Source organism: Camellia sinensis, chromosome 14 (assembly GCF_055761805.1).
Source record: "Camellia sinensis isolate YWXY chromosome 14, ASM5576180v1, whole genome shotgun sequence".
NCBI classification, from domain to species: Eukaryota; Viridiplantae; Streptophyta; class Magnoliopsida; order Ericales; family Theaceae; genus Camellia; species Camellia sinensis.
The window spans coordinates 30572923-30644436 of record NC_138974.1 but is presented as its reverse complement, the minus strand read 5'-3'; the positions used below and the strand labels follow the sequence as shown (position 1 = coordinate 30644436).

The following is a 71514-nucleotide window of genomic DNA, read 5'->3' as shown; positions in this document are numbered from 1 at the left end:
CTTCTCTTGGTGATGACTACAACTCGCTACAGGTGAACCTGATGGTCTTGGCTGCTTTTTTATGCATACAACAATCTTCAATTCAACGTCCCCGAATGAGACAGGCATGTTCTCAATATAGATTATGCACTAATTATGTAAAATTTTGTGAAATTAAACACCAACTGATTTCCACTTGCAGGTTGTGCAGCTTCTAAAAGGCGGCCGAGGCAGCCTGGAGTTGGTGAAAAAATATGAAAAACCGTCTTTTTGGAGGTACTATGTAGAGCTTTTTAATGCAGAGGAATACAATGTAACCGGGGGATTAAACGGTCTTCATCGGCAGAAACAGCTGGCTTTGGAAGCCTGAAATCACTGGTTTAAGAACTTTGTTGATCTATAGAAGCATCGTGCAGTCACAAAAGAAACAAGTGTTTTTTTTTTAATTTTCATTCTTTGTTTTTGTGTGTATTAAGAAACAAATTTAATGAAAATTAGAAAGCATTCACAATTTTTTACAATAATGATTCATACCACTAAAAAAATAACACTAAGGCCATCTCCAACCGTTCATCAAATCTAACATCAAATTCAAATTTGATGAAAAAAAGTTGCTTTTTGTGCTCCAACGGTTGCACCAAAACAGTATTAAATTGAGAAAACATCAAACATTTCACCAAACTGAGGACTGTTTGCTCCTTTCACCAATTCACTGTGCATAGCCATTGAGTTGGAAAATTTTACATTGCGGGGTCGACCACCCAGTTGACCACCTGGGCGAAATGAAGGCAAAAACTGGAAATTTGCTCTTACCGGTCGACCACCCAGTTGACCACCTGTTTGATGCACGCTACAGTAACGATTGGAGCTGTTGGTATCAGAATGAGAAAATTGGTTTTTTTTAACTCAAATTTAGTGAAAAATTTGTTCAACCGTTAGAGATGTTCTAATAGCACTAATGCATTGGGAATATCAAAAAAAAATTTAAAAAAAAGACAAAAAAACAAGGCATGGTCCACTGCCACATCATTAGTTGTGCTATTAGAGCACCACTTTTAGTGCTCTCAATCATTTTTCTATTTTTTATACGAATTATGCCATGTTTGGTTTGTGTTTTGAAATTTGTTTTTGGAAAAACAAATTCAAAAATATGTTTGGTTATAAATTTTTTCAAAAAAAATCTAAAATTACTTCTCTCTCTATTACACATCAATCAATCACTTTTTCTATCTCTTCTCTCCTTCTCAATCACTTTCTCTCTCACATATATCTACTAAACTATAACAAAATATCAAATCATCCCAAACTCTAAAACTATTTTCAAAATATAAAACCAAACAAACCAAAAAAATTTCTAAACTCTCTCCTTAATTTTTTTAAAAAAAATTTATCTCAAAACACAAACCAAACACACTCATTATTTTTTGTGCGAAGATAGCTGTCGGTAGCAATTTTTTATTGTTTTAGACTCTTTGAAGTGACTTGTCTTTGATTATGCGGGAACTACATTCACGTTGCACTAAAACATAAAAGAGTTCGTTTGGGAAGTGGGTTGATTTTTTGATTTTTTTAGTTTTTTTGATTTTTTTGTAAAAGAAAGAATGTAATGATTATGAGTTGGATGTGATGTTTTGTCTTATTGGGCTAAAAAGCCCCAAGTTGGACTTTCCAAACGAAGCCTAAGAGTTTTAGAAATTAAATGTTATGATCTTTAAAAGTAAAAATTTTGTTATAAAAGACATTTAAAGATCAACTTTCATCGTCAGGAGGATAATCACAAAAATGTCTTCCTAAAAAGTAAAAAATAAGATTTTTAGTGACAAAATTTTGAAAATGTCACTAATAAATAGAATAAAATAATTTGGTCTCAAAATAATTTATTTTTTGAGAGAAAAAATTTTGTCCCAAAAGGATAATAATTCATCACTAATGTCTAATTTTCATATCTAAAAATATAATGACGACATTTTTAGTAATAAAAATAAAAAATAATTTTGCTTTTAAAGGCTGGTTTAGCATGTTTAAAAAAAGTCAAAAAGTCATTATCCTATTTAAGTCACATTATCTTATTTAAATCACATCACCTCTCCAACATATCACTTCAAGTCCAATTCATATTTCATAAAAAATTAAAAAATACATTTATTTAAATTATACCGAACAACCCTTTAAATCCTAATCTCTAGACATTATTTTTTATAGTGTTGGTGCGCGCAGGTATTTGAATTAGAGTAGATGATGTCGTGCCATTATTATGTCACAATTTTCATTATTCTGTTCGGTCCTCTTGGGTTCTGCCCGCACGCAATACAATGCCACGTGGTTATATGTTTATTTAATAGTCTTATATTATTTTTTATTTTTAGTATTATGTAATTATTAAGGGCAAGTTCGAATAGCCAAAAAAAATCATTGTAAAAAAATTTAATTATTCTCTATATTTTTTTTAAAAAGTAAAAAGTTAACTAAAATAATTAATTTCTAAAATAATCCTAAGTTTCTTATCATTAATTGGATACACTGTTAATGTAAAATTTAAAAAATCTCGCATGCACTGTGCCATAAAACCTTGTGTAAGTAAATTATTAAATAGTCTCAAAGTATTATATTTTGCAACCCCGCTACAGACCCCAGTGACTTCCGACCCCCAGTGACATGACAGCTGATGTGTAAACACAGCTGGAAAAAAAAAAAAAATCTGGAAAAAGAATTTTTGATCATTGAAAGAATTTTTGTGGACAAGATCGAGAGAGAGAGCACTGCGATCAAGATCGAGAGCACTGCGATCAACCAATTTCCTTCCTCTCATCCATCTTCGGCGTCTCTCTCTCCTCCATCTCCAGCGACTTCCTCCATCTCTAGTTTCTCTCTCTCACGAGCATTGCGATCAAGATCGAGATCGCCTGAAGGGGTTATGAGACTTATTTCCCATAAATTGTTGCAATTTAAATCTCAAATGCATCTTAATCCTCAGTATTTTTATTAGATTATATTGAAATTGCTATACATTGGCAAATGGGTTTGCTATAATACACTGGTACATAATATTAACAAGTTTTTGATCTGGCAATTGTTGATTGAATTTGTTGAACTAGTGAAGAAAATAAAAGGAGAAAGAGAAGCATAGAAAAAAAGAAGACAAAATCAAAATCAAAATCAATTCGCCGGAAGTCATAGTGTTGCCGGCGTTTATGTTGACTGTGTTTGTTAGTTGGATCAACTGGTGAGTGTTGAAATTATGGACAGGGCTTCTATGGTGGTGGCCATGGGTCTTGAGTCAAGGAAGAGAGAGGGAAAGAGAGAGAGAGACGGGCGTCCTTTGTAGGAGTCAAGGGAAGGAGAGAGTCGGGTGTCCTTCGTCGGAGTCAAGGAATGGAGGGAGAGAGAGAGAGATGAGAGACCTGTAATGAAATCAAATTTTGAATGACTTCTGAATGATGAGAGAGAAAGAGAAGGTGCATGTGCTGAAGGTGCATGTGAATATCACGTGATTGTCCACATCAGCTGGGGGTGGGTGGGGGTCGGCCTAACTGGTGGTCCGAAGCATTAGTCTATATTTTGTTGCCTACATAAGTGTTGTTTGTGCAGATTAAAAGTTGATAATATATATTATATATTAAGGAAAAAGAAATTTTTAACACAACCATTCTTATAGTTCCAATGTCTCAAGCTAAAATATCTAATTTTTTGATTTTAAATAATTAAAAAATCTTCTATTTGCCAACTCTAATTCAAGCAAAATAAATAAATAAATAAATAAAATAATATTCCTTGATTTATGACTTTTAAATGGAAAGTATATCAAATTATCAAAAAAAAAAAAAAATTAAAAGTATACAAATCCATTTCAAAATTCAAATTTGAAGGCTACTAAATATGGAAAGCAGTTTATGAATTTAAATTTAAAATTCGCACAATATAAATTTAAAACTATAATGATTTATTCCATGATTAATAGGTTTTAAATACGAATTTAAAATTATCATAAGTAGCTCATAATTTTTTGTATTAGAGTGACGTTGAGATTATCTATATAATTTATACGAAAATATTTTTAAAATCACATACAAAATTATTTTTAAAATCAAAACATCTATTTGAGCTTATTTAGGTATAAAATTTAAATTCATAATTACCATTGTACAAATTTAAATTTGCCATGCTTTACTCCATGATTTATGAATTTAATTTAAATTGTACGGGGGCGAAATATCCTCTGCTTTCCGTACTCCTTGTACTCTGAGCTTCTCTTGACGGCGTCTACCTGGCAACACAAAAACAGTGAGCTGCCCGGCGGTGGTGTGCCGGATAGACCCTCCGACGATCAAGTCAGCTCACTTGAGGAAGAGGAAGAAGACTGAGAGAGAGAGGGTGTTCTCTTTTGGGAAGAAGTTGCATACCTCTAACGTTCGCCCTCCTCCCTATTTCAAGGTTGGCCATGCAGCCTCAAGATCATGCGCGCACTACCTTTGCTGTCCTTCCCTGGACAGGTGGCAGTACTCGCCTCTCACCACCTTACGCGTGTAAAGGCTTAGTCCTCCCAATAGTACATGCAGAACTGCCTAACGGTATTGAGGCATATGTGGAGCAGATGTCCCTTCCTTCGTGCCATTGGCCCAGGTGGCACACCTGACCGCAGTACCACGACCGGCCTATTTCCCAAGAAGAACTATCGCTATAGGTGCTCAACCGCGCTATGCCCCACCGGACTGCCCCTTCGCAAAGGGGCGGCGGGGGGGACGCCCATGGACCGGGCTGGAGTTGACCGGTTCGTCGTGGCATACCGGTCGCGAGGCATGCCGGCCCTCGTCCGTTCTACCTTCATCCGAGGTTATATTGAATCTTCCCATCTCGGCTCACCGGTCAAAGACGCGTCATCCCTCCCTTGCCCACAGTTTAGCCCGAGCTATCCGTAGCTCGGTCTCGCCTCTTAGCTGTACGCACCGCCGAATATTTGCTAGTCGACCAGGCTTGGTTTCCGCCCTGTCAGCCGATCCCTGCTCGGCCATACTAACGGCGCAAATCTCCCCTCTCATAAATTACCATGATTTACCTCAAGATTTAAGAATTTCAAAGGAAAGTTTTCCAACTCAATGTAAGATTACCACAATACATTATCCATATACCTACAATTGTCAAAACTTATCTCATTTTTTTTTTCCTATTTTGACTATAACTATTTTTTAAAATTCTTCTTCTTTGTTTTTTTAAAAGTATAAAATCATGCGTATATATATAATATTGGTTATTGCTAATTATAAATAAATAAAAACACATAATTTTATAAGTTTTGAAAAAAATAAAGAAAAATTGTTAACATGAGATGGCCAAATCATGTTAGAAAGTATAATAAAAACACAATAGAAAATAAATTTATATGTTTGGAGACTTCTTTTATAAATTAACTTATTTTAATTGTAAAAATCATTACAAATGTGTTACGCACTGAATTGATAAATTTACAACTATTTAACTCATCCTTGCAACTTATTTTCCATAATGTGGCAATGGTTCCCTTATTCATGTAAATTAGAAAATTTGAATACAAATATTTTTAGATGGATTAATATCGAGTTTCTATTTGATAACAGAATTAAGTACGTGAAAATATTTATATTAAATTATTTTGTAACTAATAGTAGTTAATTGTGGAAAATTACTTACCACTTAATTTTAAAATTAATTTATATTCAATCAAACAAAAGTGTATAAATATTCTTAATTTTAATTTTTCAAATAATTTTTAATTTCTTGTATTTCAAATAACTTAAGTTAACATGCACAATAAATTTTTTGAGTCATTTATACCATAAATGAATTATATTAAATAAGATAAAATAAACTAATTAAATTAAAAAAAACTTATGTCCTAATTTATTTTTATTTTTATTTTGGCCTTTTATTTTATAAAATTCTGTGCAGAGTATTATGTTAGTTCAAAAATGGAAGCCAACAGCACTACTCACGCAACTTTTAAAAATTAACTTTTTTTTAGCTTACTCAAACTATTTTTGCTTAATAATCTATGAACAAAAATTACCTCAAACAGTCTAACACAGATTTATAAACAAATCAAACAAATTGTACCAAATAGTCCCGAAGTGTTTCAAATAACTTATGTAATGAATATTTTTCTTTTTATAATTATGGGAAAAAATAATTTACCTAATGTGTTGCGATTTTCCATTAAATAATCTTATATAGTATTTCATGAATGCCTAATAATTTATTGTCATTATGAAATGTAAGGTAAAAATTATATGATTTATTGTCATTTTGTGTTTTAAGGGTAAAAGTGGAACCTTCATAAAAAAATAATAAGAGTGACCTCAAATATCCAATGACATGATCAGAAAATAAATTTTATATATGTTGATTTTTTAGCTTTTGAAGGTTATTTTTGTAATTGTGAGCGTGCCAGCAAAGATTAATCAGTCCTTACAGAATATTAATTGTCAACCAATTATCAGACGATTGTGTTTTAGTTCTTTCAGCCTCGATGAAGAGGACTTTTACTTGTGGCTTTGTTTAGGAGAATTAAGCAAACAATGATTAAATGAAGAACAATTGTAGCATTTCATTAAGTAAAATGAAAGACTTACAAAGCTCCAAATCAGCCTCGTAGAGGTTTACAGCAACAAGTTACTTGAAAACTACTCCTATGAATGAAATGCAGTGCAGGAATTTGAAGTATAGAAATGTAAAGAATTAGAAATATAAAAACTGGAAAGAAAAATAAAGTAGATAAAAATGGTTTTTTGGATCGAGTCTGGGGACACTTTCTGGGGCCTTCTCTGCTATTTATACTTCTTAATGACAACTGTTGAACCGCATTTCTAACCGTCAAACCATCCCTCCATGGTCATTGATCATGCTACCTTATAGTTAGCTCCACTATGCCATATCTACAGTTAGGCTTCCCTTCTGATTTTGAATTTAAATATGAGTAACCGTCGAAGTCACGTCAGCTTGCATCTCTTTGTTGATCCAGTGCTTATGCAGATCTACAAAAACCAATACTAACTGCCACGGGTGTGATTATGATTGAAGATTCGAATTGTCTTCCCGTATTGCCCTTATCTTGCCATGTGTCGAACTGTAATTAGCTTATACAAAATATGTAGCCAACATTACCCCCCGCACTAATATACCCAATACTTGGTGATATTAGTGGATCAAGGTATTTTACCCATGTCTTAGAACGTGCATGGGCTTTGCAATTTTTCAGAAATGCAACTGTCATTCATCATTTGCATTAAATTTCCTTATAACTCTTGAACTCTTCCTTCAGTGACTTTGTAAAGGCTGAAAACAAAAATGAGGGCCCCGGGAGTGATCGATAACTCTTTTCCTTTATTTTATATTGGTTATGTAAATTTCTCTTTTGTACATCATCTCAGCGAATCATGCATGAGTTCGCCTCACTTGCGAAGGCCCTTGTTTTGAAGAAACGAATAGCCTTAGCCCCTTATCTTTTAGGCCATGTCTATAGAGTCTGCTCCCAATTTTGTGAAAGACTTCTTGATATCAACCAGGGAGGTCCCCTCTGGGTGCTTCAACTCTAGCTCTTTGCATACTTCACTGATCTACGTCATATTAGTGTCTAAAGTTATTAGTTCAAGACCCTAGCACTTATGGAGAAAAGTATGCTAGGATTGCCCTCTATCCTGCTTCTTTTGCTTACTATCTTACCTTCTTTCATTAGCTTCCTGTTTCTCCAGCTGCCACCTTCTTTTACCCTTTCGATGCCAATAAAGAACCAACTTGGCTAAAAACGTTCTTGGTTGATAGAGAATGTTCCATCCCATCGTATAAAGATATGTGGGCCTCTATTTTGTTGCTGGGGGAACTTTTTATTGGTACTTTAAACCCTCGAGCTTATAAGTGCATATCTAAGGTATATTGCCCCTTCCAGTTTGCCAGGCAATTTGAGCTTACCCAAGGAATTCCCATTCCACTCTGCAGTCTCTCAAATGTCCATCTCACAGCTAGAGACCTGAGAGTACCCAAATCTAAACTAGAGGAGGCAACATTTAAACTGTTGAAAGACTTGAGTGAGTTCAAATTTACTCCCTTCCTCCCTTCTGGCTTAGCCTTGAAAAGATTTCAAAAATGGTGGATAGCCAATATGGAAGTGTATCTAGCAATACATCCTCATGATTTAATAAGGCTAGGTGTGCCTTCTAAGGTCAAACCAAAAGAAATTGCGACCATCCCCTCTTTTTCTACATCTACCAAGACTATTCCTGCGGTCTCACCCCCTCCTTCTAGAGTCACCAGAGCTGTTTCGAAAAAGGGTATGCATTTTTAGGCTTTTTTTTTTTAGAATTTTTTGTTTGTTTTCTTCATATTTCATGCTACTTGGTGTAGGGTCTCCACAAGAAGAATCTCCCAAGAGAGCTGAAGCCCTAGCTATTTTCAAAGACAAACATCAGCAGAAAAAGAAAGAAAACTAATACTCACTCTTGAGGAGTCTGAATCTCAGATTGAAGAGAAAGAGATAGAGAAAGAGCAGGAAATACCATTGCAAAGAAAAAAGAGAAAGAAGATAATCGTTTCTCCTTCTGACTTGGTTGAAGACCCTACTCATGAGGCAGCTGTTGAAGCAGTAAAGAAGGAACATTTTAAAGAAATAATTGTTTTCCAGTGGGCTGAAAAAAGGCGACAGCAGCAACTGCTAAGGGATGAAGCAGCTGCTGTTGATACAATCTAAAGAGAAACTGCAAGAAGACAGCACACTGCCGAGCATTATTCCCTTCGGAGTTCTCCCATCATTGCCACCACCTCTGAAACGAGTAATTTCCTTTTATGTTTCCGCTTTCTTTTCTCAAATTGTTGGTACTGAGACCTAACATTGTTTTGTATTTCTTCTTTTGCAGCAACAACTACTTTGCCTACTCTTCCAATAAAGATTCCTTCAGTTTCAACTAAAATTGAACAACCTCAAAAGATAGAGCCCATTCAGATAATACTCCCACTTCCTGGCCCTATATTTTTCATACCTTTCTTGAGGCCAAGCATTCCTGTATCCCTATCATTTGGCTTGACTTCAAACTTTCCTCATTTTTCTTTCAATTCTATTCAATTTGCTCTTCCTTTAAGCTTTATCGCTCCTTCCCTTCCTGAGGAAATTCCAACTGTTACATCATCTCCAGTAATGGCTACTTTCCATAGAGCAGACACTGGTAGCCCTCCAATTCTTCGTCCGTTATCTCTACCTAGCACCAGTCCCTCTTTTCTTGAGCTACTAGTAGCCAAAACTATAAAAACTGCTAGGAGTACTTCACATTCTTCTCCTACTCCTATACAGTCGTTTCTTCCTTCTACCAGAGTTCTTTTTGCACCCTCCATGTCAACAAGATGAGGTGGACATCTTCGAAGCTAGGCTAGCTAGTCTCTTTGACATACCTTCCACATCTCCAATAACTAGCAATGAGACTGAGCCATTAGTCTTGGCTGATTCTTTACTAGAAATTTTTTAGAGCTCTTATTCCAGTAGTAAGACTTCCTTACCTTCAATAAACTTGGACAGCTGTTTGGAGTTGCTGACATCCTTCTCAAGGATTCCTTTCGAAGCTTTACAAAGGCCTATAATTAGAAATGGCTTTCTCCAGTGCTGTAAGATTGTTGAGCAATCCAACATGACTGTTTCAAGTCATTTATCTCAGGCGGTAGCCACTATTGATTTCTACATCAACATCTGCCATGTTGCCAAGGCTGTAAAGGAAAAATTGCTGAGAGACCAGAGTTTTGTTTCTCAAATTCATGCTGAAGTGTCAGAACTAAAGGAGCAACATTCCTTTGTCTCCCAATTCCGAGCTCAACTATTGGAGAAGAAAGCTCAACTTGAAGAAGAATTATCAGCAGTCAATCAGGCTTTGGATCGAACTACCACCAAGCTGCAGATCACCAACCAAGGACTGGCTGATCGAAAAAAGGATATGGCTACAGCCATTCAGTTGTTCCCATCTCTTAAGAGTAGAAAATCTATTGTAAAGGAACAACTGAAACATTGTACTGACTTCTGGGCCAATTTATGGCTACATGTATTCAACTTATTATGAAATAAAATCCTTATTTATCATTTGAGCGTTTCCATGTTCTTTTATTTGACATTTATTCTATTTCTTGTGTCTCCTATATGGTTGGATAATAAAGTTTCAAATATTTGCCATTAATTTTCTTGGGATACACATATCCATTCAAATTTTTCAAATGATATGTTCCTGAAGGCAAGCCTCTATGAACTTGATATGGTCCTTCCCAGTTAGGTGACCACTTGCCAAACTTGTGGCTTTTGATCCCTATTGGGAGTATTGTCTTCCATACCAAATCACCTTCATCAAAGCTAATATGCTTGACCTTTTTATTGTAGTTTTTGGCTGCTTTCTTTTTTTGGAAAAGAATGTTATTTAAGGCCAGAATTCTAGCTCCATCCTTACTTTCTAATTCCAAGCACATACTTTGACGGTACTGCTCAGGAATTAACTGATCCTGGCCTCTCACCCATAAAGACTTGATGTTAATTTCTACAGGTAGCACTGCATTATGCCCATATATTAAGGCATAAGGAGTAACTCCTGTACTTGATCTTGGAGATATCCTGTAGGCCCATAATACATCCAATAGTAAGTTATACCAATCCCTAGGATTGTCTTCTACAACTTTCTGTATTCCTTTCTTCAAGGGTTTATTGGATGAGTCTGCCTAGCCATTGGCTTGTGCATAATAGGGGGTAGAATTAACAAGATTAATTACAAATTTTGCCACGAAAGACATTACCATCTTCCCATCAAATACAGTCTCATTATCAACAGTTTTGGTCTGTGGGATGCCAAATCTGTGGATCAGATCTTTAATGAATCTAATAACTTCAGTCTGGTCTACAGCCTTATGCGGTTTAGTTTCGACCCACTTAGTGAAGTAATCTGTGGCTACTAGGATGAAACAATGATACTTCAAAGAAGGTGGGTGTATTTTCCCTATCATGTCCATGGCACATCATCAAAATGGCCAAGGCTTCACAACTGCATGTAGATCAGTTATAGGTACATGTCTTATTGCGCCATGTTTCTGGCATGCCTGGCAACCTCTAGCATATTATATGCAATCCTTAAGGATGGTTGGCCAATAGTAAGAATGCTTTCGAAACAGCCATCTCATCTTCACACCATGCTAATAAGTATCACAGATGCCTTTATGAACCTCAGCCATGGCTGTCAATGTTTCCTTTGGACCTAAACATTTCAATAATAACCTATCTGCCCCCCTTTTGTAAAGAGTATTACCATACATTATGTATTGCATAGACTACAATTTGATTTTTCTGTTGACTTTCGAAGATGGGCCAGCTAGGTTGGATGTCTCCAATCTTGTTCCTATAAGTCATTGTGATTGACTTCTAAGACCATATTCCTTCTATTCAAAGGTAGTATTACCTTCTGATATGTTGTTTGGCTTATGTTCCTTTGAGTGTTGTCCCTTCTCTTGAAATTCAAAACTTTCTGAGCCATATCATTAGCTTTATTATTCAAGAATCTGGGGACATAAGTTACATTTGCTATTAGAAATTGAGACAGCAAATGCAATGCAACAACATAGTATGGCAACATGCTTACACTTTGACATTTGAAAATCCCTTACACCTGGTTAACTACCAATTAAAAATCTCCAAATATGTCAACTGCATGTGCTTGTAATCCAATAAGTATTTCCAGTCCCAATATTAAAGCTTCGTATTTAGCTTGATTATTGGAACAAGTAATTTCATCCACTCTGAAACCATGTGTGGTTTCTACCCCTTGTGGTGACGTAATAACCACACCAATTCCAGTCAGACCATTGGCCTATGATCCATCAAACCACATTTGCCATGATTCAATACTAACCATACCAAGTTCCATTATCTCTTGGCTTTCTGTTTGACATGGATGATCTGCCAAAAGATTAGCTAAAAGTTGTCCTTTTATTGCCTTTTGGAGGACACATTCTAGATGAAATTATGATAAAGCTAATATACATTTGCCAATTCTTCCCCTCAACATAGGTCTAGATAACATATATTTAACCAAATCTGTGGTTGCAATTACCAAGGCAGTTGTAGCAAAAGATAGTATCTTAATTTCATTGCAGCAAAATGGCAAGGCACTACTTTTCTACAGCTGAATATTTACATTCACAAGGATTTAGAAACCTACTAAGATAATAAACAGTTTGCTCCTTACCTTTTTCATTGTCTTGGGCTAGGAAAACTCCCAGTGAATCTTCTGCTGCAGCTATATACAACTTCAAGGGCTTATCACCCTTTGGTGGCATCAGCACTGGAGGGTTGGCCAAATAAGCTTTGATTCCTTCGAAAACAGTTTGATGCTCTGCTGTCCACACAAATTCTTCTTCATCTTTCAACCTTAATAAAGAGGAAAATACTTTAGTTTTCCCTGCAGTATTAGAAATAAATTTTCGAAGAAAATTAACCTGCCCAAGGAATTTTTGTACTTCTTTCTTACTTGATGAAGGTCTAGCTTCGATGATAGCTTTGGCTTTGTTTTGATCAATCTGTATTCCCTTCTTGTGTACTACATAGCCCAAGAAGTTTCCAGCTGATACACCAAAAGCACATTTGAGAGGATTAAGTTTCAACTTGAACTTTCTCATTCTTTCAAAAGCTGCTTCCAAGTGAAACAAATGTTCTGCCATGGATTGGGATTTTATCACAATATCATCAATGTAGCACTCTAAGTATCCTCCAATAAGATCATGAAAGATAGTGTTCATAGCCCTTTGATATGTAGCCACAGCATTCTTCAGACCAAATGACATTTTAACCCATTCGAAGGTGTCAATGTTCCTAGGATATCGGAATACTGTCTTATGGATATCCTCTTCTGCAATCCAGATTTGGTTATAACCAGAGTGTCCATCCATCATTGATAAAATTTGATGCCCTGTCGAACTGTCCACAAATAAATCTACTATGGGCATAGGGTACTCATCTTTTGAAGTTGCTAAATTCAGATTTCTGAAATCGATGCATACCCTCATTTTGCCATTCTTCTTAACTACAGGCACAATATTGGATAGCCATTCAACATACCTGGCTGTCCTAATAAAGTCTGCCTTGAGGAGCCTAAAAATTTCCTCATTGACCTTCTGAATCACCTCAGGACTCTTTCTTCTTGATTTTTGCTTGTATGACTTGAAATTAGGCCTTATAGGGAGCCTATGTTCTACTAATGACCTATCCAATCCTGGTAGTTCATTATTGTAACGACTCCATCGCGTATAATGATTAGCACTTAATTAATTAAGGAGATTTGAAATTTAATTGTCAATTATTTCAATTTAATCTGGATTTTATGAAAATTATGGAGATTGATTCATTTATGGTTCTATTAAGTACTTATTTTGGAATTAGAAATTAAGGGTCCAAATGGTTTAAGGAAGTGAAATTAAGAAGTTGAATCAATTTAATCTTAATTACGGACCCATTTGGAAGTTTAATTAAATATTCGATTCAATTTAGTAAAATTGAGATTCGATTAATTAGATCCTAATTGGAGTTAATCAAGTTAATTAAATTATGAAGATTGAGAATTGTAATTATTACGAATTAAATTTATTTATGGGGTGTTCAATTTGAATATGTAATTTAAGTGGCAGAAATTTGGAGCCTTTTGGGAGTTTGATTAAAATCTAATTCAGATTAATAAATTTAAATATAATTAATTGGACTCTAAAGGAAGTCAATTAGACTAATTAATTTATGTGGGATTTGTGTTTGGGCTAATTAAGATTAATTAAAATTAAATGATGTCCAATTAAATTAAATGTGAATGATATATTAATTTACCTTTAATAAATTATATATATTACAAAGGAATGTTGGTGTGTTAAGTCTAAGGCAACAAATATATATGTACATCATCAAGTCTTGTGTGGGTGGAAAAAAAACAGAGCACGGCTGAGAGAGAGGGAGACCAAGAGGGAGGAAGAAAAGGGAAGAAGAAAGCTTTGTGGGATATCAAAACTTAAGCTAAAAATTATGGATAATTTATTCTAAGGTAAGAAATTTAATCCTCTTTCTAGTGTTGTTTACTTAATCTAGACAAAAATTTATTCAAGGTGTATTTTGAGGAGATTAAAAATAAAGATTTGAGGATTAATCATAAATTCATAGAAATTGGATTTGTATGTTAAATCAAGTTAGGTTGAAAAACATGAGTTATGATTCTTTTAATTTGTTAAATTTGGGTTCAATTTAGAGAATTATTCTTGAATTAAGTTCTATAAATTACATGCAACAAGGGTTTATTAAAGATTTGACCCATACAAATGAGTTAGGTTAATGATTATGGAAATCAACTTAGAAATTAATTATTTTGGGTTTGATTTTGCATATCTTATATGAAATTAAGTTTTATTGTTACATACATGAGGGAATTCTATGAGTATTTGAATCTATATTTACATGCATCACGGATTTTGAAGAAATTAAGCAATTTAAATTCATATTTTGAAGAGAAAAAGAAAATGTTTTATGAACATCAAGTTTATGGAAATTTAGAATTAATCCTAATGTTAAATAAAGTTTTGATTTTATAGTTAGATTTTTAATCCATGCATGTAATGTAATTTAAAACTTTATTTAAATTAAGCATATTTTGAAACACCTATGGTTATGAATTAAGTTGAGGTTACAAATTAAGTTAAGTTTAAGATTATGGAAATTAGTTGGGAAAATTTATAAGAATATAAAATTAGTAATTTTGATGTTAATTTCATACAAGTGAATAATTTTATAAGGAGTTTGTGACTTTAATTTCATGTTTTGAAGGAAAATAAAAAGTGCTTGAAGTCAATTTTATGTAACTAAAGAAAATGAGAAATTGGAGCCATGTTCAATTTATGGAGATTAATTTAGAGATTAATCACTTTGCGTTTGGAATTTGGCTTGATATGGAGGAATTGAGTTAAAACTAAATTTAGACAATTGGAGCATGATTTTGAATAAATAATTTCTAATTGAGAGTGTTTACTAAATTATACATTGGTCCTCCATATTTGTGTGCCACAAATACATGTTTTGAAGCTTTGAATATCAAATCTGAACTTCAATTACAATTCTGAAAATTCCAGAATTTACATTGTCCGTTCGAGCAAGGAAAGTCTCACTCGAGCGTGAAAATCGAGCTCTTAGAAGTTTTTCAAATTTTACAGTCCGCTCGAGCGACCAAAGTGGCGCTCGAGCGAAGTCCTTATTTTCAGCATATTTTGAAAAATCGCATTTAATTCACATTTTTATTCTCATCTGTTTCCAAAGCATTCTAGACATGTTTTATGGCTCTATAAGGATTAATAAGTTAACAATCAACATTAATTAGTTGATTAAAGAATAAGTCATTAACTTAGTGATACTTGATTAAGAAGCCAAGTGAGGAATTGGTTTATTCAGAAAAGAATTATTTAGTAATGAAAAGATATGTGAAATAAGAATCCGATTCATTTAACTAAAGGAAGAATACATGTAGTAGAATCTCAGACTACTTGGGTAGAAAAAGACAAGAACAATCAAGCTTGATCAAGGAATTGATATTGTGTTTCGATGTGTATATGTTATGTGTTTGTATAGGTCACGCGCTATTGTCTGCCTGATTTGTGATCTGTCTGATCTGTTTCTGCAACTACCTGTGAGTAATAACTCTGTAAAGTTATGTTTAACCTTAATTATTTTCTGATGATATGAGATGATAAGTTCCTGAAATGCTATGTTTTGTATGAATGAATGATTGTCCAATTTTCTTTGAAATGTAATTGTGGTATCTTTAGCAGAGACCCTCGCCCAGGGGACATAATATTGTGGCTTATGGTCATGAGGCCCAGGCCCTCGCCCAGGGAAAATAATACTGTGGCCCAGGCCCTCGCCCAGGGGAAACAATACCGTGGCACAGGCCCTCGCCCGGGGGAAACAATACCGTGGCCCACGTATGTGATATGTTACCCGATACCGGAGGTTCCATTATGGAACTTGATATGCTTGACCAACATGATATGCTGCGCTAAATGAAGTACCACACATTATTTGAATATGAACATGAACATGACTATGTTTCTGATTGGATAAGAGATTTGAAAGCTGATTTCTGAGTTTCTAATACAAATATGAACATGAACATGACTACGTTTCTGATTAGATAAGAGATTTGAAAGTTGATTTCTAAGTTTCTGATACGAATACGAATACGAATACGAACATGAACATGATTACACTTCTGATTTGATAAGAGATGTGAAATCTGATTTCTAAATTCGATATGGACATTATTCATTAAAACCTTTTACTCTGTTATTATTCATTGGACTCTAGCTCACTGTATTATTTATGTATGTAGGTGAACAGACGCGTGACCAGGCTTAAAGGCATCTACCTAGAATATGTTTTTGTTAGCCAACCTATGTGCCTCCCGGGGAGGTTCTGGATATGTCAAGTGACTATGGCTACGTGATTTAAAGTTTAAGTTTTGTTTTCTTGATTGGTTAGACAAGTCTTGTGTATTTTGTAAATAGAGCTAAGTCCCTCTTTGTCTAATCTGTGTATATATGTATATAAAGTTTAAATTTTTTTTGTCTCATATAAGTCTGCACGGCTCAATGGAAGTTGTTTAATTGTTATTTGCTTCCGCAATCCCTAATTACATGCTATTCTGTTAAGAGGCCTTTGGTAATCCAAGGATTACTGCCCGGTTACGACGCTAAACCTATAGGGGCGGGTTTGGGTCGTGACAATTATAAGACTATGCAAAACAATCTTTATATTTCTTCAAGACCACCAATAACTGGTCCCTGTCAAGAGCATTCAACCAAGCACTTATATTGGAAGGCTGCTGTATGGAACCTTCCCCTAAGTTCACTTTTTCCAAAGGGTCTTGCATCTGAGGACTCACTGATGCTTCTTTTTTGATTTCTTTTATCTTCAAAGCAATCTCCTTGCTCTGTCCTGCTCTCAGTTTTTTTGATTCAATATCTTTGTCCTTCTCCTCGTAGACAAAGTCTGTCCACAAGGCTTCTTCTTCTTGTATCTCCTGGACTTTTGTTTCAATGTCCAATGCACAGTATTTTCCCAAGGCCAAAACCCTGACCTGTTGCTGCTCCTGCTTACAGCCAATTGCCATGGCTTGTTCCTCTTGCTCTTGCATCTTCTGGACTATTGATTTTATGTCCAATACTGAGAACTTAATTAAAGCCAAAGACCTGGCCTCCTGGGTTCCATCTTTTTGCCTACAACCAGGCATCATTGTCATCTTTGGCGACAAACTCCTCATCAGCACTTTCTTGGACTAAGTGTTTCAGGTGTGCTAATTCCTCATCAGCCGTCACTTCGGTTAATCCATCAGGTTTCCTCAGTACACTAAGTGGTGCCACTCCTTCAGTATACAATTTGGCCTCTGCAAAATCTGCACAAGCTATAAAGGGTTGAGGATCTGCATTGATCTCCTCTGTCTCTCCACTACCCAGGGCCATCATTATTTTCTGATGTAGAGAGGAAGGCACACACTTGTTGGTGTGAATCCAATCCCTACCAAGTAGAGCATTGTACTTAGCATTGCTGTTGATAACGAAGAATGCAGTCATACAGTCCCTGGTTCCCACACTCAGGTTGATGGGCAAAATGCCTTGAGCCATCTGTTTGTCTCCAGCGAATCCAACAATGGTTGTATTGGTTGGGATTAGTCTGGGGTTTTTCATTCCTAGTTTCTTATAAGAAGATTTCGGAAGCAGATTTACTGCTGCCCCATTATCCACAAATACTCGGTTCATCTGTATCCCATCGAAGAAAGTCTTGATATACAAAGGTTTGACATATTGTGCCATGGATGTCGTTGGATACTCAAAAGGATATGAGAGGTTAATATTCACCTCTTCCTCACTCTCATCTCTAATTTCCATTGGTATGGCCACTTCGGATTCATCTTGCACCATACTCACTTGTGAGTCTTCACTAGAAACTGGAATTTGGTCAATTTCCTGACCTTTTTGGTTCTTATCTTCAGCTTGAAATTCCTGTGGTAGTATATGTACCATATTCACTAATACTGGAGGAAACGAGCCAAATTGGATGACTGGCTGTACCTGTTTCTCTTCCTAGCCAACTTGTTCAATTACTTCAGAAGCATCTTCCATGCTGCATTCTGGCACTTCGGTACTAGTAACTTTCTTCGAATGATCTGTTTCTACTAGTTTTTCAACCAAAAATGTTTGTTTAGCCATGAAGGCTTCAAACATTTCTTCCTCTACCATCTCCTTCCTTTGGCCTAGGCCAACTTCTTCCTCAGTCTCACTATCACTTTCAATCAAAGCCTCTTCCAGTCCTGCCAAATTGGATCTCTCTTTGGCTTTCAATTCGGAATGAACTTTGGCCAATTGCTCTCTGCTGCAACTCCTCTTGTCTTGAAGAGTCGATTTTAGATTATGATCTAATTTTAAACTTCTGCTTGGCCATTTGGCTGGACCAATGAAGAGCTTTCTCCATTTTCTTTCTGATTCTTCTGGTACTGAGTGTACCTTCGTTGGATCTTCCTCCTTTGGGATCTAGAGATCATTGGGACCATATCTGGTTCCCTTGTTTTTGGATGCTTTAGTAACACCCAATTATTTGGAGCTACCAAAGGGGGTTTAACCAACATTTCTTTGGGTAGGTATTTCCCTAGGTTTGTTCTGCATGACAAACCAATCTGGAATTCTAGGTACCCATGAACTTACTAGCCCAGTTGTTGAACTGTCTCTTTCTTCCTTCGAAACCATCTTTGAAACTGGCTGTGAAGGCCACTGCTTTTGACTTCCTGTTTTTGGCCCAATTCAGGCCTTCCATGAAGGTGGCCACTTTCCATCCTGTGTGAGGCTGGTCTAGGAGGCCAATCCCTGGCTTTGATCTCATAACTTGAATCCTTTTCAGGTCTCCTTTCAGGACGATTACCCTCCATTCTGTAATAGTTAGGTGGTCTAGATTCATGTAGAGGTTTCTTGCATTTGGAGTGCACTCTAGTGGCTGTTGGCTCAGCCATTAATGGCTGCTGCCTAATACCAGTTGGATATGGCCTTTTGTTATAAACACTAATTGGTTTAGGACGCATTTGCACATCTTTGTAATATTGTTTCCCATCAATCGGAAGCCTTTTCAGCCACTTGTAACTCAACCTACATCTGGACACATTTTTTGCATGACAGCTGCCTCTAAAGAATCATCATCTAGTGCTTCTTCATCAGAGTCTTCCCTCTAGTCTGGAAAACCTTGTCCAATAGCTGACAAACTTCTAGCATCTTTCTTAACAGTAGTCTGGCTGGCAACATGCATTTGCACATTGACCTTTTCCAATTCTTTCAAGGACAAGTTCTGGAAGTCTGGCATAATAACATTGGTTCCCGCTTCTCCAATTTCTAGAAATGGATTAGTGCCAACCCCATGGCCTTTTCTACTTTAGCTAGGAATTTCAAACTTTCATTTCGAATTTGCTTTTGGATCCTGTCTTGAAAAACAATGCAGTTTTTAGTTGAGTAAGATCAAGAATTATGCCATTTACAAATAACTTTTCCTTTAAGTTCCTCTGGAGACGAAATTTTGACTCCTTTTGGTAACTTCAAGAAGTTCGTAGCAAGCAAATGATCAAAAATGTCATCTGCCTTTGTCAAATCAAAAGAGTATTTCCTATAAAGGTTTTTCTTTTTAAACTGCTGGTCTACTGTTGTGTCTTTATGAATTAATGCTTCACAGATCACAGGTTCTTTCCCTACAATCTCTGCTGCATCAATCTCATAATTAGGATCTCTATAATACGTCTTGTATGATGCATTACTTCGATCTTGTTCTTCCTTTAGTAAAGTTTCATACCTAGATACCTTATAGGTCAGTTCTACTAAGTCTCTAAACTCAGTTGAGTCAAACTTCTTTCGAAGCCTAAACTCTAGACCATTTTGAGCCAATCTCACGAAATCAGGCTCTGCTAAGACAATCCTACATTTGTTTCGTGCTCTTTTGAACCTGGCAATAAATTGAGCAGTCTTTTCATCAGGTCTTTGACTTAACCTTGCCAAGTTTGCCATAGAAACTTCTGGCTCCGTTTAGAAGAATTGGGCATGAAATGCCTCCTCCATTTGTTGTCAAGTTTGGATAGAGCCAGGTGTAAGGTTAATATACCATACAAAGGCCGCCTCAGTTAGAGAATTTGGGAACAATCTTAACTTCATGTAGTCATTATTGGTAAATTCACCACACTGAGCAGCGAACCTAGCATTATGCAAAACCGTTGACTAGTTTCCATTTCCATAAAAAAAGGTAAAGTCTGGTATCCTGAAGCCTCTTGGGCATTCATGTACCCTATCTACCCATTCTGGGTATGGTGTCCTATACACAGGAGTTTGAATCCCCTGAGCCATTGGTCCACACATCTCTCTAACAATATCAGCAATTTGGCCCCTAGTGATCATATTTTGTACCTGTTGAACCACTACTAGAGGAACAAACACAAGATTTGGTAGACAACCTTGTGCCTGGGGTCCTCTCGGTCCATAAGGTGGTATGTTTGGGACTGGTTGTCCTTGTGGTGCTGGCTGCTGTTGAGGGTATGGGTGACCTCTTTGAGCCTGTCCTGCGAAAGGACCTGCGAAATTTGCTAAAACAGGTGTTATGTCTCTTCCAGTTGCAGGAAACCCTTCCACTCCCTGGTACAAATTCGAACAAAGGATTAGTGAACCCCCTCGTGCCAGGTATGGCTTCGAACATGAGATTTGGAAACATCCTTATGCCATTTTCTTGTGTTGGGCCAGATCCACCAATTTGCATAGCTTCACTGTTAAGTAAGGAGGCATTTTGATTTGCCACAGGCCTCGAAAGAGGCTCATACCAAGACTGAGGTGATAGTCTTTCATGGTTTTGGTTACTAGTTTGACCGTTAGTGCGTCCATTACTCTACATAGGCTGTTTATCTTTAGCCAATCTTTACTGAGGGACATTTGAATTTTCTTTTATATACCTTGCGTTAGTTGGTTGATGAGTATTCATTCGATCCAAAAAGGATGTTGTCCACCTTTCCATTGTGTTCATTAATTGCTGTCCCATGGCATCTACTAGGCCACCCCATAGATTCATTGCCTGAGTAGATGGAACAGTGGATGGTCCAATTCCTTAGTCTCGTCCAATATTCTGAACATGTGGTACTTGTTCCGAAGTGCTGGTTTGTTCGACCATAGGTTCGGATAAAATAGGTGCTTCCATAGGATATGTTATCACATTATTCTCTAGATTAGGCATTTTTACCTCTCCTTTCACTCCTTGTTCCAAGCGTTCATTTTCTCATTGTCTCTTACGTCTAGCCATTTCAATTAGTCCCACCGGGCGTGCCAAAAATATATGTCGGCTTTTTAGCTTTCGAAGGTTATTTTTGTAATTGTGAGCGTGCTAGCAAGGATCAATCAGTCCTTACAGAATATTAATTGTCAACCAATTATCAGACGATTGTGTTTTAGTTCTTTCAGCCTCAATGAAGATGACTTTTACTGGTGGCTTTGTTTAGGAGAATTAAGCAAACAATGATTAAATGAAGAACAATTGTAGTATTTCATTAAGCAAAATGAAAGACTTACAAAGATCCAAATCAGCCTCGTAGAGGTTTACAGCAACAAGCTACTTGAAAACTGCTCCTATGAACGAAATGCAGTGCAGGAATTTGAAGTACAGAAATGTAAAGAACAAGAAATGTAAAAACTGGAAGGAAAAATAAAATAGATAAAACTGGTTTTTTGGATCTGAGTCTGGGGGCACTTTCTGGGGCCTTCTCTGCTATTTATACTTCTTAATGACAACCGTCGAACCGCATTTCTAACCGTCGAACCATCCCTCCATGGTCGCTGATCATGCTGCCTTATAGTTAGTTTCACTATGCCATATCTACAATTAGGCTTCCCTCCTGATTTTGAATTTAAATATGAGTAAAAGTTGAAGTCACGTCATTTTGCATCTCTTTGCTGATCCAGTGCTTATGCAGATCTACAAAAACCAATACTAACTGCCACGTTTGTGATTACAATTGAAGATTCGAATTGTCTTCCCGTATTGCCCTTATCGTGCTATGTGTTGAACTATAATTGGCTTATACAAAATATGTAGCCAACAATATAATATTTGACAAATTAAATTTACACAACATATTATATTACTGTAAATAAAATAGTGAGACTTGAATTATAAATTTATAGTACAATTAATCTGTAATAAATCTTAAAATGTAATCTTGTGAAATATTTAGTTTTTTTTTTTAATGAACCGAAAGGTCTATTAAAGTGTAAATTACATAAAATGGTAGCCGCTTACATGTTTGGATTTAATTTTTTAGGAACAAAAGTGAGTTCTCAAAATGTAAAATTGCATTTGGACAATCTGCACTATAAAAGTTTTGGATTTTTCCTCATTCTAGAACAAATTTCACATTATGAATAAAAACGTAACACTCTAATGTAACACTTAAATAACGTAATACTTTAATGTAACAAACTAAAAACTCCATGGTATACTTTTCTTAAAAGTAATAACGTAACTCTAAAAAAAAAAAACTCATTAATGTACTTTTTCTAAACGTAACGCTTTAATGTTAAAAAAAAGAAGAAGAAAACTTTGTAGTATACTTGTTCCAAATGTAATACTCCAATCAATGTAATTTCAAACGTAATACTCTAATGTAACACATACAAATATATATATAAAAAAAAACTCCTTAGCGTATTTTTTCCAAACCTAACACTCACAGATTATACATTTGCCCAAAACTTACTAAGTTTTCATTTGAGATGTAGGTTGCCTTTTCAACTTTTTGACTATTTGAGCCTGAGACTAAAAAGTCTCATTTGGGATAGGCTTTTTAGTTTTTTTGACTTTTGTAAAAGAAAAATAAAATAATTATGGTTTGGATGTGACACTTTGTCTTATTAGGTTAAAAAATATATTTTGTCTTTTTGTAACTAAAATAGCCCCAATTCAACCCAAACCTTTATGCCAAACATAGTCTAAGGAATATTTGTACTCTTTTTGGAATTGTTTGAAAAATTTCACATCATTTTTTTTTAGTGTTATATCGGAATATTACATTTAGGAAAAGTATACTAGGATTTTTTTGTATTACATTAAAGTGTTACATTAAAGAGTTTTGTGTGTATTACATTAAAGTGTTACACTAAGGAGTTTTTTTTTGGAGTATTATATTAAAGTATTACGTTTGGAAAAAGTACACTAATAATTTTTTTATGTATTACATTAGAGTGTTATATTAAGAATTTTTTTTGTGTTACATTAGAATATTACACTAAGGAGTTTTTATGGAGTGTTATGTTTGGGAAAAGTATACTAATGATTTTTTTATTTTATTTTTTTGTGTTACATTAGGATGTTACACTTATTTTTTTTTTTGAGTGTTACATTGAAGTATTACAGTTTAAAATTATACTCATTTGAAAATGTTTGAAGAATCCCACATCTTTCACATTCTTTTGAAATGTCTGAATAATCTTATATTTCAAATTATTTTTATACTCATTTTAAAATATTTTATAAATAAAAAAGATTTTCATATAAAAATTAATCTAAATTTGATTCCCATACATTGTGTAATTTATTTTTCTAACACAAAAGAAAAAAAAAAACATAATAAGGGTATAACCAATCAATGGAACTAATAGTTCTTAAAATTAAATGAATCACCATTGTTCAAGATGAGATTTATAGATAAATTTTCTTAATAAAATTAGGAAAATGGTAAAAAAAAGATACAATTCGTCAATCCATCAATTAAGGAAAAGTGTGGTGTCGGACAAAAAGGAAAAGCAAAGCAAAAGTAAAAAACTTTTTCATTAATTTCCTATCTCTTTATGAATTTTAATTATTTTTAACCTTTTAAAATTATTATTGAGACACTTGTGTAGTAATAATCATTGTTATAAAATATTATATTTAATAAATTTCAAATCAATTACATTATAAACGACAATTAAAATTTCAAAATAAAAATGAATAGTATTCGATGCATCATGCTATACTTTTCGAAACTCATACTAGAAATGATAGTATTTGATGCATCATGCTAAAAGGAAATGAGATTAGGAATGGGATTTTGAAACTCAAACCTAGATGTTAAATTTGATTGATTCATACACTAGTTTATATATTTATATTGTGTTTATCATTCAATGCATTGTAAATAGTGAGACGCATTACACAAATATTATTTATATAAATGATATAATAAATATAATATAATATATAAATAAAATTAATTACTTTTCCATTGCACTAATAACCCTAAAAGCTTTAGTATTACTTCACCATAATGAAGAACCATTTACGTGACGAGTCTGGATCATCGGCCGCACTATCCTGCGCCCATTCCTGCGGCGCTTCAAAACAATGTTGTTTTGAGTGATTTTTTTCCCCCCCTTCATTCTTATTCAGCATCTTTTCGTTTTTGAGCCCTAACGAGATGAACGAAGTGGCAATTAAGTCGAAAGAGGGAGACGATGGGAAGAGTAAAGCGGCGGATCGGCGAGAGGAAAACGACAACGAGCGAGTCCGATGAGTCACCTATTGATGTGTGAGATCTTCGCTGGAGGAAGATGGAGGGAAAATCTCGACGGTGAGCTCGATCAGCCATTGTTGACGCGTGAGATCGAATTAAAACTGTGATCTAGAAAATATAAAGAGATTTGAAGAGTTAATGCCTTGTTTCATTGATATTTTTTTCCTTCTCTCTAGATTTCTATGTTTCTCTCACTTCTTGTGCATGCAATACATATCCACAACCATGGATTTGTGTTTTTTTTCCGGTGATTTTGTGAGGTGGGTTTATGAATCTTTGGGCATTTAAAGTGTTAAAATTGAAATTGTAAACATGAAGAAAAACACATTTCCAAGTCTCACTTTGCCATTAAAGTTGTTCAGTGAGAGGTTCATGATTTTGATACCAAACAGAGGAGGGAAATTAGATGGAGAAAAAAAAATCAATTATGAGCAATCATAGAGGGGCTTGGCTGTGGTGCGATAGAACTGGATGCCAGCGAGGGAAGGTAAGGAAGGGATGTTGGTGCCGGCAGCTTTGTTTTTCTTTTCTGTTTTCCTTTTTTTGGTTTGAATATTCAATGGAGGTTGAGAACAATACCCACAAAAGAAATTGCAGGCAAGTTTGCAGAGAGAGAAAATGAGATGTTGAAGAAAAGGAGATGTGTGGGGAGGGTGGGCAGTAGGCAGAAGTCAAATTTTGGGGAAAAAAAAGAATAATAATCACACTAAACAAAACAACGCCATTTTGGCAAGCGCAGTAGAGAGGGCCGTAGGGTAGTGCGGCCGATGATCCGGACTTTTCAGGTGACACCCTCTCATCACACTATATTGTTAGTTTGTCATAAATTACTAACAATTAATAAGAAAGTTGTTATTTAATTTATGAGGTAGAAAACTCCATAACAATTGTCATACAATTTTTATTATACATAACAGTATAAATTTAAATTTAACTATTTAAAAATTATTTAAAATTATTATTTTATAGTTGAAATTTATTGTACACATCAGTTCCATACTATATAAATTTAAATTTTATCCCATAATCACCCATCCATTTAGCCCGGATTTGGCATTTGTTATGGGCTAAATAATCACAAATGAACAAAAAAAAAAGCTACAAAATCATAAAATGCCAAAACACTTGAGTTGTGATGCAAAACTACCAAACTGACCTATATACAAACAAAAATTGAAAAAAGCATCATTTCCAAGTGTAGGGCAATTTTGTTATTCCAATACAAAAAAAAAATCAAAAAAGCCAAATAAACAAAAAAGTCTCAAGTTAAAAAAGTAAAAAAAAACTAAAAAACTAACTAAAAAAGTGCCAAATGAACCTTAGATTCCCAAACTGACTGTAAATAAAAATAAGGGCAAATTACATATACCCCCATCAAGATTTAGCAAAAGTACAGATACTCCCATGAGGTTTGAGAAATTACAGATACCCCCTTGAAGGTACTATTTGCATAAGAAATTAGGAGGTAAATTGTTATGAAAATATAAACCTCAGGGGACAATTTGTTATAAAAATATAAACCTCAGGGGGTATCTGTAATTTCTGAAACTTCAAGGGATATCTATAATTTAGCTAAATCTCGAGGGAAGTATATGTAATTTGCCCTAAAAATAAAGGACAAGCATGGAGAGGAAATAAATAAGCCCAAAAATAGGAAAGACATAACAATGGCTTCGTTTGGGAAGTGGACTGGCTTTTTAGTTTTTTTTGTTATTTTAACTTGAGGCTAAAAAGTCTATTTTGAGAAGAACTTTTAGTTTTTTTGACTTTTTTGTGAGAGAAAGAATGTAATGATTATGAATGTGATATTTTATCTTATTGATCTAAAAAAATCTATTTTATTTTTTGTGACTATTTTACTCTCTCTCTCTCTCTCTCTCTCTCTCTCTCTCTCTCTCTCTCACACACACACACACACACACACACACACACACACACACACACACACACACACAAAACCTCCAAACCTCTCTTGCAAACACACACAAAAAAAACCTCCAAACCTCTCTTCCAAACGGAGCTAATAATGATTAGTCACACACACACACACAAAACCTCCAAACCTCTCTTGCAAACACACACAAAAAAAACCTCCAAACCTCTCTTCCAAACGGAGCTAATAATGATTAGTAAAAGGGCAAATTACATATACACCCCTCCAGGTTTGGTTAAATTACAGATACCCCTGAGGTTTCGGAAATTACATCCCGCCCCCTGAAGTTTGTATTTTCATAACAATTTACCCCCTGAGGTTTATATTTCATAACAAATTACCCCCTAATTTCTTATGCAAATATAGCATTCAGGGGGGAATTCGTAATTTCTCAAACCTCAGGGAGTATCTGTAATTTTGTCAAACCTGGAGGGGTGTATATGTAATTTGCCCTTAGTAAAAAGAGAGCCTTCTGTGATGTAATAGTGAGTGAAAAATCGGAATGATAAGAAGATATTCCCAAACACACTCATCAGCTCTCAACGGCGAAAACATTTCGGCAAATTTCAAATCAAAATCAAAATCAAAATCAAAATATAGATAATAGAGTTTTTACTTACAGGCTTACAGCACAAACAACAGGCGGAGTATAAATAGGTGTAGAGAGATAAAATAGCTTTTTAGTCAAACCTAAGAAACTGGAAGAAGAACTAGTACTACTGCGAACGCGAGGAGGAGAGAGAATCGTGTTGGATTGCGATCGGAGTATCGGATGATCGTTGTTGATCGGGGATGGTCGTCGGCGGAGGCGGAGGGCGGCGGAGGAGTTGGATTTTCTGGTGAGTCGGTGGTGGTGGTGGTGGTTGGGAGGGGTTTAGGTGAAGGATGAAGAAGGGGAAGGGGAAGAACAGTGGGTTGTTGCCTAATTCATTGAAGATTATATCGTCTTGTATCAGGACTGTTTCCACAAATGCTAGCACCGTCGTCCGCTGCGCCGGGGCTTCCGTCGCCGCTTCCATTACTGCTTCTTCCGATGATCGCAAAGATCAGGTTTTTTTTTTTTAAAATTTAATTTTATTATTATTATTATTTTAGTTTCTTCAAATTTATTAATTTGCTTTTGGCGGACTATATTTGAACTTGATTAATGCCTCTGTTAATAATTTTATTTTTGTGTTGAATTATTGGGCTTATTTAGGAGATGAGTTGTCTTGAGGTGTAATTTCTAGCATCTGTTTGCAAGTGAATTTCTTTTCGAATCATATGGAAACTTGTGAACCAAGATGTTATGTGTTTTGTGAACTTTATGAGATAAATTTTCAACCCTCCTTTACCTGTCTTGTTAGTTGCACTTGATCCTATGGTAATTCTCACTGATCTAGAAAGAGAAGTTTGAAGAGTTCTGAAGGAAGTCTGAGAGATTACCAGGCCATTCATTGGTTTATGAAATTTGAACCTTACATGATATTTTAGGATGTTGAAATTTGAATGAATTTCCCTCACTGAAATTACATGGCTAGAAGAAGTAAAAAAAAAAAGAAAAAGGAAAAAGATTGGGGTTTTTGCACTGACTGTTTAAATGTGACAAACATTAGCATACTAAGCATAAATTATAATTTTCATGAAAAATTACAATCGTCGTGGTCGTACCATTCAGTTGTTGTAACATCATTGGAGGATTGTTGTATCCAATTGTTGTAAGTTGCACTAGTTTCTCATGTATGTATGTGTTAATAGGGGAAGCTCTAGTAAGGATGTCAGGTAAGGGTTTGCTGGCATGACCATGAGAGAGAATACATCTCAAGGCTTGCTTTTGTGAATTTTAATTATGCTGCAAAGTGTATAAGTGGTCAACTTCTTGTTATATATAATTACATTCCTTGATAGTTTAGAACTAAAAATATGGCGCATGTATAGGATTAACTGTCACTTAGTGGAGTGGCCTTGTAGAACTAGTCTTCTTAATCACAACTTCAAAGTTATTTAGGGTGGTTCACAATTCACTCTGATACGTAGCATAAAAATCACGTTGATTTGATGTTAATTTTATCTGGCTTATGTGAACTGAGTGAACTCTCGATTGATTTTATGAACTTGCGATACCATACTTGTGTCTGAGTCATCCATGCCGGTGCTGGACTCATGATTCTTTGCTCATAGCATTTGTTTTTCGTTTGTCTTCTATTGGACTGCATTTACCAGGTTGTAGTTCTGAACTTGTATTGGCAAACAGGTAACTTGGGCTGGCTTTGACAAACTTGAGTTTGGTCCTAATGCCTTCAGACATGTTCTGTTACTTGGTTATCAGAACGGTTTCCAGGTCTTTGATGTTGAGGATGCCTCTAACCTCAGTGAAATGGTTTCAAAGCGTGATGGTCCAGTTACATTCTTACAGATGCTGCCAGTTCCTACAAAATGTGATGGTGATGAAGGATTCAGATCATCGCATCCTTTGCTGTTGGTTGTTGCAGGGGATGAACCTAACAGCTCAAGCCTGGGTCAAACTAGTGGCCATTTGCGTGATTCGGGGAGAGATGGTACCGTAGAGCCTCAATCAGGGAACTATGTCAACTCCCCTACGGCTGTTCGATTTTACTCTCTCAGGTCTAACTGTTTTGTGCATGCGCTGAAGTTCCGGTCAACTGTGTGTATGGTTAGATGTAGTCCTCGAATAGTGGCTGTGGGTCTTGCAACACAAGTAAGCTCTAGCTTATTGGAGACAATCATGAGATTAAAGTAAATTAACAACTGCAAGTTTTATTATATTGTATATCAAAACTACTATTTATATGAGAGCATCAACACACCATCTTGCACTAAGAGATTTGGGAAATAGAACTTTGATGTTAACTTGATGTTTTCTTGAAAAAGACTGATAAAAAATTCTGGTTTCTCCCTCTTTTGAGAGGCCAAGTATGTATTTCTCTATTTTGTAAATTGGTCCAAACTTTATGGAGTCGTTTTCAGCAGTTAGGATCAAGAAGCAACCTGACAACTAAAAAGGACTAAAGAAGCATTTTCATACTGTATAAGTGTGGTACACCTGCCATTGATACATTGCATTAGAGGCACTCTCATTTATAAAGTTTGATTTTGTACTGTTCAAGCTTATTGTTGGGACCTAGAATTTGATGGCTAACAAATTTTTATTATGTTTCGTGGCAGATATACTGCATTGATGCACTTACGCTTGAGAATAAATTCAGTGTTCTCACCTATCCGGTGCCTCAGTTTGGAGGACAAGGAATGGTTGGGGTCAATTTTGGTTATGGTCCGATGGCATTGGGTCCAAGGTGGTTAGCTTATGCTTCTGACAACCCACTTGTAGTAAACATGGGCCGCTTAAGCCCAAAGAACCTTACTCCGTCTCCAGGTGTTAGCCCATCAACATCACCCAGCAGCGGTAGTTTGATGGCCCGTTATGCAATGGAATCTAGCAAACAGCTGGCTGCTGGTATAATCAATCTAGGTGATATGGGATACAAAACTCTGTCTAGATACTGTCCAGATGGGTCAAGTTCTCCAGTACCATCAAGTTCAGGCTGGAAAGTTAGTAAGCTTGCAGCTTCAGAAACAGAAAATGCTGGAATGGTTAGTTCTGTGCACTGTGGACTCATACATACCCTGAAAGTGAAATTGGAGAAACCCTTAATTTCTATGCTTGCAACATTTAAATAGGAGTGCTTCACTGATAATAACTCTAAACTACATACAAACTTCATGAAAATGGCTTCCTTTCTGTTTTCAATACAGAACCCGTTCCTTAGGGGTGGTTTGGGATGTTCTAAATAAGTTTACTTTTTGACTTTTTATAAAAAGATGTGTAGAAAAATAGAGAGGAAATGTTGATTGATGTGATCCAAAAAAGATAAAAAGATAAAAAAATGGACTAAAATAGGGTACCCCAAACAAGGTCTTAGAGAGTAAGCTGAATAAATATCTTCTTTCTCATACCATGATAGACTTGTGGACTGTTGACTTAAATATATGGAACGGTACCAACTCTTAGAGGGTAGGCTGGATAAATATCTTCTTTCTTATACCATGCAAGTCTTTAACATAACAGAGAATGGCTTCATTTTTGTTTTCGATATAGAACCCTCTTTTTACAAAGTATGTTGAATATATATCTTCTTTCTCATGCCATGAAAGTCTTCATTATAACAAGAAAAAAACTTCAATTAGCGTTAGAGCGCTTAGAGTTTGTAGATTATTTTTTCATGTCTTCACTGAAGAGTCACAATATTATTTGTTGATGCAAGAATAGTTTTTAATTTTCTGGTTCCCATGGTTGATTGCAGGTTGTTATTAAGGATTTTGTTTCTCGAGCTGTTATATCGCAATTTAGGGCTCATACCAGTCCGATATCTGCACTATGTTTTGATCCAAGTGGAACCCTTCTGGTTACTGCTTCAGTACATGGAAATAACATAAATATCTTCCGGATCATGTCATCTTGTATACGCAGTGGATCAGGCAATCAAACCAATGATTGGAGCTCTGCTCATGTTCATCTTTACAAGTTGTATCGTGGAATAACAACAGCTGTACGTATAACTTTAATTCTGAGATTGTTATTTGTTATTACCCTTTCTTGCAGATGGTGTAATGGTTTTCGTCTATCTTCTCTTGTTTGTTATTTGATAGATCATCAAAGACATTTGCTTCAGTAATTATAGTCAGTGGATTTCTATTATCTCAAACAAGGGGACTTGCCATATCTATGTTCTCTCTCCTTTTGGTGGTGATGCTGGCTTTCAAACTCTCAATTATCATGGCGAAGATACCTCCTTGTATCCAGTTTTGTCTCTACCATGGTGGTCTACTTCATCTTTCATTATTAACCAGCATTCTTCTCCACCGCCACCTCCTGTTACCCTCTCTGTGGTTAGCCGGATAAAAGATAATTGCTCTGGGTTGCTTAATTCAGTTACTAATGCTGCTGCTTCTGCAGCAGGAAAGATTTCTGTGCCATCTGGTGCTGTTGCTGCTGTTTTTCATAATGCCATGTATTATGGCTTTCGAGATGTTCAGTCAAGGGCGAGTTCCTTGGAGCATTTGTTGGTTTATACTCCATCAGGTCATGTTGTTCAATATGAACTTCTGCCATCAGTCGGGGTAGAACGAAGTGATAGTGGTTTAAGAACTAGGTCAGGTTCCTACATGCATACCCAAGATGTAGAGTTAAAGGTGAAGGTTGAACCTGTTCAATGGTGGGATGTATGCCGAAGATCAGACTGGCCAGAGAGAGAAGAATCTATTTCTGGGACTACCTTTGCCAGACAGGAAGTTGCAGAGATAATTGGCAATAACTATAGAACAAATTTTCTGGACATGAATAACAGCAATGGGGGGAAACACATGGTGAAAAGTGATTCACTAAAGCCACATGGGAGATCACATTGGTATCTATCCAATGCAGAGGTGCATATAAACTCTGGGAGATTACCAATCTGGCAAAAATCCAAGGTATTTTTTCGTTAGACTTGTGACACCTTTATATTTTGTGCTCTATCTTGGTTGTGATTCATCATCATCTTTGCTCTTAGATTCGCTTCTATATGATGAGTCCTCCAAGAGTCAAAGGTTATGTGGCTGGGGAGCTTGAAATTGAGCAGATCCCATTTCAAGAAGTGGAAATAAAACGGAAGGATTTATTGCCTGTTTTTGATCATTTCCATAGCATCAAGTCAAACTGGAATGACAGGTAATGACCATTTTATTTGTACCTCTTTTGGGTTCAGGTAACTACATTTAGTTTGAATGTTAGTGTATGCATATAATTGTCAGGGAAAAAAACTAAATTAACCCCTAGAAGAATTGATATAGAATTGTACCTTTTTGTTAATTCAATTTGCAATGGAGAAATGGATTCAGGTAAATGTTATTCTTGTACTTTCAAAGACACCATATGATTTTATAGTACTATAGTAGTTTTCACCGTATATAAATGTTGGTACTCACTATGCCTTACAGTTCCCAAGGGTGCATTTGGTTTACTTGTGTTTTCATTGCAATCTTAAATGGGGTGAAGTCATTTCCAAATCCTAGAATTCGATTACTCATAATGGGGAGAATTTCAAGATAGAAGGGGGGCAGATGTCATAATAATATTTGAGTGAGGTAAAGAAATATTGCTGATTTGTTATCAGAACTCCCCTGCTGGTATGTCATTATTTCAAGCCCTTTCTCCACCACCATAATCATTAGAAAACTCACTACCTGTTTGATGTTGATTCCATTTTATGATATAGATGCTTGCGATGATAAGAGTTCCATTCATATTGTAGTTTGTTGTTGAAGCAAGTGTCTAGTGGTAGATTGCCTGCATAAGGACTTGCAGACTTTGATTGTTAAATTTCACTGAACTGAGAAAATGAAATGTGTTTTTAAACATTGATGTTTTATGTGTTTGCATTTCTCCACACATTCTGTCCTTGTGTTGCTTGGTTTTACTACAGTGTAATTGGGTGCTTGTTTGCTTGGTTGTTTTATGCAGAGGGCTTTTGGGGGAAACATATCCTAATGCTTCCATTTTGGGGCTTCATCAAGTTAGAAACAAGGTCGCTGAAGAAACTGTTTTTTTCCATTCAAATCCAGCATCACTTAGCTCCACTGAAAGCTCAGAAGGAGGTGAGTCTTAAGTTGTACTGTAATGGAGAATACAGACACTTGATTGGTCACATTTCTGAACTGTTATTAAAATGCTGAAATGAGTTTATATAGATATCTGTAAATTTTTGTGTAAATATATTGAGTTTCGCTTTAAAGAGAAAAGAGAGAGAATAAATAACCGTAGTAATAGTGTAAGTCACACAAGTTCTGCTATAGTTCTGGCTATCAACATTAAAGTATGATATGCTGCCTATCAGCTTCCACTACGCCAAAATTGGGCTTTAGCGGCGGTTTTTTACCGCCGTTAAAGCCTTTAACGGCGGTAATTTAGGACCGCCGTTTATACTCGTGTCGGAAAAGGTAAACCGTCATGAAAGGGTAAATTACCGTTGTTAAAAGTCGACCAAAAACGGCGGTTTTTTACCGCCATAAATAGGTTCAATTTTTAAAAAAAGTAATTCTCTCTTCTTGCACCCCCAGGTCTCGAACCCTTGACCTCTAATCCAAGCACGCCAACCACTCCACCACAGCCACTCTACATGAAATATATTCCCTAAATAAATATTTAAACATTACTTTTGCTTTATTGTAGATGGTCATGTTCAACCTCTGGCCGCACGTGGTCACCACTTGCCGGAGTTCCGCCGGCAAAGACCACCGTCATTAACGGCGGTAATGAGAGGGCTTTAGCGGCGGTTTCGTTACCGCCGTTAAAAGAGGGCTTTAGTGGCAGTTCTTTTAACGGTGGTTTCATTACCGCCGTTAAAGATACTTTAGCGGCGATTTTTTTAACGGCGATAACGAAACCACTGTTAAAGATACATTAGCGGCGGTATTAATGGCGGTTTCGTTACCGCCGTTAATAGTATCTTTAACGGCGGTAACGAAAACCGCCGTTAAAAAAATCGCCATTAATGCCCTATTTTGGCGTGGTGTGCTTTTCTGACTTAATGATCCATTAACAGAAATGGAGCCTGTTAGGAAAAATATATTTACTAATATGATGCATATTTTGTTGCCTTGTTCTTGGTTGAATCCTATGATATAGAACTCATTCTATTTTAAAACTTTCTATCAGGATCATCGAGAAGAACTGATAATTTACTTGATTTGGATCAAATGAATGCCGAGAAATCTATTGCACCCATTAGTGATACTGTGAATACGTTAAATCGGGAAAGAAGAGGGAATACCAATGTTGAGTCCTCCGTACTGAACCAGAAATCCTTGGCTGTTGTATCTTTGCCTTCTGAGCATTCAAAGAACAGTGATTGTCATGTTGATGACACTGTGCCTTCCTGTAGAAGAGCTATTGCTGAAGCAGCTCTGACTTCAGATGCTTTTGATTCTGCTATGAATACGAGCCTAGAGGGTTCTACACCTTCAAGACAGCAAAATATTGTGGATTTTGGGCCATTTTTTCGGGAGGGTTACTGCAGAGTGTTGGAGCTCAATGGATGCCACAACGTAACTGAAGTTGTAGCTGATCATGTGAACTGCAGCGAAAAGAACTGTGAGAGCCTAAACCCCGAAGATGATGAGGAGAATGATGAATTGCTAGGTGGGATGTTTTCTTTCTCCGAGGAAGGTAAGATTGTGAAAAACAGCTGCTAACCATATTGTTGCATAAACTTCTATTTTCTTGTTAAATTATGTAGTTGAACCCGGCACGTACCCATTCTTTTGATGCAGGTTGATTCATAGCCTCCCGGAGGAGAACTGCCGAATGCATGTTATTTACAGAATCATTGCTTTCCAAATATTGTGAAAATGGTTTTCGATTAATTACTGAAGGTAATAGTGATTGCATCCGGCAAGAATCACAGTGCAAGTGTTTGCAATACTGTGCATATGAGCGGGGTGCATGTTTATGTCATAACAAGCCAGTGTATGTGATCGATCTCTCTCATGTACATTTTGTAGATGAAAGTTTATAATTCACGGAGGGTCTAGCATGGGTCAGGAGGATTAAGTTTCCGACTCTTGGAAGAAGTAGGTTTGGGGTTTTCACTGCCTAGTCTTTTCTTTCAAGCTGCCTGTAGAGCCATATTTCAATTTCGGTATTGATTAAGTTCTCTCCAAATTGTATAAATATTTTATCTTCAAAAATAGAAAAAAAAAAAAAATGTGGAAATGGAAAGGGATGAAAGTACGTTTCGATCGCAATTTTTTTTATTATTTATATTTATTCTTCACATTTGCTGCTGCTTGAATGCTGATTGCTCTACATAGTAATTAGTGATATACATGAATGGCTTGATTTATTTTTTGAATAATACTATATGTATTAGTTAATGTACTAACTAATATACTAATAGATGATGTGGTATAATTTTAGAGGTTTTAGGTATTTATAATTTGTATAATAGGTGGGATCAATAATAATGGTATAGCATTAGTTGGTATACTAGTGTATACATTAATTGGTGCATGTAGTATTACCGACAGAAAGTGTTGAGACTCCATCTATGCGAAAGTACAATTCTCTCTCTGGTTTGGTTTAGTTTTAAAAGTCGCCATTTGATTCTATTTTAAAATTTGGAAAATTGATTATAGTTGTTTTATTATGATTTGGTCGCAATTAAACCAATTTGAATCATGCACCCTTTAATCAATTGGAATCCCTGCTTAAGGGTCCATAGAACCCTCTTTTGACCAATCAAATTCTCATGTTTGGTTCATTTTATTATCTATATCACTTGTTATCCAATGGTGCACAGAAAATGTCTAATTGTATAGTTGTCATGATAGTCAACATATAAATGCCAATTATTTAGAGTTAAATAATTATTATTCTGTGTTTGATGGACGAATCGATGTGAACAAGAAGGTATTATTCCGACTACGTTTAAACCTAACGAAAGGCTAGTTGTTTTTACGTCGATTCTTAACTTTTTTCTATTTGTTTTATGTTTTTTAATTTAATTTTTTTACTAGAAGGACAATAGGGCAATGCCGTTTTGGTCAACAATTATATTCTTGGTAATTATGTTACTTTGACAATTCATCATAACCTTAGTCTATAATATATTGATGTTCTTGTTTTTGTTTATTTTTACTTTTTAAAAATGGCTTTAAATAAGTCAGTGGGTTCACATGGGTCAAACCAAGCCATTAAGAGTATTAACACCAAACCCTTTAAAGTTTTAGTCAAATTAAAATTATTTCATTATTTTAATTTATCGCTTTTTAGCACTTATTGTATTAAATTTTTTATTCTAACTTATTCTTATTAAATATTATTGTCTTATTGTATTTGTTAGTCTTTCTTTTTTTATTAAATTGATAAGTTACTAGTTAAATAATTCTTAAAAAAAGCATAAAAAAAAAAAAAAATGGTCGTTGACCGGTTGACTGGCCGGACGTCTGGTAGGACTTTCGGCCGGACATCCGATAACATTATTGTAGCGATGAACAATGCCTCGCTTCTTGTAACGAGTTATTGTATCACTTGTAAATTAGCAACCTACTGTAGGGAGATTTATGCAGCCCCGTTTTTTATGAACAGTATCATCAAATGTGACAACCCTCACCACTGATTAGTGCTAATCTATGATTAAGTATGTTAAGTGACTGATTGACTGAAATTCTGACTGATTGATTGAGTGTATTAGTTTGAATGCATGTCTATCTGTTTGACTGCTAATGATTTGTTCATGTTTTATGTTTTAAACTGCAAATTGAAGACCTTATCGGCGGCCGAATCCAGAACTGATTAGTGTTTTGTGTTAATTAGAATTAATGTGATTTTATGGTAAATTTAGTTGAAATTTGATTTGGTATGATTAGGTTGGATTAAATAAGTTAAATTACATTAGTTGGACTTATCTATCATTTTGCCACTTAGTAGGCCACTTATTCACACCTTGAGGCTTGAGCTACACACTTAGACACAACATTTCTTCAGCCTTTTTCTTGAGCCTAAACCAACTAGAGAGAGAGAGAGAGAGTTAGGAGAGCTTTGGTTTCTTCAAGAATTGTTTAGAAAATTAGAAGAATTGAAGAGTAATAGCAAATTGAGCTTCCATTCTTGAAATTGAGGACCTAAGGTAGGAGAATCATCTTTTTGAACTTATATTTAAGTTGTATCTTGCATGTTCTATGGAAGTTTGGTGATTAGAGTCTAGAATTGGTTCTATATGTTGAATTGAGTAGGAATTCATGCATGCATGTTTACATTGTCGAATTTTGAGGTTGATTTCATGCAAATCCTCACATGCATATCCATATTCTAGCTTTGGTCCATGAATTCAGCATGTTTTTGGAAGGATTGACTCATTTGTTTATGTATTGGAAGCTTTGAAGTTGATTAAATTCATGCATGTTGCATGTACATCATGTTCTTGAAGTTTTGTTTGGAAATGGATTCAATTGAACTACCTTTGGGCTTTGATTTTGCAAATTGATCTTTGAAACATGTCATATTATGAGTTTTAAAGTGTTTTCCAGAAAATTAGCCCAAAAGGATCGAATTTGATGCTTTAAATGTTGAGTTTCATGCTTGGAGACAAATCTGGAAATTCCAGATTTTGGATCCATGCTCGAGCGGGGAACTCCATGCTCGAGCGTACACTCTGAGTTCATGCAGTCCGCTCGAGCGGGAAAAGTAACGCTCGGGCGTGAAATGCATGTATCCAGTACTTTGCATGTGTTTACAGTCCGCTCGAACAATGGAATGCACGCTCGAGCGAGGACTTGTGTCTCACGCTCGAGCGGGGGTCGAGCGCCCGTCGAGCGTGAATTTCATGCATCCAGTACTTTTGCAGTCCGCTTGAGCAAAGAAAGTCATGCTCGAGCGTAGCTTTTTTGTCTGCATGTCCGCTCGAGCGGGACCCCTGTTTCAGCAAAAATTTGAAGAGTGTTTTAAAGTGCATCTTTGCATCCTCATTCCATCCTAAACATTCCTAGGCCTAGTTTAAGGTATCTTAATGAGGATAATGCTATAGAACCACACCGAGTCAAGATAGGAACTAAGTTATTGTTTTCCAAACGTGCAACTTAGTGTGTGTTCATCCTGTAACTGTGTAGGGTTGGCATCCGAGGACGCTCACTAGCCTATCTGTAGCCTAGAACTCTGTGAGTAACAATATTGTAAAGATATATTCAATCATGAATATTTTTTAAATGACCAATTGTACTGTTTTCTGAGATAATATTTCTTATTGAATGAATATTTGTCCTATTTGCAAACTGTATTTGTGGCATCTATTGCAATTTACTGTTACTGCTACTGTTACAGAGATCTCTGTCGGTTCCCATGTTGGAACCACTACTGTTTACTGATATGATGGCCATCAACTGACTGTTCGGTCTGTTAAAACCTACTATACTGTTTTGCTATGGGATGTACCACATATGACTGGTATGACTGAATGACTGATATACTGTTATAACTGACTGTTTTAAATACTGAAAGGACATTCATTCTTAACTTCTTTACGCATATGTTATTCGCTGGGTTTTAGCTCACTGTTTATATATTTATGTAGGTGTCCAGGCACCGGATCCGAGTTAGGAGCGTTGGGTTTAACTCCCTTTTTTTCAAGCCAACCAACGTGCCTCACTGCGAGGTTTCAAGTGTGTTCAAGCTTAGGCTCGTTTGGGGTGTCTCAGTTCACCCTTCTGTCTCTGTTTTATATATACTGTATAGACTTGTACTATACTGTTATGGTAGAGATTTGATCCCTAACCTGAATGATTGTATATGTTTGTATATACTGTTTTGGTTCCGAATGTGAATATGTATGAAAAGTCTTTTTTGCATACAAACTGTCACAGCTCATTGAACATCTTTTATTACTGTTTTGGCTTCCGCCAGCCCTTGTACTCTGTATTACTGTTATTACTGTTAAGCAAGCCTTCGGTAATCATGGATTACTGGCCGGTTACGGTGCTGAACCCACAGGAGCGGGTTTGGATCGTGACATCAAACTAGTTAAAAAAACAACTTTAGCTAGTTTAATGTGGATGCTCTAACCACTATTACTAAACATGATATAATAACAAAACTTTATTTGATTAGACTCCAATTTCCTGTTCAACTAGTTGCACTAGTTGGTGTGATTTGATTCTAGTTAGTATAATTCAGATTGCTTTAGGAGTTGTATTAAAGTAATCACAGTCGAGTGCTATGCTTACAAGACACTAATCATAGAATTTACATATGCTTTATTAAACATAAATAAATAAAAACCATTATGCTTTCATTAAGATTCATGTTTGTAATGAAAATTCTTTTAATGAAAACATATAAAATCATCAATCGTGGAACTCCGTATTGTTATGGTGTGATTCGATATTGGTTAGTGTGTGATTGTTTATTTTATGAGTTCTATTAAAATAATTACATTAGTATTATATCGTTTATATGACATTAAGGTCTAGTTAAATTATTAGTTTTAATTAAAAAATTAAAAAGTCATTATAAGTTATTATATTATTTTTTTACATATCTTTTCGTTAAAAATTAAAAAATTACTAAAATAACATATTCAGAAACGAGACTTTAACATTCAGTTATATGCATAACTTTAAAAACATCTAGTTGGTTTTTGAAATTCAAAAATTGAGTTTTTTGGAATTTAGTATATTTTTATTTTATTTTAGTCAATTTTTTTTATATATTTTAAATTCACCTAACTTAGATGTATTTGAAAAATCTAAAAAAAAAAAATCATTAAAGACAATAAAAATGTTTTCAGTGAATTAAAAAAAAAAACTAAAATATTTTACTTTCTAAATGCATTTAAATTAAATAAATTTTAAAATAATAATTAAAAATTAAAATATTTTTCAAAATCTAAATCAAATAAAATATATTCTATCAAAATTCATACTTGTAATGGAAGTCTTTTCAGAAGTTTATGATAAAAAAACGTGATAAAAAGTGGGACTTCATTTAAATACGATAATAATACCTAAAAAAATATTTTTAAAATAGAATATATTAAAATTTAAAATTATAGTATAAAATAAATAAATAAAAAAAAGATCGAAAATTCTAATTTGTGAGCTCTATGTGGTGAACCCCATATGATGTAATATTTAAAAATAAATAAATTAAAAAATAAAAAATAACTTTTAATTCACTTTCCCAAATAGGCCTTAACTCTCTATCACTTCTGAAATTAAAAATAGATTATCCAATTCAGGTGCCAATATGTGCCACAAAATGTGTGGGATATGGACTCAGCACTTTTGATGAGACGACAATGCAAAATGGAAATTGGGAAATTGCGGTTGTGATTTTGCGAAGTGACACAGCACAAACAAACCCATTTACAATTTACAAACAAACAAGCAAACAAAAAAGTGGTTTCTCTTCTTTTCACCAAGCAAGGATTGGATCTCTCTCTCTCCCTCTCTCTCTCTCTCTCTGCACAAGTCAACACTCGGTTTTATTATATACCCATTAAATTCCTTCAATCTCTTCCTTTCATTCACTCATCACATAATAGTCTCAAAACCCCCCGTTTTCTTTGATAAGCTTCTTTAAAGATCTACGAGTTTCAGAAACTGTTTGATAGCGCAACCATGGATGTTGTGAGTCAGTTGCAGAGACAGTTCGTTGATCACACGACATCTCTGTATCGCGAGGTAAAACAATACCGAATTTTGGCATGGGTTCGTTTGTTTTTGGGTTGTTTTTTAGTTCTGTTTCTTGGATTTTGTTTCATTGAGGTTTTGTAATGATGGGTTGGTTTTTTTGGTTTGCGAGAAGGGTTTCTTGGATGATCAGTTTACACAGCTTCAGAAACTCCAAGATGATAGCAACCCAGAGTTTGTGGTTGAAGTTGTGTCTCTCTTCTTTGAAGATTCTCAGAAGCTTCTCAACAATTTGGCCTCTGCTCTGTAAGTTTTTTTATTTTTTCTTTTCACTGTCTTTATTGTTTCTGTTTTTCTGGAAATTTGAAACCTGGATTAATGGGTTGTTTTTCAATTACACAGACAACAACAGATTGTAGATTACAAACAGGTCGATGCCCATGTCCACCAGTTCAAGGGTAGTAGTTCTAGGTATTTATTTATTTTTGTAGTTCTCCTTAAATACGTCTTCTCTATGTTTGATACTTTGATTTGTGTTCTTGAGAATACTTGTGAATTCTCTCCCAATAATTTTCAGAACTTGTATTTCATTGGAAATCTAAAATGAGAGATCTGAATTTGGGTTCAAAATAGGGCATTAGATTATTCTCCCACGAAATTGTTATTGCATAATGCTTTTGTTGCAAGTGTTTAATGGAAATTGTGTTTCTATGGTTGACAGCATAGGTGCACAGAGAGTCAAAAATGTGTGTGTTGGCTTCAGAAACTGCTGTGAGGAGAAAAATCTTGATGGGTGAGTTTTGCTTGACACTCGTATTGCCTTTGTCTGATTACCTAATGTAAAATTTATGGTAATTATTCAAAAAAGCTTATTTATCTATTAAAATTTCACTGTCAAATTCATATATTGAAAAACCAGTCTAATGGGAAAACCTAGTACATGTATGAGTCGTTGTCACTGGCTGGCCACTGTGTAACGCCTGCCATAATTTTGGATGAATCATAACTTCCTTGATTTGACCTTATGTGTGACCTTGTTTTTTCCTTAATTTTTAGACTGTGATGCTACTATGACTCTTCATTCTAGCATGAGGTGCCCAGCCGGCCCATGCTAGAAAGATGCTCCTTGCTATCTTGACTTTAGAATATGTATGTCCGTGAAGCTCAATTGTTACACTTTGGTTCATTTTCAACAGAAATTTGTCTATGAAAAGAAATAAAAAAATTGAATGACATGCATGTGCCATTACAAATTGGTATTTTAAACATACACTATATCTGTGGTACGGGGCATCTCAAATATTTCAACAAAGCTAAAAGTGTGGCAAAATGTATTTTCTTTTCTAACATGTAGCAGCAAGGCTTTTATAACATGTGGTATATTTTGATTTTAAGTTAGGAGTTATTATGAGTCTTAAAGTGGAAAGAGTGTAACTTTTAGATCCGATATGATTCTTACTGAAAATGAGTAATAGTTTAAAAAAGAAATTATCCGAGGCTGATTTTGTTTGTTCCCTTAGATTTATACAGAACCCTGAAAGTCTTTGTATTTATTGATTAGTAGTAATTGCTGAAATAAATCTGGTGTAGTCTGCTTACCAATTTGTCGTAGCCCCATTCCTCATTATGACTTAAAATGAGCATTGTATCATGAGTGTGTTCACCTACAACCATAGTTATTAATCTCATACCAGTGGGCAATTGGTTTTCTTTTCACCATTGGAACCAGTTTGTTTCCGTGAACCATTTCAGATTTGTTGCTATAGGCTATACCTAATATAAACTTATCAAAAAGTATATTCAGTTCACAAATTCAATCTCCAATGCACAAATAATCTCTACTTTTTTTGTTTTCAAAAAAAAAAAACAAAAACAAAAACAAAAACAAGAAAAAGAAAAAGAAGAAGAAGAATAAACATGGGGCGGATCAGAGTGAAGTGCATCAAAACAGTGACATGCGTAAAAATCAGAAAGAGAGAGAGATTGGACAAATCTCTTAGTTCGATTGTCGATTCCAAAATAGTTCTTGTGGTGCTGAGAAAGGTTAGAAGAAATATGCAAATCCGAATATGATGAGGGCTGTTTTATCTCTTTCCCTTTACTTTTGTATCCAATCTACTTCTCCAGTACCCACAATTTCAGTGCACCAAAAAGGAAGATATCGCCTGAAATGGAAACAGACTGGCTTGGTTTGGAAATTAGCCTCAAAGAAACGCACAGTTAGCTGTATGGTTAATTCTTATTTGTTGCTATATGGTACATACAGGTTGATTCTGGTTAGTACAGAACATGATTTATGATTGTGTCTACAACTCTGTTGTGCTTTTATTAAATATGCCTCAGTAGGGTCATGATCATAATAATGGTGACTCAATGTCGTGATATTGCCTATGACTTGGGAATGTTTGGTGCAGGTGTGTGAGATTTCTGCAACTATTGGAACATGAATACACTCTTGTGAAGAGCAAGCTTGAAACTCTCTTCGGGGTATGCACTATTATGAAAGAAACTAATATATAACTTCTGTGGTGAAGATGCATCAAAGCGATATTTTCTTTTATATTCTTTGTTTTTAGTTGCTCGTAGACTTCTTACTCTTTATTTTAGATTGCACCATTAGACTTGTCTTCGTAACTTTTCGTTTCTTTTTTCATTCTAACATTTTCTCGGTTCATTTTAGCTGGAGCAAAAAATCTTGGCAGCTGGTGGGTCGGTTCCGATGATGGCATAAGTAGAACTTATTTCATCTCCAAACCTGTTGGAAAAAAGAAAAAGAGAGAGATTGTGAACGGTTAATGCTATGGAGGAGCTTTTTATGAGTTTTTTTGGCTTTTGAGTTGCTAGGGGATTCTGTTAGATGTAGGTTTAAAGCTTTGTATGAAAAAGATTAGCTATGGTGTGAATAAGCATTTCTACCCCCTATGCTTCCCCAAAAACCTACTTTCAACATTGCAAAGCTATAATCTCTTTTTTCGCTGTTAAATGATTTTATATCTATTTTTTTATCAGATGGGTGAAAATTTTATATACATATGTATCATCGGGCTGGATTGTTTTGGGTAACGGTCTAGTCTGGCCCAAAGTTAATTCGGACTTGGAACCTTCTGCTCAAGTCTGGGCTGATCTTATGAAAGACACTGGCAAGCCCAGAGAAAAAATACAAATTAGGCTCGGCTTGAACCGGCCCACCTTGAGGTCCTAGATCTTACTCGACCACAGTGTCTTCTATTTAATGATTGACATGTTTCTGATTCTATTTTGTTTTTTTGTTTTGTTTTTTTTTTGGGTTTGTTTGTAACCGGAGAGAAGGGTTACTTTGCACTCACGTAATGAATTTTGGTACGTTTTGATAGCTCAATACTTAGGGTTGGATTTGTCTGATTTTGGATAATTGATAAAAATGTGTGATGTTTATAATATGACAGACATGGAATTTTGATACTCTTAAATAAATTATAAAAATGATGTTAGTCAACCTCAAAACAAACATTTAACCAGAACAAAAAAAAAAAAAAAAGAAAACTCTTAAGTCTCATTTGAAAACAGACTATTTTAGTAATTTTTTGATTTTTTACAAAAAGATGTGTAAGAAAAGTAAAGAGGAAAAGTAGAGAGAGTGATATGATAACTTATAGTGATTTTTTGACTTTTTGACTAAAATGTATAGTTGACAAATGAGGTTTTAATCTGTTCCTAATAAGGACTATGATGTGATGGATCAGATCTCCTTTTTTATTTTTTTCTTTTTTGCTACCAATTATATTTATTAGAAAAATAATTTATTCACACAATTTCTTTTTTCTGCAGTCTCCTTAATGATGTGACAAGTAAAATTTGAGAAGTAACTTACATTCAAAATATTTAGGACTTTTCTTAAGTGTGCAACTTACACCTTACACTTACGCCTTTCTGTTTGCTGTCCTGTTTCATGTTTGTACTTTCCATTTACACTTTTGTGTTGGTTGCATATGGTGTGCAATCATAACAGTACCCAAATATTTATCCTTAATGCATTTGGTCTTGTCACCTCATTGGGGGGTTAACTTTTTAAATTTTGTTTGCCACATTATTAGAGGGATTGTGGGAGAAAAAAATCATATAGATGTAGCATTGATATATTTATTACTATGAGATTCAATTACTTTTTCTTTTACTATACAAAAATAAAAAATAAAAAATTTAAATAGCCCTTTAGTGACATTTGTTTAAATTAGTTCTGACAGAAAATTTCACATAATATACTAGCAAAGAGTTCAGTGTATGTAGTGAATATTAACATATCTTTTCCAAACATGAGAGATGAATATCTATACCAAAAATGTTTTATATCACTAATTTAATACCACTAAACAGACTACTAATGACGTAGCGAGATGTGAACCCCACACTGATGTGATAGTTTAGTCTTTTTTTTTTTTTTTTTTCCCTTACACCGTCACGTAATTAGTGCTGTTTTTAACGATGGTATATTAGTGGTCTGAATCGGAACTCATATTTATACCTAATCATGGACTTGAAACTCCCAAGTTCCACAACCATCTTCCCGAAAACATGGCACCACTATGCCTCTTTAATGTAATCTTCTTCTTCTTCTCCAATTTCTTATCTTCCTTGAATAACTAACTCTTTACAATGTTACCCACTCTCTTAGCATTAAAGGAGTGACCACTCGACATCAAGTTTAACTTTCCAACAACATTGTATCTTCTATATCATCCTACTCACATGGCTTGATTTTCTACTTGTGTCGATGGTTTGTCTCATGTTCAAAATTTCACCTGCCACAGTAGAATTAAAAATATTCAAGATGAAGAAGGAGAGATGGTTAAATAACTAAATTCAAGACAACAGAAATGGGGCAGAGAGAGAGAATGACGAAATATCTACAAAGAAAAAAAATATACAATTGCCGTGTAATCAAACAAAATATGTATTCCAAGCTAGAAATTTAAGATCTTTAAAATGAACCTCTCATGGCAATGAATCATGTCTTTGAATCTCTATGTTATAAAGCATTAATATGTATTGAATTTTGTCTCGCGATTACTTCGCTTTTGAGATATGTAATAATATAAAATTTTTGAATTTTTTGAGATAAAGGATCTTATGTCAACTCTTACAAACTTCAGTGATATTTTGAGACGGAAGAATATGGGGACTTAGGGACAGAAGATCTCATATCAAAACACATTGCATTGTTTTTTGTACATTTATCGAGATTAGTAGAGACCAAAAAAAATAATAAAAATACCATAATCTCTATATTTAGATATAAGAATAAGAACAACGAGCAATAAAACTAAATACACAAATACAAAACACAAAATAAAACACAAATATCTGATAAGAAGTGAATTTCATATCATGTATAAATGTAAAATGCTATATTTTTCGTTCTGTATTTTGTATCGATAAACCTAATACTGTTGGTCATCAAACAATGAAAGCAGTGTAGTTGGATGAAAGGGACAGCATACCAAAGACAAATAACTATGCACATGATATCCCCATATACAAGGAAGAAAAAAGGTGCAATATTTTTCTATCTTTTTATCAGGATCCTCCTTAGATCAAGAAAAAAAAAGAAAAAAAGAAGAGGGAATGAATTTAACCATGGAAAGTGAAAGTTCTACTGTCCACACATTGGATTGGTAAGCCCATTAAATTAACCTCAGGGAGATGGAGCTGCAAATGATGAGTGGGTGTGTTTGGGTTGTTGGGTTTGGTGCATCCAGCACACATCCTCATGCAATTCAATCAATGGTGAGGATGATGGTGATGGTGGTGGTGGGTGGGCCCTTTAAAGGGGGTGTTGTTCCCTGCTCTGCTCAGAGTTCCATTCATATCATATGATATATGGACCACTATGAAATCTATCATTGCTCCCAATTTACTACAATCAAGGACTCTGGTGTCTAATAACTAAAACTAACCCCCATTGAGGTTTTAAACCAATTTGTTTGTGCATTTAAGGAAACTCCATTCCCAAAATTCCTTCGTACTTCTACTTCCCATGTGTTTGGGGGCTTAGCCAAATTTCTTATCAAATCATTTTGACGCTTCCTGGGGTGCTTGCATTAATTATATATACAAATTTCTTATTAAGCCTTTTTGATAAAGAAAACAAAAATAAAAACAAATAATCGAATATAATCCTTTCACATAAAAATAAAAGAGAAATCTTACTATTTTGTAATGTTCTCACACCCATTAAGAGACTTATGTCTAATTTTGTGATTATTTTTTATGCAAGTAGAAAACGAATCTATTTAACATTTTTTTAGATTCATTACTTCATACGTACTTTTGAAACTTTAATATAAATTTTATTACGATTCTTACTGTGTGAGTGATTTTCCGATCACATTGTCAACTTAGTATTCAGCTGGAGAGCACTGACAAAATAGATGGCACCTGTCTGACTTGCAACAAAAAGAGAAGATTCTAGCGGTGGTTCGTCCACCCGGGGGCACTCCGACGATCAAGTTAGTATATCTCTCAAAGATAATTAATAGTGCTTAACTCACTAGACAGAGCATAAAAGACATAGCTTAGACCCATGAGGGTGCCTCTTTTTATAGCCAACATAATCCTAGTCCCTATAGAAGTCTAGCTCCAATGGACTTAGGATTACTGCTCATCTTGGACTCCCAGTAGGATTAGGATAAACTCTCTAAGAGTCTTATCTTTACCCAAACTGAAGTCTTCTCCCATTCTAGGACTCTTGTCCCTTATCCGCTTATCCCGGATTTCGGTATTCTCGCAGATAACCTCGGCCTGGCCGAGATCATCTCAGCATCATGACCAGGACACGTGACACCTCGGCTGACACTTCGGTGTCACCTCGGCCACGTGTTGTCATTCAAAAATTATGTCCCCACAACTGCCCCCTAAGTTCTATTACCTTGGCATCCTGAGCTGATAGAACCTATATCATTTCTTCCATTTAGCACGTCGGCTAAGCTTGCTTCATCGTCTATTGCCGGAGTCAGAACTCGTCGGCTCAATATGACCAAGACCTATAGTCTGCTTTCATAAATGCTTTAGAACCAACGACTAATTTCGTTCAAATTTCTCAACCGAAATCGTCCTCCTAGCCGAGGTATTTGCTTCATTGAATCAAGAACTCCAAGAGTTCCAGCATGCGTATGAGCTAGTACGCACAGTATTTCAACCGTTTTCACCATGTGTCTTTCCCTTACTGGACCGGATCTGATACGCGCCATCAAGTCGCATCATTTTTGCGCGTGCTGTCTGACCATTTTTGCGCGTGCTGTCTGACAGGCACGTCCTCCAAGGCACTATAATTGCCAATTTTCATGTTTTTGAAAAAAAAATTTCTCTCAAATCCTTCTTTGCAACTTTCGTTGTACTTTTTTGCTCATTACCATCGTCTGACCCCGGCATACTTCACACCGGCCTTTTTGTAATCTAAACAATAATTCTTCAATGTTAGGCCGAAGTGCCTTCTTTCCTTTTCTAAATGCATTCTTTAATTTCTTCTTTCAACGTGGTTGCATGTGTCTTCTTTTTACTCTTGTACGATTCTCGGCAAGTACCCAAGTACCTTTCTTAGCATAACCTTGGTTTCAACTTGTAATTTTTTCAAAAAATTTCAACAAGTGTTTAACCTCAGTCTCGGTTTAACTTCAACTTATAAACTTTTTTCAAGTTTCAACAAGTGTTAAACATAATTTCGGTTTAACTTCAACTTGTAAACTTTTCTCAAGTTTCAACAAGTGTTAAACATCATCTCGGTTTAACTTCAACTTGTAAACTTTTCTCAAGTTTTAACAAGTGTTAAAGATCATCTCGGTTTAACTTCAACTTGTAAACTTTTTAAGTTTCAACAAGTGTTAAATATAATCTCGGTTTAACTTCAACTTGTAAACTTTTCTCAAGTTTCAACAAGTGTTAAACATAATCTCGGTTTGACTTCAACTTGTAAACTTTTCTCAAGTTTCAATAAGTGTTAAACATAATCTCGGCTTGTGAAATTCCAACTCCCAAGCATCATTCTTCAGCCCTTTGCCCTCTAATGTGAACTTAAGTTCCACTTGGGTTCTCATTAGGCAAGTGGCTTTGACCTTGATATTGCTCTATGGGCAGGGGATCTGCCCCCTGCATGGCTTCCACATACTCCTTTGTGGAAAAAATTCTTTAACTTAGGCCAAGCTCTTCTCTCCTCGGACTTAATCATCTAAGCCGAGATTTTGTCTTCTGGGATCTGGGATTCCAGATTTGGAATCTGTTCTCATGTCCAGTATTATCTCGGCTTTGCTTCGGCGAACCATTTCTCTTCTCTTGTTTGGACGCCTTTGTCCTCGGCGTGTCTTCCTCGACTCTGGCATACTTTTCTATTCTGGCCATCAACTCCTCCATGCTTTTCGGCAATGTCTTTGCCAGTGATTTTCGAAGCAGTCAGTCATCCTTCAAGCCGTTTTTAAATGACATGACCGCCACCTCTTGGTTGCATCCTGGTATTCGGTTGAATACCTCATAATATCTTTTGGCATAGGCCTACGGCTTTCATCCTCACCGATCTTCAGGGCCATTAGGGCGTCTACCCTCAATGACTGTAGTTTGTTTGTCACGAACCTGGCCACAAACATCTCGGCCAGGCTTTCCCGGGTTTTCACAATTTCTTTCGGCAACTTGTGAAACCAGTCCGATGCAATTTCCCCGAATGATGAGGGGAACACTTTGCAAAGTAACGACTCGTTCCTAATGTAAAACGCCATCGCGTTCAGGTATAATCCGACGTGAAAATTGGGGTCCGACTTCCCATCGTATATTTGGAACCTCGACATACTGAATCTCTTCGGGACCTCAACTTTGTCTAATTCTTCCTAGAACGGCGTTCTCGGTTTGATCGAGGAGGTTACCTCGGTATTTTGTTGCTTTCTCTGTAGGTGATCTCCTAGATCCTCTTTGATTCGTCCAAGGGCTCGGCTATCTCTGGATTTCAACCTCTTTGGCGCACCACTTCTAGCGTCATTGTAAGTCCTTTTGGACCTCCCTCCACTGGTCGTGTCGAAACAGAGTTCCTTCCCCTGAACATCCTGATGTTCTTTGGTGCAGGTTTCTTTTATTCGACGTGCCTTCTGGGATTCTCCATGCCCGACCTCCCGCGAAGGCCGGTGAGACTGTCCCTTGGTCCCGCCATGCTGAGGGACTGCATGAACCGCTTTCTGCCCCCCTTTCTGGGTATCTTTCTTGGCCGCTGGAATCAGCGTATCTTGTAGCGGGAACGGTGGCTACATGACGTTGTTCTGCATCATGAAATTGACGACCGTTTATAGGTCCGCCAATTTGTCTGTCATTCCCTTCATCTCATCGTCCCTCCGCAGGCATCTATCTTTCCATACCTGGAGGTCGTCTTCGTTATAATACCCGCTCCGGTACGATTTCTTCGGTACGCCGCCCTCTTGGTCGATGTCCTTTCCTCCGTGATTCTTATCACGAGTTTCTTTGTTGCAGTTGTCATCTTCAACGTCAAGGTCAATATGTTTCCCACTCTCAGTATGGGTGTCGTCCCCAACCTTCTCTTTCTGTCCGTCGTTGGCCATCTATTCTCCTTTCTTTCCCATAGACTGCGCCAAATTGTGTGAGTGATTTTCCGACCATACTGCCAACTCAGTATTCAGCTGAAGAGCACTGACAGAATAGATGGCACCTATCTGGCCTGCAACAAAAAGAGAAGATTCCGGCGGTGGTTCGTCCACCTGGGGGCACTCCGACGATCAAGTCAGTATATCTTTCAAAGTTAACTAATAGTGCTTAACTCACTAGACAGAACATAAGAAAACATACCTTAGACCCATGAGGGTGCCTCTCTTTTATAGCCAACATAATCCTAGTCCCAATAGAAGCTTAGCTCTAATGGACTTAGGATTACTGCTCATCTTGGACTCCCAGTAGGATTAGGATAAACTTTCTAAGAGTCTTATCTTTACCCAAACTAAAGTCTTCTCCCATTTTAGGACTCTTGTCCTTTATCCGCTTATCCCGGATTCCGGTATTCTCGCAAATAACCTCGGTTTATCCGAGATCATCTCAGCATCATGACCAGGACACGTGACACCTCGGCTGACACTTCGGTGTCACCTCGGCTATGTGTTGTCATTCAAAAATTATGTCCCCACAGTATCCATTCTCAATCTCAAGCTTCAAGAATAGCTCAATGGTGTTGGCTTTGACTTACCGCTTATCTACTTAGTTCGAACCAAGTCTTTCATTTGTGATAAAATCAAATACTAATGCATATTCTTAAAATATTGTTTAAAATTAAGATTTTTTTTTTTTTTAGTTTCGTTCTTGTGCCTAATGACACTTGTTAGCAAGAACATTATGATAATATGAAAATCATGTTATTGGATATAAATATAAATAAACTCTTTCTCTCAACTTTATGACCTAATCGCAATATCCCACCACATTCCGCTAATTATTCCCAAACCTAACCTAACATTACTATCAGTTAGTATTTGGACCCATTGTTAAGTGGGCCTAGATGCTGACGGTAGAATGGCCCAGATGAAAGTGGACTGACTAGAGTGGGCCTGCTTGGTACACACACACTACCCTGGCAGCCCTATTAGAAATCTGACGGTGGAAGGAAGCTGGAAAGTGTAAAGAAAAGATTCACACAGAGTTTTCACTCCACAAAACGACGAGGAGAATATGATCGGACGATCGACAGCTGTCCTCAAATGAAATTAACTCCAAAAAGCCCAAACAGGCCCTTACCTACGGGAACAACCGGCTTTATCATCTCGCGCACGGTATGTGGCATTCATTCCTACGTGGCTTCTCATTAGGCTCGGTGTAATTTACTCCCTCTCATGCCCTCCCTCACCTCTCTTCTCATAAATAATGGGTACATTTTTTCATAAATAATATAGTTATCAAAATATTCTTAATAATATTTACATTTACAATATGAATATTTCATGATATAAATGTTTACATTGTAAATATGAATATTCACATCACCAAATTGCTAATCGTTTAAAAAATATTTATAAAGATAGAAATATTCATAAAATACTTTAAATATGAGAATTAAGATTTGATAGATCAAATGTTTAAATAATAAGACTTAATAGAATACAATAATATCTTATGGACTAATTGGGACACAAATACTTGAAAAGGGATTTTTTAATAAATCTCCCTAAATAATACTGCAAAAATAAAATAAAAAGTTTTTAATTAGACTTTAAAATTTAAGTTCGTATTTCACTCTCTTTCTTATTTAAAATTTTAATTTAAGAACTATATTGAACTGTAAACTTTTTAAACCAAACCATAATCTAAGTGTTGAAAATTGCGAATAATAAATTACCACGTGTTTATAATGAACTCTACAAAATTGTGATAAATTTTGTAAATATTTCTGTGATGAAATATTATTGAATTGAATATCATGGGTGAGAAATGGAAAATGCATGAGACCCTAGTAGGCGTGCTGGGTCTCTTTTCATTGGCCCAAAATTTTTTTTTTTTTTTTTTAAGGTTTTCAGCCAATGGCAGCCCCCCATGTGGCACTGGGGTCACTGGGGGTCCCCAACAGAGCCCGGTGAGAAATGGTGTGATATTATATTATTGTTCTAGCATTATTAGAAGAAAACTATTAGGTTCGTTTGGTTCCTATCTTCAGGATTTACTTTTTATAAAATTAATTTTTTTTATTTTTCATATTTTTTGTTTGTTTTCATTGAATTTTTTTTAATATTCTAAGCTTTTTTTTTTTTTTTTCAAATACATTTAACATAAATACACTTAAAAAATATAATATTTGTGAATTTTTTTTTTAGAAAATTCACTAAATTCCAAAAATATATTTAAAAAAATATGATTTTTTGTATTATTATATATTTATTATTTTTTAAAATATTTTTTATAAATATTTTACTTTTTAGTACATCTAAATAAGGTGTATCAAAAAAAAGTTTTTAAAAAAATGTTTAAAGTTTTAAAAATATTAACCAAAAATAAAAATATATATATGAAAAATAAAAAACACAATTTTTAGAAAATTAAATTCAAAAAATTGAAATAAAAAAACCCTAAGTAATTTCCATGCGATATGTAATAACCCACTTCAGTATATAAAATATAAAATATAAAAATTATAAATAAATTTATAGAGCATATTAGTACTTCATAAAAAAAAAATGCCCAATAAAATCGGTTTAATGGTTGTGCCTCATTGAGCATCTCTAATAGTTGTTACTATAATATTATTATTATTGCTATAATTTAGTAGTGAATAGTGTTATTTTGTCAAATTATAGCAATAGTGCTCCAATGGTCACTTGCTATTTTGGCAATTCTCAACCATTTTTCTTTCCAAGTTTGTAAGTATTGTTTGGATATAAGTTTTTTTGTGATTTTATTTTTGTTTTTTTTTTGTCTTTTATGACATTTTTTTAACTATTTGTAAAAAAAAAATTATATATTTATATTATTCCTGACTAAACAAATATAAAAAATTAGAAAATTAAAAAAATTAGAAAAAAATTAAATAGAAAAATTACTTGATTTTTTATTGTTTCAATTCTGTTTTTTAAACTAAATTTGGAGCCACAAATATGTTCATATTTACTGATATGACATATTTGACAATTGTTATTTTACTTGTCAAATTTAAAAACAGATATGACATATATCATCTTTAACAAGTAAAATAATAAGTCAGTGAAAACTCACTTTTTATCACTATCACTAAATTATAGTTTTTGACAACTATTTGAAAACTCCATTGGAAATGTTCTCAGGCAACATCCTCATGGTCACGTGGTCCTCGTCCCTATAACAGCGAAGCCCGACGGTGCTGACCTGCCACTCCGAACCTCTCCTTCTCCTTTCCACCTAGGCTTGGACAACCGTTTAACCCCGCCGAACCTAGTCCTGAAAGAAACAAAAAAACCACTGTTAATATTCATAGTTAAATAAATAAATAAAAAAAACAGAACTAGAAAAAATAACCCGAGAGACTGATCGCCGAAGCAGAGAGTTATTAGTAGAAGTCATTTGCAACTTATCTGAGAAGCTAAAGCTATTCCACGCAGAGACGAAGCGTCAAGAAGAAGAAGATCACCAAAAAGCTCTTTGCTTTCTCCCCAAGCTACTCTCTCTCTCCTGAATCTTGGACTTTGATGCTGCTACTGTCTCCATTAAAGCATTCACGGCCATTTCACACGAGAAACAGGTACCATGTAAGTTTCTTCTCACGGAAAAGCACCCCAAAAAGCTCAATCCCACTCCTATAAAACCCCTCTCCAAAACCCTCTCTCGTTCTCACTTCAGCTACAACAATGGCGGTGATAGTGTTGAGGAAGACCAAGACAATGCTATTAGCCCTAACTCATTTACTGTGTATTCTTCAATGTGGTTTCATAGCTTTCGCTATCTTAGACCCAATTGATTTCCTCGCTCTCCAATCTATTCGAAAAGCCCTACATGACATGCCTGGATCCAACTACTTCTCCTCCTGGGATTTCACTTCCGACCCCTGCAACTTCGCTGGGATTTACTGCGACAGTGACAAGGTCATTGCATTGAATCTCGGCAATCCGAGAGCCGGTTCACCAGGTCTGACCGGCCGGCTTGATCCTGCAATCGGAAAACTCACTTCTCTCGCCGAGTTCACCATCGTTCCTGGTCGAATCATCGGTTCGCTTCCACCATCAATGTCGCAATTGAAGAAGCTCCGGTTCCTAGCCCTAAGCGGGAATTTCATCTCCGGCGGAATTCCGGCGACTCTCGGTCTGCTCCGGGGGCTTCAAACTCTCGATCTCAGTTTCAATCAACTCACCGGAACGATTCCTTGGCCGATCGGAAGTCTACCGGCGTTGTCCAACGTCATTCTCTGCCACAATCGTCTCTCCGGTTCAGTCCCTCATTTCTCTTCACAAACCCTAACTCGGCTCGACCTCAAGCACAACGATCTCTCCGGTTCACTCTTACGAACTTCTCTTCCTCCGTCAATCCAATACCTCTCATTGTCCTCGAACCGGTTGGGCGGTCCAGTGGACCGCCTCTTAACCCGGCTCAACCGCTTAAACTATCTCGACCTGAGCATGAACCGGTTCACGGGCACCATTCCGGGCAGAGTATTCAGTTTCCCAATCACAAACCTTCAACTACAAAGAAATTCGTTTTCCGGTCCGGTCCAACCGGTTGATCATGTCACAATCCCGACCGTTGATCTCAGCTACAACATGCTATCGGGCCAAATCTCACCAATGCTATCGACCGTACAGAACCTATACCTGAATAATAACCGGTTCATAGGTCAGGTTCCGGGCAGCTTCGTGGACCGGTTACTGGCTGCTAGTATACAGATATTATATCTACAGCATAATTATCTTACGGGGATTGAGATCAATCCAACGGCTGAGATTCCACTGAGCAGTTCGTTGTGTTTACAATATAATTGTATGGTTCCGCCACTGCAGACACCTTGCCCATTGAAGGCTGGGAAGCAGAAGGCGAGGCCTACTGCACAGTGCAGTGCGTGGAGGGGATAAATTGGAGAATTCATTTTATTGTCAAGGGCAGAAAGGGAAAGATAACATAACTATAGATTTATAATGTGGTTTATATGTTTTTGCACGAGTTTTGAATTCATTTAATTTTATTATTTTTTTTTGGTTGATAATGTGGGTAAATCACAAATAAATTAAATTGAATGTGCATAGGTAGATATATAAAGCAGTACTTAGGAAAGACCAATATATGTTTCTAATGATATCTTTTATATGTTTTTAACTTACTTCTTTTTTTTACCAAAAATATGGTGGTTGATATATGTTTTTACATTAATCTCACTTCACATGTTTTTTTCTTGGCATGTTTGTGTGTTGGGTGAGAAAATTGGTGGTGTATTCAACTAATAGCAAGTGACTTAAAAATAAAATAAAATAAAAATAAAAATGATTTTATTAGAAGGGCTTATGGCCACATGATTTTCCTGACTTGTGTTATAATTTCTACTTTTTTTTTTTTTTTGTTTTTTATCCATTTTGCAAGGGCAGGCATTAATGAAAAATCATCTTTATTTATACAATGGGACCTCCTTTGATGAGTGTTACTATCATTCTTCACGCATTTGGAGGTTTGATATGGAACCTTTTGTTCACTTTAAATTATGAGTTTGAAACCTAACTAAATACTGTTAGAAAAAGTGCTTAAGTTCAAGTAATAAAGTCATTAGTAGAAAATGATATAGAGTAGAACTCACTTTCCTTTTTTTGCCCTTTAACGAGACATCATTTGAATTAAGGAGTTCAGGGAAATTAGATGGTCAAAACATAAACATGATTTCATTTTTCTAGAGATTCTTAAAAAAAGAGAGAAATTTTGAAATATCTTTTACCAGAATGATACCGTTGTTGTAGTTGCCATTTTGTGAGTATTTTTATTTTAAAATGATATATTTAAATTCAATCACATTCTCTATGTTCTTCTCGTTCGGATAACACTACTTCTTATTATTATTAGATGTGTTAATTCAGTTTTTTTCTTTTTTAAAGTGTCATACTCAAATTTTTATATTAATTAGTCTTTATTTAAAATAATAAAAAAAACCCATACATCTAGTCATTAATTGAACCCTGAGTTTACATTTAGTGCATGATCGATCCAATGAATATATTTTGTGATTAATTTGATGGAGGCTCAATCACACCTCCTCCCATATGGAAGTGTCAGTGAAACAAGGCTATTGACAATGTTTATGATAACAAGTGTATGATTACATATCCAACCATAAAACCAATTATACAAAATACCAACTTTAATCATACATGTTAAATGATAGGCCCGTCATAAAAATACTGTTTCATTATGGCCTCGTTTGAGAAGTGGCTATTTTAGTAGGCTATTTTAGTTTTTGTGTTTGGGAAGATGAGATGGATTTTATTTGAGTGGTTGTATTGAAAAATGTGTTGAAATGATATTTGAATTTAAAATGACAAATTTGTCCTTAAAATTATAATTTTTAAAATTGATATAAAGGGACAAAATGGTAATTTTGCCGTTGATGTAACATTTTGAGGTTGTGACAATGTAGGCACAGCCTACACTGTCCGGGCTGCAGCCTATATATATATATATATATATTTTAAAAAACTGTGAACAGGACCGCTTTTTTGCTTATTTCTCATTTTAAGCTATAATAGCCTGAACCTCAGGTTCCCAAACAGCGCCTATGTATACTCCTTGTTAAGTTTATGTTGAAGGTTTCTTTGCAAGTGAACCTCCCTTGACCTTTGAGCCTTCCAACCATGAGAAATGTTAGAGATCATGAAAGTTTTGTCATGAAAAGGGTCATGAAAAATTTGTGACCCTTAGATTACCTTGATTATTGTGTGGTGCTTTATTGTAAGTGTAATCCAAAGGTCACAAATCTTTCATGACCATTTTCATGAAAGATTTTTCATGATACCTAACATTGCTGTTCCAACCATTGACATTTAAAAAAAAGTGTAAATCTTTGACATGTTATATTTATATATAATACTTTGGCACACAGAGAAGTGGCAAATGAGACATGGGAAAGGACAAATGAGGCTTAAATATGTACACATTTTTACATATATACAGAAGTTTGAGGTACCCTTCCTTGATAATGAGAAAACACTACCTACCCTAGCTACCAAGCAATTTCGCAGAAAGCAACCAAACCCAAGAGAGAGAGATCATCAATCCCCGTAAACTTACTACTATGTATGACTCTCTATCTCTCATTCCACACATTCCTTCAACCCTTTTGTCGTTCGGATATTGATTTGATTATAAATTTTAATTTTCAAAGTTCAAACACATTTTCAATGATCAACAACTTTTCAAAATTTGACATGTCAAACCCTATAGCTATGTTTTGAACTTTGAATTTATTGGAGAAAAGGGGAAATCAAGGAATTAAGTTTAGTTCCGTAACTTTTTTTTTTTTGGTGTTTTTGTTAGTAGGGTCTGGTTTATGGGCATGGAGGCTTGTTAGAAGAGGTAGGGATTGAAATGAGTATGGAGGAGTTGTTGGAGAAGCAAGTACAAACTTTTTACCTGCTTCGCCGTTTAGGCAAACAATACATTAATGTCTGATTAATTTGTCTTTCTACTTGCTATCTGTCTTCCTTGGCACTTTGGTAACCATTTAATGTATTTTTTACATACCTATAGTCAATGTCTAAATTTGGCAGTGGTGGGGACACGTATAGCTTTTTTATTCCATTTCAATAATAACACCTGAGGACAAAATCTCTCTTTTTCTTTAGTATGTTTTTTTTTTCTTTTCATTTCTTTTCCCACTTTCTGAGTGTTTGTTCTTTAATATAATCAAATTGCAAGGCTGGACAGTCAAAAGCCTCGTTTGTTCACATGATACAAGGGGTCAGTGGACTATTGGTTTGTTATCCTTTTTGGTTCCACATATTTTTTTTTGAATAAATTACAAATATACCCTTTGAGATTTGCTTAAATTATAAATTACTCCACGTTGTTTTAGAAATTACATTATGCACCTCTAAAGTTTTTAATTTCATAACAAATAAGTTATTTTATTAACAGTTATGCTACGTAGCTCAAAATTCTCAAGCTCAAATTTTGCCCGAAATCAAAACGCCGTCGTTTCGTCATTTTGATTTTTTTTTTTTTTTTTTTCCAATAACTGGCAGAAGAAAATCAAAAAAGAAGAAGAAAGAAGAAGAAAAAAGTAGCAGAGACAGAGAGACCACCCATTCATCAGATCCATAAAAAAAAAAAAAAAATAAATTTAGCAAGCCATTCAACAACATCTTCATCAACAAGACATTCATCATCATCAACAACAACAACAACAACAACAACAACAACATCTTCATCATCAACCATTCATCTTCATCATCAACAACATCATCAGATCCAGAAAAAAAATAAAAAAAAATAAAAATAAAAAATTCAACCATTCATCTTCATCATCAACATCACCATCATCATCCTCAACACCAGCCAACAGTTTTATTTTTATTTTTTTTCCCTTCATTTTAGATCCAGAAAAAATAAAAAAATTAAAATTAAAATAAAAAATAATAATCAAAAAAATCGTGTTGGGCTGCGGCGATCGGAGGCGGAGGCGGAAGCGGGAGGAGCTGGGCTGCGACGATCGGAGGCAGAGGCGGCGACGATCAGCGATCAACCCCCTCTCTCTCTACATTCCCTCTTCCCCTCTCTTCTCTTTCTCTCTCTTTCTCTTCATCTTCTTCTCTCTTTGTCTCTGCTCTTTCAGACATAAAGAGGTAAAAAAAAAAAAAAAACTGCTCAAAACGACGTCATTTTGCGCAGTCGGGGAATTCGGGGGGAGAAATTCAAGCTACGAAGGATTATTATTTTATTAATAAATCATCAAGTTAATTAACAGTTTTTAATAATGTTAAAATTTTATTTCAATTAATAATTCAGATAATTTTATTATTGTATAGGTGAACAGTTAGAAATTTCACTTTTTCAATTAATTCTGTTAAATGAAAAATTCTGACAGAAAGACATTTGTAATTTTTCAAACCACAGAAGGCAATTAGTATTTTAAGCAAACCTCAAGGGGTCTATTTGTAATTTATCCTATTTTTTTCCTATCCTCGTATGTCTTTTTTGTGGTGTTCAATTGGACATTATATCCGAAATGCGAGCTAAAAATAACAATAGTATAAATACTAGTCTCAGCTGATTAAAACAAAAAAATTACAAAAAAAAAATCATGAGATCAGCTGATCCTGGCAAGATGTCAGCTGATTATTATTATTTTTTATTTTTTACAATCGTGGCAAGACATCAACATATAGCATTTCTCACAGTAAATTGTTGTTTATGTACAATCAAATTGCAGAATGAATACAAATCACATTTGAGCAGTGGTTACACTTTCTTATTCGATCATAAGTTAAGTAACATAATCCACTCTTTAAACATTATATAATTACTCACATGTGATCATACATTAAAGAACTTACATGGGCCTCGTGAGCAGCCTTCAATAAAAATGTCTCATGCTGATTTTCTTCTTTGCCTTCTTGTTCAAAGGGGTTGGTGTTTCTGCACTCCCGGAAAATTCACATTTTACAATATCTCCATCCCAAGAAGAGCTAACAAGCATTGGGTATTGAGGGTGCCAACTACAATCTCTCACTGTTGATTCATGGTGCTTGAGTCTTGCCACTTGAGCTCCACTCACCTTCAGAACAACCGTACAAAAGAATTTCGCATTAGAAGGTAGGAAAAATGATTACCATTACAAATTGTACATGCTATATACCGGCATTCTTGCAGGGAATGTCAATGTAGTGGATTTACATGAATGAGGTCTTCAAGAGTCATGTTGTGAGATGTCTTCTTGTCATTACCGTATGCTCAGAGTATTGTAAGGAGCTTTTAAGGAGTGGAGGGTTGAGGCAGTTAGGCCAAGGCATATATTGCAATTTTCAGGCATGAGTGTTACAGAATAGAGAGTTGCCTTGAGTGGTTCAGAGTCTTCTTATAATTCTTACTGATTATGTGGATTAATAACTCTCTGCTGTGGAAATAGGCACACCCTGCTGAACCAAGTATATATTGTGTTCTTGATTCTGTGTGTTTGTTCTATTATTTAATGCTTTAGTAAAACCACGGTTTTGCACAAGTCACTTACTACGCTATGTTTAATATGGCAATTGTAAACAACGCATGCACGCATAACATTTCCTCTCTCGTATATATCATATCTGTCCAATTATGATATTTATGTTCTTTCCTTCGAAACACCAAAAGAAATCTTTGCCACATCTTCAATATAATTGTGTGTTCACAGTAAATTTCCCTAAGATATCCCATGTAAGAATGATTTTGAATCTCCCTTCATGCAAACCACAAGCACAGAACGGAATCAAAGAATTGCAACCTCCTGCACGTCTGTTCTGATAAAGAACTTTGGTTTGTACTGGGGTAAAGCATTCAGAAAAGAGAAAAACAGTCAATAGATTTCATTACGTACCACATCATAGATGTATATGCAAGAATCATGAGATCCAGTGTAGATGTACTTCTGACCAGTGCTGTGAAAAAATCAATCAAGAAATTTGAGAACATGTTAGCTAAAGTTGTTAAATGGTGTTTATATATGCTCTCAACAAATAGGCAAATAGAGTTTCTTCATGTAAAACCAAGATAGGATGCAACTTGCAAAGCTTGTTGAACTGAGCTAACTAAGAAAACAAATCCATAACTTCAAAATAACAGCCCCAATGTATAGGGAAAGAGATTTACATAGTTAGTGTTACCTATATGTGGGCGAAAAGTAACAGCGAATGAGAGTGCGCAATACTGAATGACCTTTATATGTGGCCAATGATTGATCATTTGGGTGCTTTAAACCTCTTGCCTGAGATGGGTAGTCCATCCGTCGGTAATCCCATTCATAATGCCCAAATCCAGGTTTGCTGAAATTGAGGAAGGAAAAATGTATTACAGGGGTTCCTATTAGCTCTTTCAAAGCTGTTCAACATGTACAACATTTTGGACTAAAGTCAAACAAAATTTTGGCACAATGAGACACAACTCATTAGTTGACTCAGAAAGTTTGATTGATAACTCATCCTTTTCACGATTTTGATCATTTAAAATAAACAAGTAATTACAAATAGGCCTGGAAGTGAGCATACCCAGTAGCATTGGCAGACATTTTCCGGATATCCCAAAGTTTGATGGTCTGATCTTTACCGTTGGAAATGAAATAACGACCATCTCCACGGCTGTCAAGAAATGTAATCCCTTCTACGTGTCCCACCAGGACCCCTGCTGGCTTTCCCTTTGCTTTAAAGCAACGTCTGTCCCAAACCTATCACAGTAACAAGTTAACATGCAAAATTAAATAAGCTAATGCAAATTTTTACAAACTTTATCACTTTGTCAGTATAGAAAATTTTATTAAGAATCAAAAGGTTACTTTAAAATATTCTTTTAACCGTTTGTCTCAAATTTAGAGGATAAACCTTCCAGATATTAGTAATCCATTGAATAGTCCAGTCTCTACATCATGTTTTCCATCAACAGAGAAAGAAGATAAAGAAAGAAGCTTCTGGTTGTGGAAATTCTAAAGCCAGCTTTTTCCTTAAATCATTGCTTGTAAAAAGATTATTGTGCTGAATCACTTCTATGTAATTTGGTGACCTGCTGACTGAAATCATAACCTAGATTTGCCTCTATATTAACACCACATGAATAGCTTGTGGAAATTCTAAACCCAGCTTTCCTAACTCATTGTTCACAAAGAGATTTTTCTATTGAATCTATGTACTATGGTGACCTGATGACTGAAATCATAAACCTAGATTTGCCTCTATATTAACACCATGACATATATGTTATTTTGAAAAATATTCACTGTGTTTGGTTTTAATTTTCTAAAAATTGAGTTTTTTATTTTTCGTTTTTTATTTTATTTTTAGTGAATATTTTTAAAATTTCAAGCATTTTTTTTTTTCTGGTTTTAGATGCACATTCTTAGATGTATCTAAAAAGTAAAATATATGTAAAAAAATATTTCAAAAAATCAATAAATACACAAGAATACAAAAACTGAATTCTTGTTTTTTTTTTTTTTTTTTTTTGGTATTTAGTGAATTTTTTATGGATTTTTTTCACAAATATTATACTTTTGAAGTGTATTTATGTTAGATGTGTCTAAAAATTTTTTAAAAAATGCTTAAAATATTTTAAAAATTCAATGAAAACAAAAAAATATAGAAACAAAAATTTTCAATTTTCTGAAAGGTGAATTCAGAAAACTCAAACCAAACAAGCTGATTGATTTTAAAACAGCCATTTTTTTCATATTACTTCAATAATTGAAACATAGGACCTCAGAAAATAAACTCAACTTAGGCCTCGTTTGGGAACAGGTTATTTTAGTAACTTTTTGGCTTTTTACGAAAAAATTTGCAGAAAAGTAAAGAGGTGATGTGACTAGTTTTAGTTGGCTTTTTGACTTTTTGACTAAAATAGTCAGTCCCCAAACGAGGCCTTAATTGATAATTACAAAGAGTTGACCCAACTAGTTGGAGACATAATTTGTTATTCCACTAGGAGAAATATTCTTATTTAACTGTCAACAATAATTAGTTACCTTCGAAAAATATGATTCCCTAAAGATGTCAGATGCATAAAATGAAACCCACAAACACAAATGTCATATATAGAAGGAAAACAGTATTCAGATTTTCAATGAAGAAGGCAACATAAAAGTATTAAGGATTTACCTTACAGAGATTATCGTCACTCCCAGAATAAATAAGATGGCTGCTTTCATCAGCAAAACATACAGTATTTACATCAGACTGCATCAGGAAACAAATGTATTATGTTAACTTTCTCACAGACTCACAGAGCGCAACAGTCAAATTATAATAGAACCATATCTAAAGTGACAATTAATATTTCTATGGGCCATTTTTTAGGCAATGGTAAAAGCTTTGGCTACCAAGCATGAGAATACAAGTTTAATCTAAGGGCAACCACTTCATAAAAAATAGACCCAGTCCACCCCTCCCAGCAACAACACTTCAGATACTTAGCCAACCTATGCTGAATAACCAACAAAATCTGCCCCAGATAAATGGGGATGAGACTTGGGGATGTCCTTTAATTTAATATTAACATTCCCATATCTCACTTCTTAACAGAAGTTTGCCAAAGAACAACATCATTGGTTACTGGTAAGTGGTGGGAACAATGCTTACATGCAAGGCATGCATTGTTAGAACTTGAACGGATTGCGTGAAAACTAAATGGTGTAAACAATTTATTTCCAATTTCTGTCTCAACCGTGTATCTGGAGAACAATTTCAGTTCTGCTTATGCTTTTCTGTTTGGTGAGAAAAATATCATACCCATACCATGATGAAAGACATAAAGCAGCTATTATCTATCAAAAAGACATGCAACAGAGAGAAAGTTTTATCAAGATAGTATCTCTACCGTGTGTGCCAAAATTTGAAGGGAAAGCTTATTTGATTCAAGGTCATAAACATATATTAAGTCATCACTGCTACCAGCAACAAGCTCTCGCCCATCAGTCGAAAATTTCACAGAAAATATTCCAAAAGAGTATCCTCCATCGTCATCAGAAAAATCCAAACCATCATGAATCTCCTGCACAACATAGATTAGTTGTTGTTCACCAAATTGCAGTGTCTACTAAATTCCAAAACAAAGGATTTTTGTACTTAATACCGTGATGTTTGCATGAGATTCTGTTGCTGCGGATCCAACATTAACAATATGGACAATAGGTGACATGCTGGCATAAACCTGTAAAAATGATGTCCAAATTGACAGAGAATGAGATTTCTTTAGAGTCAGAGAGAGAGGGAGCAAAAACCAAACATAATGTAATTTTGAATATACTACAAATGATACTGTAAGGATCTCAATTAACCAATTACAGCATCTTCCAAACAGTTCTTCCAAATAAGGGGGCACATTTTAACATCATAGATATAACTGGGAGGGGGAAATGCATGAGAGTGAATAATACAAAGAAATGCCACAACATACCTGCATGTCTTGATGAACACAAATTTCCAATCATAGTTTGCATCTTCACATGCATATTTCAGTTGACACAAAAGCAAAAGAACTCACCAAATAGCGTTGATCTGGGGAAAGGGATGTATCAGTAATTGTCCATCGCAAACTTTTGGCAAGAATGTTTTTTTGAACTTTCCACCCTTTATCCACGTTATATATTCTAATGTTGCTTCCCTGTATTGAGAAAGAACAAATAAATAAATAACTAAATCTAAATCAAACTTTACATTTTTCCTTCTGGTAAGAGAACAATCAGAACAGACTTAACATGCACATTAAAGAGCTGTCAAATTTTTAATTTCTCAGACCCAATTCCAAAACAAGATAGTAGTACTTGAAACCCTGCAACAAAGAGGGAACCATCAGCTGAAAACTGGGAGACATAAGCCCGGCTAGTCATCTGGTCCACAAGCTGAGGATCATTAACTGGCAAATATCTACTCGAAAAATGACAACAATCTGCTGCCGAGAACCTTCCTCTTCCTGAATAATTACCTTCCCGGCCTGCCAACATCTTGACTGTTGAAACAGGGAACTCCCGCTTACGCGGTAGGATGCGGGTCAGATGTTCATTGGGTGCTGACCTGAGCTTTGTTGCTTGAGCAACTTCATGGTCAAGATGATTCAATGACTTGTTGGGCATCCTATGGCTGTCACCAACTTCAGAAGTGGACTTACCACTATCGCACAATAGGTCGGAGTCTAGCTCCAATATACTCATAGCATACCCCATGTTATTGAAAGCAGCCTTGCTGTTAAGAAAGTACATTCTAACTGAGAACCATGGCTGTTAATCTGTATAGCATAGACATCGAACACTGTTGGGTAAGTCGGGGGTGATCTTCCAAATCCTGCAAAGAAGCTATTGTAAATTCTTAATATATGCTCACAAATGAAGCTATACACTTCCAGAATCAGATGAGTCTAACTACATTGAATCTCTTTAGAGGTGTTTGAATCTTTGAATATGGAAGTTAACTTCCACAATATCACCAACTTCAATTTTCACATTCAATGACAATCTTCAGCTTCCAAACTCAGTGCATTTTCATTACTTTCTTCTAATACATCTATGGAACACATATATACATTTATAGACACACTACAAATCAATGAATTTTTTTTTTTAAAAAAAAAAAGTCAATGCCCTGGGTATGACCATAGGAGCATAGACAAATCAAGAATTCATGAATGGACATAATTTATTGCATAGAAGCTGATAAAAGCTAAAAAATTAAAATACGAAAATATCCAATTCTATTTTTATTTTTTTGATATTTAAACAAAATGTAATTAAAATCAGCTGCTATCTTCTGCTAAATTCAAATAATTCTATATGTTATCAAACACGAACTCTGCATTTCTATTATCAATTGTAACAATAATCAACTCGTTCTGGTAAAATCTGACTCTAAAATCTGAAACTCAATCTGTATATTCTTAACCTAACTTTAAAACAAAAATTACAACAGAGCATAGAAATTGAAAAAACTAAAAATAAACAGAAATTAGATCAAATTCGAAACTAACGAGCAATTATTAGTTAGATCGTCCATGGAACGAGGCAGTGGGTGAAAATCAAGAAGAAAATGAAATCTGATGCGAGAGAAGATGAAAGCAAAATCAAATTGAGCGTGACTCACCTTCTTCACTGTTGTTGATGGTGGTGATGAAGAAAGATCAGAAAGATTAGCTAGAAAATTGGAAGCTTTGGAATTTCAGATTTGTTGTTCGAAGATTTGTGATTGCTAGTTGAGTTTCACATAGAGAGAGAGAGAGAGAGAGAGAGAGAGAGAGAGTAACAGTGAGTGAAGAAGTCTCCTCTTGGAGGGGTCGATAATGTCGTCGTCGCCACTTCTTAATTTTTGTGAAGGGTGGGATAGAAACGTGGTTGTTTCTACTTCGCGCGTGTTGTATTGTCGTCGGTTACTCGCTTGGACAACGCGTATCTCTCCTTTCGTAGCTTGTTTATCCTCGTCCATTATTGTCTACTACCACAAAAATAATATTCAAAATTAAAAAAAAATAAATAAATACCATAAAAATATTCACGTTAATACTTTTTTAGTGAGTTATTGATTGTTAATTTTGTATTTGTTATAAATTTATTAAATGAGATGATAATTTTTATTTTATTTAGAAAACTAAAATATCAAAATGAATAAGGTTTGATATTTTAAAAATTCTATCAAAAGTTTTATTAAATATCTTATATGAATGTAGGACTCACACAATATGAATCTCACACCCATATAAAATATTTTGTAAAATTTTTTGTAAAATTTTTAGAACATTTTTTTGTAACAAAATCTAAAGTTTAGTTCTTCGGAGGAGTGACCGGTGGGATAAATATTTTGGACCATGTTAGGTTGAGATTTTTAAATATGTTTATTTGTTAGTTATTTTGGTCCCACCTTGTTTGACTTTTCATAACATATTAAATTTTTTATATTATTTGATTACTATAAACTACACACAAAAAAAAATTAAATGTATATATAAGAAAAAAAAAAAAAAAAGGCCAAAATCAAACATTTAAACCCAAATGCAAATATTTGATAGCACTTAAATTCATTTACATTTAATTTTTTTTTTTTAATTTCCCATACAAGAATAACTTTTGAAATAATTAAATTCATTTAATAATTGATATATACCAAGTAAATGGTCCAAGGTTAAAGTTTTTTAATTTCTTTCATATCAACTTTTTGAGTCCGAATCTTTTCTCGTTGTTCCCTGCAGTGTTTCTTGGAGTGGGACAAAATGACGTCGTTTTGGACAAATTTTTTTTGCCCTCTTTTCTTTTCTCTCAACTCTCAAACCAGAGAGACGAACAGGAAAGACGATTGCACGGCGACGACTGCATGACGAGACAAAGCGAGGCGATGGCGGCAGAAGCAGCGGTGAGACAGCACCCTTCCTTTATTGCTCCATCAAATTGCAAAAAATGTAGAGAGAGAAAGTTAGAGAGAGAGAATGTAGACCTTCATTCACCTTTCTACCAATTTATATACCATATATATATATATATGTGACGCCCCAAAAAATTTTTTTTTTTTTTGAAACGTCATAAGATTTTAATTAACAATAACTTGCTAGATAAAATTTTAACTACTAGTTAGGAACTTTTAAGTTCTTACAAAGCCAAAGTCCAACGATAGAATAAAACTACAAGTTCACACACAACGTCACAACATAGTTTAATCCTAATACAAGGGATAACAGGATTTTATTCTGACAAAATATTGACTCTAAGTCATCCAAGGTTCGATATTGGCAGCAGCTCCAATTTCAGCCTCAGTCGCTTCTTCAACATAATCTGGCATGAAACGCCAGGGCAACAAAATATATGCCATGAGTTTTGCAACACAGTAAGAAAACGTAACCAACCTACCATTCTTTTTAAGAGACAAATAATAATATTCTAAACATGAGATAACAATATAATTATACACAGAAATTACAACCATTAGAATAGTTTCAGTAATTTTAATAATTTAGGTGACACTCGAAATCTCACCAAAGAGATTTAACTCACCAACCACTAAGCATGGCAACGGTTAATTTGAAACCCTCCCTTGGTCAAATATTTAAGTGTTACCAACCGTAACTACCAGGGATGCCCACGTCCGGAGTTATATACCCAAGTAGTGGCATCCGTGGTCTGCCCCAAGGAAACGGTCTGCCAGGGGTAAGCAACCTCCCTGTGTGCCACCTGCACATCCACCCTTATTCCAAAACCGAATACCGAAAAGGGTTCAAATACGTCCCGTGCCATCTTAGAGTTTCGTAACACAATTTACGTGAGAATTCTCAAAACCAGGGCTCACCCTGAACAACCGGTGTTAACCGTCAACTCTTAATTCCGTACAGTCTTTAAACCAAGACTCACCCCGAACAACTGGTATTAACCGTCAATTGTTAACTTTGTATATGTCGTTAATCATTTCAGTTAATTTTGATATTAATCACAAATAACTCCAAATTTTTAATCACAAGTAATGTTATACAACTCATTAAAATTCTCAATCATAAAATATTGCATGTGTCACACAATACTAAATAAAAGTACAGAATTTAAATAAACAATTTATTTAAACCATGGTATGGAATAATAACTTAGATACAAGAATTAAACCCTAAACACACACATGCACAAATTTTTGATTTACAAAATTAGACTAGCATAATATTAAAGTGGTGATTTTATTCTGTCCAGAAAATTTTCAGAGTATATATCTTGCAAATAAAATTATAAATACATTACTTATACAACTCTAAAATTCATATCAATCTACAGGATACTCAATAAACATGTTATGGTTATTTTTCAGAAAGCTTTTCCCAAAAATAACTTATAAATAATTGTAAACAAATTTCAAGGGTGTTTATGACACAGATTTGTCACATTTCCTTATTTTAATTCCATGCTTAAATTTATAGATCAAACCCATAATCTAAGGATTTATTATGAAACTAGACTTCTCAAATTTCATCTTATAGTCAGAAATTACAAGATTTGGCGTAGTATAGAATTTTAAATAAATTTTCACATACATGGTAAAATCTGTCTCACAGTTTCAGATTCAGTTAGAAATTTGTATAAATTCGTAAAAAGCTCAAAAATTGTTTCCAAATATTTCTGGATAAACTAGACATCATTATAAACAACTTTGTAGAAGAAATCATCTCGAAATTCTGAGTATAAAATTGTCTAAAAATTCGGGTAATATGCTGGCAGATTCAAGACAGATTATTCTCAACACTGTTTCAGATTTAGTTAAAAATTTGTATAAATTCGTAGAAAGCTCAAAAATTGTTTCCGAAAATTTCAGGATAAACTAGACATCATTATCAACAACTTTGTAGAAGAAATCATCTCGAAATTCTGAGTATAAAATTGTCTAAAAATTTGGGTAATATGCTGGCAGATTCAAGACAGATTATTCTCAACATTGTTTCAGATTTAGTTAAAAATTTGTATAAATTCGTAGAAAGCTCAAAAATTGTTTCCGAAAATTTCAGGATAAACTAGACATCATTATCAACAAATTTGTAGAAGAAATCATCTCGAAATTCTGAGTATAAAATTGTCTAAAAATTCGGGTAACATGCTGGCAGATTCAAGACAGAGTATTCTCAACACAGTTTTAGACAATGTATCAAATGTACATAATCGGAAAAATTTCAATTATATTAAAAAAAATGAGAGGGTTGAGAGGGTTTTCTTACTTAGTAATAGAGTGACAAAATGGTTGAGAATTTTGGCTTCCTTAATCTCCTACTCTTCTTCCTCTCCTATCACTAAGCTTGGTTGCTTTGGGTATTTCTCTCTTCTTTTTTTTTTTTTTTCTTCTCCCGAATGCTTGCATGCACAAGGAAGGCTTGCATGCATATATATATTGAAGACATCTCTCTCTCCCTTTCATTCTTTCCATTATTTTATTTTCTCAAAAACATTCCATTCCCTTTCTCCAAGTTCTAAGAATGACTTTCTCTAATTTTCATAAGTTCTTCCCTAAATTTTATAAAGGATGGTGGGTTTGGTAGAAACTATGGGTTGTTTGCCCATGGTTTGTTTGTTTGTATTATTATTATTATTATTATTATTATTATTATTATTATTATTATTTTTTTTTTTTTTTGTGTGTGGGTTTCTGAAAATTGACACACTAAGATTTTTAACAAAGGTATTTAGTAAGAATAGTTATTATATTGAATCATAATTAAAATAATTTATAAACAACAAATATTGAACACCCACAAAATTATTATTCTTAATAATGTCTTGTTAGTGATTGAATTGAGTCAATTTAAAATTAACTTTTACACTAATGTATAATTCAGATAGACTGTAGACAAAATTAATTAATAAATTTTCTTTAAAGAATAATTAAAAGATGGGTTTTCACAATATATATATGCATTCAGTTCTATAATATGATTCTTATTGTTCCTTTTCACTTCAATTAAGTAAAATAGTGGTGAATCTAAATGTTTTTGTTTTGGGGGGATTAGGGTTTCTGATGGAGTCTGAATCTCTGCCATTGTTTGCTGCGACGTCCAAAAAATATAGCTTCGTCGCCACCTTGCCGTCCCGTGCCGACGGCGACGGTGAGCAACAATGGAACTCCACGGATTACTATGGATGGCCAAACTTTTCCCATTCTCAAACACACCAAATGCACCTTTTAGATATAAAGTTCATATCTCAAACATTACAATACAACCAAATGAATCAATTAAACATAAAATGGTAAAATTAACAAGAACCCATCTGTCAAAAAAAGAAACAAGCAAATAAACAACATTTAGAAGGCAACAATAGTGAAACATTTTAAAATCAACACATTCAAATCTAGAAATTCTCATCCCACATATGAGGATCGTTTCGGTCTTTCGTTTGGCTGGTTTGTGCGAGTCCAGATCCTCACCGCCGCCGTCACTCTCCTCTTCATCTCTTTGTTCAGTCGTTCGTAGGCGATGCTCTGAAACGTTTGAGAGCTTAGAAAGAGAAGAAAGAAGAAAACAAGGTGGAAAAAAAAAATGTCCAAAACGACGCTATTTTGTCCCACCGCAGGAAACACTGCAGGGAACAACGACAGAAGATCCGAACTCCAACTTTTTTTTTATTTTTTATTTTTAAATGGGGATTCGCTAGAAGAATCTAAATATATATATATATATATATATATATATTTAAATGGGAATTCAAGAGAAGAATCTAAGGAAAAGAAAAGAAAAAAAAGAATCACATATTAGAGAGCATGGTAACGTGCTACAATGCCATATATTTGATAACAAGATTTTCCATAGTTGAACTATTTTATATTTCAAATAAAAAAAATTTAAAAGAATCATACATATTATTGTTGGCTTTTTGGCTTTTCGAAGGGTATTTTTGTGAATGTGAGCGTGCTAGTAAGGATCAATCAGTCCTTACAGAAATTGTGATTGCCAACCAATTATCAGACGATTGTGTTTTAGTTCTTTTCAGCCTCAATGAAGAGGACTTTTACTAGTGGCTTGACTTAGGAGAAGTTAATAGAAATAATAGTAATATGAAGAACAATTGAAGTATTTCATAAAAATGAACACTTACAATGGTTCGAACTCAGCCTCAGAGAGGTTTACAACAACAATCTACTTGAATCTACTTGAAGCTACTCCTATGAATTGAAGTGCAGTGCGGGTATTTAAAGTGCAGGTATTTAAAGAACAGGTATT

At 35.0% G+C, this 71514-nt stretch overlaps 5 protein-coding genes and 1 long non-coding RNA gene across 15 annotated transcripts in view; 4 read left to right on the top strand and 2 right to left on the bottom strand.

Moving 5' to 3' along the window:
• The window catches only part of LOC114270187 (receptor-like cytosolic serine/threonine-protein kinase RBK2), a 3702-nt gene extending 3202 nt beyond the window's left edge, over nt 1-500 (top strand). For both annotated transcript variants that reach the window (XM_028211633.2, XM_028211632.2), the window contains exons 8-9: nt 1-104; nt 182-500. The exon at nt 1-104 is cut by the window's left edge and continues 46 nt beyond it. In XM_028211633.2, coding sequence (XP_028067434.2) covers nt 1-104; nt 182-349 — 272 coding nt within the window. In that variant the 3' untranslated portion in view covers nt 350-500. The remainder of the gene's footprint in view (nt 105-181) is intronic.
• Nucleotides 501-26889: 26389 nt separating this feature from the next.
• LOC114270135 (autophagy-related protein 18g-like) lies at nt 26890-35304 on the top strand. Of its 2 annotated transcripts, XR_014350976.1 has the most exons (10): nt 26979-27573; nt 28757-29221; nt 29689-30114; nt 30825-31070; nt 31171-31992; nt 32073-32230; nt 33023-33156; nt 34217-34726; nt 34831-34932; nt 35062-35304. XR_014350976.1 is itself a non-coding variant. In XM_028211539.2 (9 exons), exons 1-9 carry the CDS (start codon nt 27409-27411, stop codon nt 34833-34835), a joined length of 2931 nt encoding a protein of 976 aa, XP_028067340.2. In that variant the 5' UTR covers nt 26890-27408; the 3' UTR covers nt 34836-35304. The 2 variants fall into 2 exon arrangements, 1 of the variants encoding a protein (XP_028067340.2); XM_028211539.2 differs by having other exon boundaries at nt 26890-27573; nt 34831-35304.
• A 4967-nt stretch (nt 35305-40271) lies between these two features.
• LOC114269493 (histidine-containing phosphotransfer protein 1) lies at nt 40272-43666 on the top strand. The gene is made up of 6 exons (XM_028210831.2): nt 40272-40734; nt 40859-40989; nt 41086-41154; nt 41405-41476; nt 43098-43170; nt 43364-43666. Exons 1-6 carry the CDS (start codon nt 40672-40674, stop codon nt 43412-43414), a joined length of 459 nt encoding a protein of 152 aa, XP_028066632.1. The 5' UTR covers nt 40272-40671; the 3' UTR covers nt 43415-43666.
• A 9604-nt stretch (nt 43667-53270) lies between these two features.
• Nucleotides 53271-55465, top strand: LOC114269492 (uncharacterized). The gene has a single exon (XM_028210830.2). It carries the CDS (start codon nt 54006-54008, stop codon nt 55218-55220), a length of 1215 nt encoding a protein of 404 aa, XP_028066631.2. The 5' UTR covers nt 53271-54005; the 3' UTR covers nt 55221-55465.
• Nucleotides 55466-58437: 2972 nt separating this feature from the next.
• LOC114269491 (transducin family protein / WD-40 repeat family protein) lies at nt 58438-66267 on the bottom strand. Of its 8 annotated transcripts, none has more exons than XM_082906317.1 (11): nt 65931-66246; nt 64622-65138; nt 64342-64461; nt 63931-64008; nt 63676-63849; nt 62958-63035; nt 61362-61537; nt 60981-61139; nt 60695-60755; nt 59679-59899; nt 58438-58950 (listed from the first exon to the last, which is right to left on the bottom strand). In XM_082906317.1, exons 2-10 carry the CDS (start codon nt 65054-65056, stop codon nt 59699-59701), a joined length of 1482 nt encoding a protein of 493 aa, XP_082762443.1. In that variant the 5' UTR covers nt 65057-65138; nt 65931-66246; the 3' UTR covers nt 58438-58950; nt 59679-59698. The 8 variants fall into 8 exon arrangements, 7 of the variants coding, with proteins under 7 accessions (XP_082762443.1, XP_028066625.2, XP_082762445.1 ...); XM_028210824.2 differs by having other exon boundaries at nt 58438-58945; XM_082906319.1 differs by having other exon boundaries at nt 64622-65149; nt 65931-66230.
• LOC145807684 (uncharacterized) lies at nt 62544-62860 on the bottom strand. The gene is made up of 2 exons (XR_014350975.1): nt 62722-62860; nt 62544-62578 (listed from the first exon to the last, which is right to left on the bottom strand). It is a non-coding gene; the product is annotated as an uncharacterized LOC145807684 (long non-coding RNA).
• Nucleotides 66268-71514: the final 5247 nt, after the last annotated feature.

What these genes read in the sequence shown, in the direction of transcription:
- LOC114269492 (XM_028210830.2), top strand. Translation starts at nt 54,006, where the DNA reads ATGGCGGTGATAGTGTTGAGGAAGACCAAGACAATGCTATTAGCCCTA.
- LOC114270135 (XM_028211539.2), top strand. Translation starts at nt 27,409, where the DNA reads ATGAAGAAGGGGAAGGGGAAGAACAGTGGGTTGTTGCCTAATTCATTG. An exon ending in AAACAGAAAATGCTGGAATG is followed by an intron (nt 30,115 to 30,824) that starts GTTAGTTCTGTG and finishes GGTTGATTGCAG; the next exon opens with GTTGTTATTAAGGATTTTGT. An exon ending in ATCGTGGAATAACAACAGCT is followed by an intron (nt 31,071 to 31,170) that starts GTACGTATAACT and finishes GTTATTTGATAG; the next exon opens with ATCATCAAAGACATTTGCTT.
- LOC114269491 (XM_028210823.2), bottom strand. Translation starts at nt 65,056, where the DNA reads ATGTACTTTCTTAACAGCAAGGCTGCTTTCAATAACATGGGGTATGCT. An exon ending in ATGTCTGCCAATGCTACTGG is followed by an intron (nt 61,140 to 61,361) that starts GTATGCTCACTT and finishes CCTCAATTTCAG; the next exon opens with CAAACCTGGATTTGGGCATT. An exon ending in GCATATACATCTATGATGTG is followed by an intron (nt 59,900 to 60,694) that starts GTACGTAATGAA and finishes GTTGTTCTGAAG; the next exon opens with GTGAGTGGAGCTCAAGTGGC.
- LOC114269493 (XM_028210831.2), top strand. Translation starts at nt 40,672, where the DNA reads ATGGATGTTGTGAGTCAGTTGCAGAGACAGTTCGTTGATCACACGACA. An exon ending in AACAATTTGGCCTCTGCTCT is followed by an intron (nt 40,990 to 41,085) that starts GTAAGTTTTTTT and finishes TCAATTACACAG; the next exon opens with ACAACAACAGATTGTAGATT. An exon ending in TTCAAGGGTAGTAGTTCTAG is followed by an intron (nt 41,155 to 41,404) that starts GTATTTATTTAT and finishes TATGGTTGACAG; the next exon opens with CATAGGTGCACAGAGAGTCA.